The sequence below is a fragment of the Magallana gigas genome, chromosome 1, assembly GCF_963853765.1.
Source record: "Magallana gigas chromosome 1, xbMagGiga1.1, whole genome shotgun sequence".
NCBI lineage: Eukaryota > Metazoa > Mollusca > Bivalvia > Ostreida > Ostreidae > Magallana > Magallana gigas.
In genome coordinates, this window is record NC_088853.1 from 27,309,183 (window position 1) to 27,380,638 (window position 71,456).

The following is a 71,456-nucleotide window of genomic DNA, read 5'->3' on the forward strand; positions in this document are numbered from 1 at the left end:
AATGATCAACAATTTTAAATACGTGTAAGAACAAAAAATGTTAGTATTCTTAAGACCTTTTCAAAGAAATCAAGAAAAAGGGGCTGGCCCCTTTAATCAGGGGCCAGGGCACTCTTAAACTCTATTACAAATAACTTAAAAACGATAAAGATTTTGTAATGCTTTATAGAAGCAAAGTTGTTGATCGTACCAATATCTATTAGAAAAAAATATTGCCACACCCATTTATTACGTAATTAGGGATTTTTAAGGGCCAAAGATCTTTAACTTTGACGCATTATAACTAGAGAAGAAGAAATATTTTGTTAGACATCATAGAATAGAAAATTTTTGAATTAATGATTTAAATCGATTCCAAATATCAAAACACGAATCTCTGTCCCCATTAAGGATCTAGAGGGCTGACCCCTAAAATATTCAAACATTTGTATCTCAAAAATGATCAACAATTTTAAATAGGTGTAAGCACAAAAATTGTTAGTATTCTTAAGACCTTTTCAAAGAAATCAAGAAAAAGGGGCTGGCCCCTTAAATTAGGGGCCAGGGCACTCTTAAACTCTATTACAAATGCCTTAAAAACGATAAAGATTTTGTAATGCATTATAGAAGCAAAGTTGTTGATCATACCAATATCTATTAGAAAAAAAAATAGCCACGTCCATTTATTACGTAATTAGGGATTTGTATAAATTATCTGAAAGTGTGTGTGTGTGTGGGGGGGGGGGGGTATTTCTAAAATTATATCGATTATTCATGATATGATTAAAAACAGAAATCGCAAGGAAGACCTACTCGTTACTCGTAACGAGATCGTATCTAGTTATTATTATTATTATTATTTTTTTCCACAAATTTTGTGCACGAGATTTCTCGAAAACTGTTCGACCGATTTCAACCATTTTTTCACAGAAGATGAGACTTGATGTAAACTTCATACGTTTTTGAGATTTTTCCTGTCGGCACTTCCGGTACCGATTTATCGGCCATTTTGTACATTTTTACAACATATTTTGTGCAGAGGAGATCTCAGAAACTATCAGAGATATGACTATGAAATTTTCAGGATAGGTAGTCTATAGTTTGAAGTTGTGCACTATTATATTGTTTAACGCCAGTGGCGCCATTTCTTGGAGCTCGCCTGGGCTCGAAAATTGAGTACGAATTTTCATTCAAAATTTTCATACGTTTTCATCTGTATCTTTTTATCAGTTGATATTTTGTTAAGACATATATTACAAAAGAAGTAGATAATTAAACGTTCTTTCCAACGAAATCAAGAAAAAGGGGCTGGCCCCTTCAATTAGGGGCCAAGACACTCGTAAACTCTATTACAAATAACTTAAAAATGATCAAAATTTTGTAATGCAATATAGAAGCAAAGTTGTTGATTGTAGCAATATTTATCAGGTAAAATCATTTTACACCCATTTATGACGTAATTAGGGATTTTAAGGGGCCAAAGTACTTAAACTTTGATGCAATATATCTAGAGAAGGACACATATTTTGTTAGGCAATGTAGAAAAGAAAATGTTTGCATTGATGATTCTAATCTATTCCACTAATCAAAACTCTAAAGTCTGTCCCCATTAAGGATCTAGAGGGCTGGCCCCTAAAATATTCAATCATTTGTATCTCAAAAATGAACAACAATTTTAGATGGGTGTAAGAACAAAAAATGTTAGTATTCGTGAGACCTTCCGATTGAACTCAAGAAAAAGGGGCTGGCCACTTAAATGAGGGGCCAAGACACTCGTAAACTCTATTACAGATAACTTGAAAACAATCAAGATTTCAAATATCTTTGGTACCTAGCCTTTTTACAAAATTGATACCAGTGAGATTTTAGTCACTGTAAGTGATTGAGACACAAACTTTTATAAATGAGAGACAATCGATTGAAGATATATTTAACGGGTTTTCTTTTGTCAACCGTCACTTCCGGTACTCACCAGAAGAGTTCAAACAATTCATTTTTTTCACAAGTTTAACTGATTATCTTTGGTGTTTCATCTTCCATGATTAACAGTGGTGTACACTAAACAAATGTATAAAAAAAAACCCTAGCTTTTATTTTCATAAACCTCTTTTGTTCGTCCGTTTTCGGTCTCGAGACAAAAAACCTCGATGCACCAAGATCGCAGATTTGGCAGAGAATATCGATATTTCATCGTATCATATGAAAACAATATCGGACGGAAGACCTACTCGTTACTCGTAACGAGATCTAGTTTTTTTTACTTTTGAATAACACTTTATGAATAAAGAGAATATATGCATACATTTAGTGGAAAAGTTCGTGATTGTATGCTTTATTTGCGGGTTAATGTATTTGACACGTGTTTATCAGATATATATATTCTAGTAAAAATGATATTTCAGGTATTTCAATTATTTTCACATAACAATGTAAATAAATAGCTTACCTTACATTTTAGCCCCAAACAATAGTAAGGATTTAATTTCAACCACTTTTCGGCCGTTTGTCAAACAATTCATCTAAAAGTTGCAATTGCTACGAACTTTTTTTTTTTATATATAAATTGGATTTCTATGAAAACTGAATATCAATTTCAATTAAAGCCTCAACCAATAATCTAACCTCATGAAAGTAGTCCATTCTAGTAAATACGTATTTTTTCTATAGTTATACAGCACTATTTTCAATCAACTAATTTTATTAAATCCATTTTATGATTTACAATTTAAAAAAAAGGTTGATAGCAACGACGCTCCATAAAAATATCTACTTCCGGGTTCCAGTGTTGTCCTCCTTAGGTACGAAGTATTTCTTTTTTATAGTCTGTATACATTTTAGAATCGTCACAAAACATCCTTGCTACATAAAGAGTTAGATTTATTCAAAACGTTTAATATTTCTTTGTTTGAAATTCCATCAACTGATTTTAACAATATGCAGTTTGATTGAATGTATGGGTTTTTATTTTACTTTCGTTTTTAATATATGACTATGCACCCGGTATTAGTATTTTTTTTAAAACACAAAATCTATGTGTAGTTCATCTTACACATTAAGTATGTTAGAAGTATTTAGATTGAATTTTGAAATATTTAATTAATTTGGGCCTACTATGTTTTACTTTTTGTTTCTTTTGGAAATCTGCTTAAACAACATTACGGACACTTGTTTGGGAAATAAAGTTAGCTTATATCGTTTTTAATGATATCGATGTAAATGTTTAGGAAATAAAGTTGGCTTATATCGTTTTCAATGAAATCGATACAAATGATTTTCTTACCAAGTTATTCAAATCATACCATGATTTTTGTTATTGCACCGTTGAAACCTTTATAAAACATTTATTTAGATGACCTTCTGTTTCCAGTTTTTATCGATAACTCTTTTTTTTCAACTGACAACATGTTAATGTTATTTTGTAATGTTTAAAGCACTCTCTTGCAAAAGAAATAATTTTTTAGCTCAATATATATATTTGAAATTCAGTATAACAAATACATTATGCGATATTTTATGCCATCTTTGTGTATGTTTCTGAATAGTAACATTTCATAAAATACAAATTTAGTTTTAATAGAGGAAGAAAACTAGTTCATAATATTTACAAACGTTAAGGTTTTCATTCAAAAATTGTTTTCAAAGCATTATATTTTTATTTAGATGAAATAAAATGGCCCATGGCGCACGAGAAGACTGGCAGGCGGAAAAGAGTGTCATTGAATGCAACAAGTACATGTTTTTAAAACAACTGCATTGTGACGTCACATTCAAAGTAGGCATGGCAGGGAAAGAGATCAAAGCTCATAAATATGTCCTAGCCAGTAGAAGTTATGTGTTTGAAGCCATGTTATTTGGAGATCTGTCAGAAACCAATGACGTCATAGATGTACCAGATATTGAGGCTGAAATATTTGACGCAATGTTGAGGTCTGAATGAATTGAAATAGTTTTACGTTCTGATATATCTAACTATTTAGTTTTCTTAGGTATTCTAGTGTTTGTTTTAGCATTCCGTTAGATTTTTTTGGAGAATTCAATATATTTCAAACTGAAAAAAAGATTCTTGCTATCCAACGTTGTTAACAAAATATCAAAATTGGGTATGATATTTTCAAATTTATTTTTCAGATTTCTGTATTTTGAGGAAGCGGAAATCAATGAAAATTCAGTTATCGGGATTATCTATGCGGCAGAAAAGTATGGGATCACTGACCTATTACGGAAATGCGAGTTTTTCCTTGAAAACAATTTAATAGAGGACAACATTTGTATTATTTTGGAGAATGCTTTGCGTTATAATATGGATGGATTATTTCAAAAGTGTCAGAATGTAATATACGAGTCTTTGTTTGTTTCGAGAAAGATTTTTGATTCTCAAAGTTTTCTAGACCTCAGCAAACACTGTCTATGTGAATTAGTTCAATCTGATAGACTGCCTCTGGATGAAAAAGCAATATTTGACTCATTGCTACATTGGGCAAAAGAACAGTGTATTAAGGCTGAAAAGGACCCAATGGATCCTTCGGAATTGCGTCGGATGTTGGGAGATCTTTTGTATCATGTACGATTTCCTCTAATGACACCTGCTTTGTTTAAAGAAGACATAGTTCCAATGAAAATACTTTCTGACGAAGAGGTGAATGAGATATCAGATCATTTTATTGGACAACGGACACAAAGTACGGTTTTTAAGAAGAAAGAAAGAAACATGATAATGAGCATATATCGAATTCAGGAAAGGGAAAGTAGCCGAACACCGGATTGGAATTCAAATGGAGTAATGGATGCCATTGATTTTGAAGCAAACAAGGCATTTCAGCTACACGGAATTTTACTGTTCGGTAGTTCAGGTTCTTACACATACGTTGTAGAAGTTCGAATCTCGTCTATAACTGATGGTAACCGCTGTTTGTTACACATTCCTCCAATTTCGGTTTCAGGGAAGGATGAAATATTTGAAATAAAATTTGACAAACCATGCCATATTGCTCCAAGCCAGAGATACCAAATTTCTGTCAAAATGAAAGGTCAGAAGAAGAGTTTCTCAGCATATTTCTGTGATTCTTACACTCACTGTGATTTCACAATTAAATTCTTTGATAGTGCATATACAGGAAACGGGACGTGTACATCGTACGGACAAATACCAGGACTCGTATGTTTTATTCCTAAATGACAAATAAAGAAATGTACATGCAGTTTTATTGCTATTATTGTTTTTCTTTCTCGTTAGTTATGTCTATATACATGTATGAAGTTTTAAATGTATAGCTTATATAGCGAGGTTTCCATACCAAACACAAAATGGTAGACAAGGACACCGAATTTTTTTTTTATTTTCAATACAACTCTACCTATTATAAAGAACATATAGTACATTTTTGGCCAGCAAAGGCTATATTCGGTAACAACAATATACAAATTATGCTTTTATAGGTCTTATGTCAGCGCATATTGAAAGCATTTTTTTATCATGCATGTAACAATTAGGATCCTTGACTTTCTACCATCTAAAGATTCATTCAGTTTTGCATAGTATATGGACTGTAAGTACGTGTTTATAACTAATGTATGCAAATAATGTATCATTTTTATACTATATCCGCATGTCAATTCGGATATAAAGAGAAAATAAGGCGACTTGAATTGGCTATCGCTTAATTATGTGATATTTTTAACATTACCTTTATATAGATCCTCTTCTTTCATATCTTAAGCCAACTTTAAAATTTAAAGAAATCAATCACCGGTATATCTTTTCAACAAACGGCGAACAAACAATAACAATCTGCCTTAAAACATGTTCAAAAAGATAATGCTTGATTTTAAAATTTTAGCAATTTCTGGAAATTGGGATAATTTGTAGTAAATTTATAATGATATTGCTAGTTAGTTTTAAACAGATTTCGCTACTGTTTAGCAGAGCTAGAGAACATGTACATGATTCTTAAGAAAACAAAGTAAAATAAGATTGTTGCCAATAACGACGATTAAATAATGATTAATATTTTTTTATTTGCTAATTTTCATTATTTCTTTGTGTTTACATCTGACAACTTCCAAACAAACAAAAAATAATATTAATTAATGAACACTTAAAAATACAGTGGCAAATTACGATACCAATATTACTGCAAAATAAAAAGCCAAAAAGTTTTGACAAAAGCAAGATAATACCAGTTGCATTATAGATATGCCTTGCAGGAAATGCTACTTATTCTTTTTTTCTCGAAATAAATCATCATGATGTGGCTTTTGGAGCACCCGAATCTGATAAATTATAACGGCATTAAAATTAAATTTATTGTTAATTTAATACTGGTGGAACAAATGCATCTGCATGCAGGATAACTCGAAGATAATTAAGTTCTCCCTACTGTTTAGTCAATAGTTATGATGTTTCCAGAGTACGACTTCTCCAGCATCCGCCAGTAGGTGGCGGTATATAGGAAACGCAAAAACAAAAGTGGAAGTAGGTTTAGAAATCTGGCGACAAAAAAGCGCTGCAGCTATGCTTAGCGGTTTTATAAAATGAAATTACCATTCGACTTTCGGGGGCTTAGCACCCTCCCGGTAATGAATATATGCCGTGTGTTCTACACATGCGCTTTTGTCATTGTAAATTTAATATAATTATATTCAGTTCTGCATAATATAATTGCAAAAAGATAACTTCTAATCTAGAATTTTACATAAAATAAAGGCAAAAAAAGACTTCTAATTTAGAACTGAGTATAAGTAATAATATTTTTTAAAACAATAAATGGGTCATATCAAAATGATTTAAACATATTCTAAAGAAGCAGGTTTAATTTATTGTCTCAAGAATTAGTCAGATATTAAATTTCTCGATAATCTGTTTAATTACAGTGTATTGTACGAAACGTTTAGAGAAGTACTCTATGACAGTACGTACACACTTGCATGGTAAATTTTTTTTTAAAAATGGAGTGAAAACTAGTTTATATTTTATCAAGTTTGTTAATAGCTAGGAAGGTTTTTACATAGAAACCGATAATAATAAACAAAAAAATGCGAGACATGCACGCATACCATTTTTTTTTCAAATATATGATCTCTTTACTGACATTATTGCAAAATGAAATGTATAATTCTAGTCGTATATTTTAATTAAAATCATGTGCTATATTTTTTTTAATTTACACTTAATCGGTTTTATCAGTAAATCTTAACATATAAAAAGTAAAATAAGTTAAATCCTTCTTGGCATGAAGGCGCATAAGGCCGGTGCTTATCCCCGGTTTCTGTGGTGCTAAGAGGATGAAAGTCATTGACTACCCTTGGATGGGACACCAGTCCATCGCAGGTTAATATCCAGCCAAAGCCGGTACCAAAAATTAGCTGGTAGTGTGTCTTGTCTCCGTGCGAAACACACAACATCAAGTGACCACAGCGAGGTTTGAACCAGCAACTTTTTGGTTACTGGCCTATAACGTCCTTGACCACTGAACCATGTGCTCCACTAGACATAAATACTTTGTAAATAAAATTGATATAATTATGTAAGCACTGAAGTAGGGATTTTAATGATGTTCATAAGATATGTGCGTAACAATTTCCCATTGGACTATTTTTGTGAAGCAACGTAGATTTGTGCTGGTTACGGGCCACCATACCAAAGAACTCCAAACATCCGGGATTGACCTATAAACTGGGTTTGTTTACGTTTTATTCTATTCCATTACTTATACATCGTCAAAACGTGTTTTCTATTTTCATGTTGAATTTAGTATACTCGCGTAACTATTTGTATTTTTTCTCATTTTTTGGCAACTGACATTCAATGCTTTAAATTTTAATACTTGTAATGTTATGTAGGGAATGATCGCATCATGTCATCAATGGTAAACAATGGTAAAGTTGTTTGAGAAACATCTTGTTCAGCTGTTCACCTAAATATATTTTATTCTTACCATTGCATGAATACTTGGAGTGGTTTAAATTTTAAATCTCGATTTCTGTGGTACATCTATACCGTAATGTTTAAACTTTCGTTTTAAAATTTTTCCAAAAGACGCTACGAGCACCTATTCGGGACATATTTTGTTTTTTCGTATAAATAACTTGATTGACAACGCATGCACTTTCTGGGACCTACCATCGGTTTTAGCTTAATTTCTTTTCCTATTTTACTACAGTTATTGCCGAGATCAAAAAGCATGCCACAGCCATTATTTTCCAACTTAACACGAACGTCATCGATTGATTAATTATCGATCATAAATACATTTAGTCTCGCACTGAGCATGAACGTAAAAAATTAAACCATGTCATGCCTTAGTTCCTGTCAAAAGAATGTGTATTGTTTCAAATGTTTATTTCCAAAAGCTCTATGCGCCTGCTTTAAGAACCTCGATCCCTATGACCTTTGCACTGCGGGTTTTTACATACACAATGACGTGTAGTATTAATAATTGAATTAAATAACCCTTAAAATTTAAATGAATATGATTCTTAGATATCTTATAAATGAGGTTAGAGTATGTAATATCCAACGAAATATATATATATATATATATATCTGAATGCCGTCTGTATTTTATTCAAACCGAGAGCCTGTGATCGATACACATGTAAACTATTATACTAACGTCCCAAAAGTCTTCTTTTCCCTATATATTTACTTAGGTAACCGTTCTTGTTACAAGAAACAGCTGTCTAAATGACATGGATCGTATATCTGTATTAGAAACGATGAGTTGAAAATCGGAGCTGTTAGTAAAATAAAAATAAAGTTCTTGTTATCGTGACTATTGCAGAATAATCTTCGTGATTTCTAAATGTTTTAAACATACAATGTAAAAGTCTACGCTAACGCTTTTTATACTTCAAGACAACATTTTTCGATCTCGGAGATTTTTCTGCATAAATGACAAACAATCGTGTTTTATTCTATTTTTTCCAACAAACGGTATGTCATGGTTTAACAATGCTGGTTGTTCCTTTGTGTGAAACATAAAAAAATATGACAGTAACAAACTGTCAACGATCTCAATACTCCATTACTTTAATATTGTCTATATCTGTTGATATATATCTTTTCATATGTTCGATTCACAATTTTTCTTATCATACAACGACTCACCAGAAGTCGCATACATCAAACGCAGTATTAAAGGATAAATTTAAAGGAAGTGAACATGAAAAAATTATCAAGGGCTTAAATTTGTCTGTTTGATGTGTATAATGATACCTGAAAACAATATAGACACAGCTTTTCTCAGTAAGAAGATATACCACTTAGATTAACTATTTCTTGCAATCCATGAGCGCTGCTATATTGTTAAAATCATTACCTCCCTGCTGGGTTATCTCTAAGCATCTAAAAGAGGGCAGCACCAATGCTGACCTCAGTGAGACACATTGCATTTTTACACACATTTAGTAACAGATATAAAATGCCATCATCAACATGTGGATTGAAACTTGAAATGGATGTAAAGAGTTGTCATTTTGAAACATGGTTTATGGAGGAAGATTTTGGATCTCAGAATGATGTACCGGTATTCCCACCAGCAGTTAATGTGACATGTCTCTTTAGAATGGAATGTGGCTGGCCTGGATCAGTGTTATTGACTTATTGTGACCTATTTTTTCTTGCACTCGGGAATTTCTTGATGTGTTGTATTATGTGTGCTACATAAATGAGCACACAAAATGCATTGCTCAGCATCCTTTTTTTAAAAAAGTGTCTTAGTTCTGATATTCTTCTGACAGCATAAACCGATTCGGCATACGTATCATCAAGATCTAATCTAATATTTATATTTTTATAAAAACAAAGCAAAGATTTCTAGAGCATTTAAATAAAAAGTAACGGTATGAAACCCCACTAAGATAATGAAATTACATTTTTATATTTATTTGAAATCTACAAACAACATTTTATTTATGTAAACACTGACTGCCACATCTTCGTACAAACATCTGGAATGCGATGGTCTCATATTTCACAAATTATCTATTAATTTTTTGCACAAATCATATATAGTTACCTAAGGTTCACTAAATCCTTGTCCTCTTATGCTCATGACAGTAAAAATATTTGCTTTACATCCAGGCATAATTTTTCTTTGTAACTTTTATCAACTCAACACTGGCCCAGTTCTAACATTGACCCAGTCACTAGCAGCAATGTGGCTTCTCTACGTCAGAGAACAGATGCATGCTGGGGAAAAATGGATTACCTCCATAAACCTTTCACTGAGAGTGTTTAATTGATAAAATCTCATGATAGAAATAAACAAAAAGGTTACAGACCTCATTTTTAAGTTTCAAAAAGCTTTTAAAATTTATTAAGCAACAATTAATTTTTTCATGTTCACTTCCTTTAAGCAAGTTGAACATGTACTTAAATTATATTGACATTTTGAATTGAACATTGATATGCCTGGTTTTTTGTTGTTTTTTTGCTTTTTTTTTAATGTTTTGGGTTTTGTGTGTGTGTGGGGGGGGGGGGGTTGTTTTTTTTTTTTTTTGTTTTTTTTTTGTTTTTTTTTTTTTTGGGGGGGGGGGGGGTAATAGACCCAGACCTTGAATGCGGTTGCATTATATGCTAGTAATGTTTACACTCAATATTTGTTTTAATTTGTATTTTCTTTATAGGATGGATCATCATGAAGTAATCAAATTAAATGGCGGGTGCATCGCATGGAGATTGGCGTGCTGAGAAGAGTGTTGTTGAGTGCAATAGATATATGCTGTCTAAAGAACTGTATTGTGACGTCACATTCAAAGTCGGCGATACATTGATCAAAGCACACAAGTGCATCCTTGCAAGTAGAAGTTCTGTGTTTGAAGCCATGTTATTTGGACATCTCCCGGAAACTGGTGACGTCATATGTATAGATGATGAATTTATAGATGCCAGTTTATTTAAAGCTCTCTTAGGGTAGGTATGACATAATCCACTATGAATAATATAACAAAATTAAACAGAGTTTGAATTAAAATTTTACTTTGGAATATATTAATTATTCTTTAAAGAATTGTGATCCATTTTTTGTATCAATAATATCTATGTCATTAACAGAATCGAGAGTATTTTTTAAACAAGATAATTCGTTCATTGAAGAATGGGATAATTTCATAATTTAAAAAAAAGGGGGGGGGAGGCTTTATTTGAGAATTTAAAAAAAACATATTATATATGACTTGCATTTATTTTTAAGCTGATAATTAGTAAAATATACAATCGGAAATGTAACAAATGTCATGCATGCATTACTGTTACAGTGAAAGTTATTAATTCTAAGTATCATTATTAAACTTTCAAGATAAACTCTGAAAAAAATAATTGTTGACATGTTCACAAAATGGATTAATTTTTGTATTGAAATAAATATGTATAATATTAACGCAGATTTTTAAGCAAAACAATCTGCATTGAGGATATTAAGTTAGAAAATACAAAGAATAGTAGAATATTATGATAAAACAAAAATTAATAAACCATGTTTTACAGAGTCTGCATTATTTGTTATTCTTCTTTAGGTTTATTTATTGCGGAGAGGCGGAAATCAACGAGAATACAGTTGTTGAGACTTTGTATGTGGCGGACAAGTACTGTGTTACCGAACTCGTTAAACACTGCCACGCTTTTCTGGAGGCCAACATTTCCGAAAGCACACTATTTGTAATTATACAAAGTGCTGAGCTATTTAACAATTCAAAATTACTTTCAATGTGCGCGAACTTCATTACTGAGTCAAAGTCGATTTCAAGAAAGATATTTGAGTCCACAAGTCTGTTTTCAATGAGCAGAGAGTTCTTGACTTGTTTGATTAAATCTGATGGATTATTTTTAAAAGAAAAGACAATCTATGACAAAGTGATGCTTTGGGCGGAACATGGATGTGAAAAGGAGGGGAAAGATAAAAACGACCCAGCAGAAATTCGTCGGAAGTTAGGTGACCTTCTGTTTCAAATACGGTTTCCATTATTTTCCTTAGAGACATTCTGGAGGGACATAGCACCGAAGGAAATTTTGTCTGCCGAAGAAAAAATGGAGATATCGAGGCTCAATGTCGGGGAAAACTTACCGAATTCGAAGTTTAACCGAAATAAACGAGGAAATCTTGCAGATATCTTGCGAGTGAAGGAAACAAGTAAAACATGTGATTGGGCTGCAAATGGACAGGAGGACTGCATTGATTTTGAAGTAGATAAAACGGTCGAGCTATGCGGTATTCTCTTGTACGGTAGTTCAAAAACTCCGTACACGTATGTTGTTGAGGTCCGAATTTCTTCTGTAACTAGTAACAACTGTTTATTACATGTACCTCCAACGACGTTAGAAGACAGTAAACCGATATTTCCCATAAAATTTCACAAGCCATGCGAAATTCGCGCCAAGGAGAGGTACAAAATTTGCGTGAAAATGAAAGGTCCGAAAAGTTTCAGTGGGGACTTCTATGACCACGTCAAACATAGTGATATTTCAATTCAGTTTTTTGGCAGCTCCTACACAGGAAATGGGACATGTCCGGAGTATGGGCAAATACCGGGACTTCTGTGTGCCGTAAACGTTATAAATCCGTGAATTGCAAAATATTTTAATTTTAAATAATTTATTTAATTTATTATTACAGATGTACATATCAAAATAAAAATTGAGACAGACTTACCTTATAAGGAAGCTAATTATTTTGTGTGTGCCATGGAAGTTATGAATCTTTGAATTGCCATTAATTTATGGAATATTTAATTATATATTCACATGTCCATTATGCAAGTATACATATATATAAAATACCGACATATCGTAATAGGTAGCTAAAAAGAGTGTTTGCCAAAAATATTATGAATGCCTGGATTTTCCTGTGTGATTTTTAATAATCTGTTTATTTGCTTAGTATAGTTGTACATATCAAAACAATTTGATACATACATATTATACATGTTTAATTAAGCTGACCATTGTTGGCCAAACCGATGTGTTAAATTTACTTTACATCTAAATGTAAAAAAAAAAGAAGGGAAAGGGGGCCACTGTCGGATTAATCTAATTTTGATCTTTCAGATAACCGATATGCAAAATGGCATTCGGTTGACCTAACTTTTCCTTCTTATTTTGATGTATTTGAATTGAAAGGACTTAATATGGTTTGAGCCTAAAATGGCCCCCTTAAATGAACATTGTCATTTTACTGTCATTCTTTGTTTTATTTGTGCAAATATACATTTGAATTTTTTTCATAATTTTGATTTTAGTGGCCACAATTCAAAAATATGACATCATAAAGTTAACCTTTTCCCACCATCTTCTTATTTTCAGCATAAAACGGCATGTTTTGAAGCAGTTTTTCTTTCAGGAAACATTGAGCGACTGCTTGAACAAACAAAATATTTTCACCAAAAATGTATCTCTCCAATACTTATTAGTGACAAAAAGTTCGTTCTCGTTCAAAGAGTCGCTGTAAATTTCCCTTTCGAAAAAAGATAAGAAAAATGTCAATTTTTGACTGATTTTGAATGAATTTTAAAAAAATTGCGTCATTTCTGACGTCATATGCTGCCAGTGGGTGCATATAAATCAAATAAATAGGTGAAAAACATATTTTATGTCATCTCTTTTATAAAATAACACAACAAATTAATGTACCTCACCTGAATCATCTTAAAAATAGCGAATTATGGGGCCAAATTTGACTTATATCATATACAGTTCTTTATTTTTCTTTTTTTATTTATTTATTCATCAGCTTCAGTCGATCACAGCTATGCGCCCTTATGAGGCATCCGACAAACTTTACTACTTGCGAACACATTACATTCAGCACTGTTTTTGTAAATGTTTGATTAATAGTCTTATAACTAAGGAACATTATTTTGATGTATTTGAATGGAGATTTATTTTTACAGTTAAATAATGATTTTCATCATGTTTTGTTTTTCCATGTATGCTCAAAGCTGCTTGGTCCGATTTTACATCAAATTTTGTGTATGTTTTTAAACCATAGTTATGCTAAGTAGGTGTATAATAACATACATTGCAGTAGTTTTTACCGTCACTTAATCATATTTCAATGAAAAAAAAAATAATGTACTTTTTTTTATACAAAACAAACGACCTAAAACGGGTATTGCGTTTTTTCGCCTCATTAATATTCGTCCTTTATGTCGAGGCGGGAATTTTTTATTACGACTTTGACATCGCTTTTAATACGGGTAAAGTTCTCGCAAATCAAAAATAAACCTGCGTTCATTTTGTTCACTATTATTTCTGAAGTCTTTTTTTTTTTTACCATTGATGCATAACATGCAGCTGGTTCCCTTTCCTAAACATTCCTATGATGCATTTTGATTTTTGTTTCTTTTTTCTCTTTTTTTTTATCCCATGAAGACACTTTTTTCTTTACTTTAAATAATTCTCTCTTTGAAAGGAGACCGATTCTGCTGGACTAAAAAGGCGAAAGTTTATAAGTTTTTAAGAAAATTGTTTTTTATGGAAAATTATTTGATACTGTAATAGCTAAAACAATCGGGCTATGCAGCTTGAAGAATTTCGCTCGGAAGTACACGTTGCCTACTAAACGTAAACTTAAATCGTTCCATTCTATTCGGAAAGTATCAAAACGGAATTTAATGGTTCAGCTATGTCTTTGTTTTATTAAAAAATTGACAAAATAAATTTAAAAAACTGTAGTTTACATTTGCTTCAAGTATCTGCCTCTCTTTAAACAATTTAAGCGATGTTTTTGTATGATTCAGTGATCATTTCCAACGAATCGTATTGATAATTTTGCCATTATTAAAGCAAAATCGACATGTTCTTTAAGTGGCTCTGAATTATTTGGTAAAATGTATTATACAAGACTTGTTTTGTATTCTCAACCAATGACAAATCACTTTGCTCATGAATTAAATGTGGGAATTTTATCATCTATTCACACCATGTTAAAAGCATTTAAGTATTCAAAATTTTATTTCTTTCTAGAAGTCTGCTGATTTCTAATTGAATTGCATTATTTATTTGCCTTCACAAGTAGGCAACACTTATAAGGCCTGACGTTTGAGTAAAACCATTATTAAGAACAAATCATTTTTAAGAACCATCAGGACCAATTCAACCAATTCTGTGATATGTATTTTATGAGAAACATCTTCTCATTTTCATTTTTCTGTATGTATGGAGTGCATTTGGAAGGTACTTTTTCTCGACAATATAAAGCTGAGCAGGAGTTTGTCAATAAGCAGGTGCTTGACAATGTACTATCAGAAGTCAACTGTCATTCAACTTTAACGTGCACTGTTCTCTGTAGACAGTTGGACTGCGGATGTTTCGGATTCAACTCCATGGTTCACAAATGTCGCGTCCATACCTTTTGTAGACTTGAGAGTACCCTTGTTGACGATACAGGGTGGGAGTACTACCGAACCTGTAAGTAATTATTAACAATTTATTAAGGTGAATGTACCATCGTGGCAATTTTATTTTATAATAGTCGTTTCATTTTAAAAAAAAAAAGCTTTGATCAAAGATACATAATATATTCAAATTTTAAAGCTAAAATATTTTAGGTCTTCTATTTTAACTAATTACGCTTTAACTAAACACCCATTTCTTAAACTTTAAGGTAGACGGAATGGTTAAACTGTTGATAATTCATACTCTTAAATAAATATATTACAAGTAAATTGCGGGTATTTAAATAGACCATGGCCTGTGTTAGGTTATCCAAAATAGTTGTGAACCATTTACTTAATTTCAAGTCAGCGGAAACGACTGGAAAAGTTATTGTATTTAATTCAAACATATTTTATGAATATTAAAATGAATTAGGTAACAAATATAGCCTTTATAACATTTTCCCATGTGATTGTATTGGCAGATATAAGCCATGTAGTCCTTTTTTGCTACCTTTCTTAAAGTGCCTCACTACATCATAAAATAGTTTCTCAAATCAACAGTAAATTACTTGATCATGATAGATAGCATTATGGATAAGAAGTATTTATGTCAAATAGGCGAACAAATCTGCAATTTTAGATAAAAAATGATATTTTTAAAATTTCATTCAGTAAACATTAACAAAAGCCCCAGGTGGATTCGAACTCATGACCTGCGGTTCACAAGCCTGATACTTTAACCACTGGGCTATGACGATATACATCTGAATCGATTGATAGAAACAGTTTAACAAAACATTTAAATCGCCATCTTGTGACGTAGTGTCTTAAAAAGTATAAGTATCGGTGTAGTGAAGTACCTTAAGGAGGCTGGATGGTCAACAAAACTAACCATCAGATCTACCTTAAATTTTAAGCTATATTTTGTTGAGCTATAAACTATAATTATATTTTTAAAAATCCATATTTTTTTTTTATTTTGGCATTTTCCTATATTTAATATAAAGCTCTTCTTGAGTCTTCTTAATAGGAGACCGATATAGTCTAGATCTTAAAATGGCCACGTCCATTGAGCCCTCCAAAATCTTTGACTGGATGTTCTTGGTATACACCTGATTGGTAGAAATGTGCCATATGGTAACATGTCCGTTACCTTTTAGCCACTTTGTGTCTAAGTGAGTGACATAATTCCATCCTGTAATAAAAGTATCAGGAGGAAAAAACGAACAAAACATGTTTACTCAGTTTTTATGCAATCATATATCATTACTACATTGCCGTATATTTTGTACACTGTCAATGGGTTTTTTTTCTTCTCGATGTTGCTTTGTTATGTTTAAGATATTTTGTTAATACTATGTTGTCAAGAAAACAGAGTTATTATCTTCTTGGATAGTGCGAACAAAACCAAAAAGACGGGTCGATTCATTTTCATGCAATTTTTTGAGTTTTCATACTGTAAGGTCAAGATCGATTTGCCCGTTTAGATACTATAAAATGTGTTCTTATAAGAAAGTCAAGATAAAATGTCTGATTGGTTCTCGATCTGATCCCAACATCGCGACATAGGACGCTTGTGATCGTGCAGATACGTTTCTTTAAGTTAAGACGCGTTCATCACGATCCAACAAGCTTAGCTGCAATAGGGCAAAATAATGCTGACAATAGCTTTTCACGATCGAATAAGAAGATGAAGGTGATCCCGTAATAAGCCATGATGGATTACGACAGTATATCTATATTGTTGACCGTAATTAAACGCAGTGCTGCGTGATAATATCGTCTCCTCCAAGATTGTCCCAGATCATCAAGATTGGGTACTGATAGGAACGATTAAATGCAGTGTGTTGCGATATATTGTAACGATCAAATGCGGCGATGTGATAGGTTGACAATATATGATTTTATTACCTAATCAAAGGGATTTTGTTGTTTTATTACAAATTAAATATTTTCGTCTATTTTGTATGTGTATTCAGATTTGCAAGTGATCTATTGAACTGCCGGTCAATAGACTGCGATCTATTAGACCGCCGGTCAATAGACTGTGATCTATTGGACCGCCGGTCAATAGACTGCGATCTATTGGACCGGCAACGCATTTTAGAAAAAGTGAAACTTCTATAAGATTAAAAGATAACTTTATTATGTTTATTTTACAATTGTTCTTAAAATTTATCTTAATGATATGAAAACCTTCGATCTGTAATTTATAATTGTAAACACAAAATACTAAAAACGGAATTAGGTAATAAAACATTTATTTAATGCTTGAACAGTCAATAGACCCGAATTTTTTTCCGTTGGCCTCGGGCAATAGATCATACTGAGCTGTTCCCTGCACCTTGGGAAAAATATTCGGGTCTATCGACTGCTCAAGCATTAAATAATTGTATAATATTAATATAGGTATCCAATTCAGCTACCGTTGGACTAAAAGGTAGAAGTCTATGTGTTTGATCCAACACAGTTTTTCAATAAGTGTCTGAATACTCATCAGGTTTCCTCATTTATTGAAATAGTGTGTTGCTTAAATACATAATACAAGCTGGCAGTAATATGAATTTTATGTGGTATCTTTTTGGGGGATTTGATAAGAAACATTCTCCATCGATAAACTAGTACTTATTTGCACGTATCACCTACAAACAAATACATGTATATATTCTTTGGTTGATATTTGTTTGCATCAAAGAATTATTTTGAATCATTTAAAAAAATAGTTTATAAATGTGTTGCTGATGGTAAAATTGACTAAGAGAGTTTAACGAGTGAAGACCTGAAAAAAGAATACGTGATTTCATCATTAAGCCATTCAAGAGAATTTTAATGGTCACATTAAGATGATATCATTCCATGCATATTTCAAAACGATCAAACAACTGATTAATAATTACTCTACTACATGGCTATTTATTTCCCAAATGGATTATCAATATGTTGGTTGATGTTTTACCAAAAACGCAGTAACCTATATTTTTAATGATAAAAACAATTCATGTATATTGTATATTTAAAGTAGTGGAGCGGGGAAAGAGGGATTGTCTTGCGAATAATGAGTATTTTTTTTTTTTTTTTTTGAAAATCGATTCTTTTAAATATTCATACGCTGTAGCCAACATTTTATTTTGCGTTTTATGCTGTTTAGACAGCTTAAAAATTATTTTCAGACTGATGAATTAAATATGATATCATTTATCAGCGCAAATAATTGTAAAGTGAAAAATGTAAATCAAAATTGCGGAATATGCTACATCTTAATTTCTTTTTTTTCAAAAAGAAGTTATGTGTTGTTTGTTTGATGTTTTATTAACTTTTTATTATTTGATCTAAATTATTTCAAAGTAAACCTCGTGTGTTTTAGGCACAACCTACAAAAAACGTAAAGATTTCTATTTGGATACCAAGTACTGTAAACAAATTTTATTCGCGTGCGGGAATTTTTCGCGAGGTTTGCGAGAGCCTCGTCTTTGCGGATATTTCTCGCCGCAAACCATTTGTCGTTGTCGAATGACTGTTATAACAAGACCAATCTAAATAAGGCTTTGTCGCGAACATCAGTCGTCGCAAACCAGTTTATCGGAAAGAAATCGCGAAATAAAGTTGTCGCAAATAAAATTTGATTTGCAGTAACTAATCATAGGACAGAATGGGTGTACAACATTCATAATTAACGATTTCAATGTTCAACTATGATTAAACAAAGGGCTTTCAGAAATGGTTATTATATAATAATCAATCTTTTCAATTGTTCTTTAAATTTAACTTCACCAATTGTACGTAATTCAATTGTTTAGATAATGATTATATGCACATGGCGATTGAATTATTTTTTTTTTTTTTGCAATACAGTTTTTCTTTTATCTTTATTCGTTTTGTAATCTTAAAGATTTCATAGGCTAAATTCAAAATATAAATACATACTATCCAATATTTAAAACTATTTAAAATGTCTGCTGATTATTTTTTTTTGGGGGGGGGGGGTCAGTTTAAAGTCACAAACTGCTTGGTACAATCAAGATTACTGAATTTCAAACTCGTGTTATAATTTGTAGCGTGGATAGAGTTCATGAATTCACAGTACTGGGTTGGTAAGGATCTTGTAACGTGGCATGGAGCAGAAGTGAGTGATTCATTTGTTTACATGTACCCTTTTTGAGCCTTCAAAAAAAAATACATTAGTTTTTGCATGAGTTTCCAGACAGCTGCTAGTACACGTACGTGTGAAACTATTTTTTTTTTTCAAAACACCGATAGAATTCACTTTTCAAGTACATTAAAACATTTCAAAAATAAAATTTATTATAAGACACAAATACATACGAAGAATTTTTTTCTTCTTTCTTGGGTGTCTTCTAATGTTTAATATACACACTGAATAATTTTAAGCGACATAAATAGTTTGATTTTTCGGTTCTCTCAGTCTTTGCTATCTAAGTAAACGTAATATGTTGTGTAGTAAGTTATTTGAAGCTCATCGTATACGGGGTTTTTTTTTCAGGTAATATGCAGCAACATTGGTGCCAACTTAGTAGAAATTGAATCACCGGAAGAAGATGATTTCATTGAAAGCCTCGTTTTCAATTTGACAGGTAAAACAGGTCTAGTATTCTGTTTCTTTCACTTAACCAATGATTTCATAAAAATCCATGTGCATCCATTGTCGTAACATTTATGATAATAGTAATCAATTAAAAACGTCATTACAAATACAAAATTTCGATTAATCTTGATTTTATGAATGATTTCGGCAACTACATCCGCGATAATTGGTGCTTCGTAAATAATTACGAAGTTACGACATTGTGGTTTTTTTTTATTTATTAGTCGCATAAGCGAAGTTAGAATATTCGACAAAGCCATATTAGAGGGAGGATGGAGTTTTAATTATACTGTTGAATCATTAGAATTCGTGTTAGCTAAAATTTCGAGGTATTTGTGAGTTTGGTTTTACATCCTCGACGAAAACAAATATTAAAAGACGAAGTCTTGTTACAGAAAACCGACGGAATTAAATCCTCAAGATAAAGCAAAAAAATCTACAATCCACGAATATTAGTTCGCGCGAATTTAAATGATTCCACAGTCCGTGATATGGTAAGATAAAGGTCTTGTTTGATTTATTTTAAAATAGAGAGCGTCTGGTTGGGTGCGACGGACATCGCGGAGGAGGACACGTGGTTGTCGGCGGAGAAAAACACGACACTCACGTACGTGAATTGGTATCCAGGGCAACCAAACAATAATGATGGCAACCAGAATTGCCTCTCTTTGTACGGGCCGTTTAATCATACTTGGTGTGATGAGGACTGCAGTAAGCTGTACCAGTACATCTGTGAGAGGAAGGCGTTTTGAGACTATTACTTCGATTAAATGACCCTCCTACATGAAATTCAAAGGGCTGGTCACGGTTTCTTGGTTTTGTGGGGTTTTTTTTGTTTTCTGTATTTTTTAATAGGGGGAGGGGGGTTGAGGTTTTATTTTATTTGTTGTTGTTGTCGTTTGAAAAATATTGTTTAATTTTCTTTTCAAATTTTAAGTTGATGGGTTTGTTAACAATTTCCCTACAAGTTCATGTCATGTACTGTTATTTATTTACTTTATAATTTATTTATAAGCATGCTCGAGTCTAGAAATCTCTTATCGGGAGGGGGGAGAGAGTGGAGTTTGTCGAAAGGGGAAGAGGGTTCCAAGGTATATTTTGGTACTTTTTTATGTAAATTTAAGGAATTTTAATTTTCCATGTAGGCGGTCTGGACCACCCCTCCCCAAGATCTGCACGTCATATGAATTTATTTTTAAGAATCGTTGATAATATTTATAAAAGAGTGTTTCCCTCGGCACTTGGGTCAAGGAAAATTTAAATAATTTAGTTTTATCTTATATTTTATTTGATGAATAATAAGAAGCTTTCAAACATTTTTTTTTTGTCCTAGTGTTATACTTCACATGCAATTAAATGATGGAAAAACCTCACGTTTTATGTGTCTATGTAAGGAAACTACATACTTTCTATGCATATCAAAGCAAATAAAGTGACTTTGAAAACAGGATTGGCAGTTATCTACTTAAGTTTATTTTGCTCATCACAAATCAATATCACAGATCACAAATCAATATCACAATATCAAAGCAATATCACAGTCACAGTTGAATACTGAGTCCGCGACCCAAAGTACAATTTTTCAGAGATCTAAAGTTGTCAAAATAAATAATCAATCTACTTAATTGAAGTTGCTTTAAACATTGTGCCGGATAATAATGCCAGTGCCAAGGTAGATACCAAATGATAGACCGTTGTCTAAAGAGTATATATAACTTATTTTGTTTTTTAGTGTGTTTCACCTGACAGGCGAGATAATAAATATCACATAGAAAAATAATAATTTTCATATATGATCTAATTTTTCTTTATAAAATATTGAAAATCATATATACATGTAGGATGTTCAAAAAATCCTATAGGAATTATATTTTCCAAAGATTCAGACAGGTAGGTTTTCCAATAGGAAATGAAGATATTCTATCGGATTTAAACACCCTAAAGGATTTCTGTTTTAATTCTATCAGAATTTAAATTTCTTTTGGAATTTTAATTATAATTTTAAATATCCTAAAAGAAAAATAATTTTTTTATGGGAAAATATGTTTTCTTGTCGGAATTATTTTTAAATGTTAACTAAATGTCTCACCTGACAAGTGAGATAAACTAATAACAAAGGTGGTCATAAACTCTTCAGGTATCTCACTCCCCACGTTTTGACTTCATTGCGCATATGTTCATTATATTTTAAAGGAATATGATTGCCCGTATTGATGTTTTAATAAAATCATTTGATTTCCTCGCCAAAACATTTCAGTTGTAGAGCCTCATCTAGCGTTAAATAAACTTTAACTGATACTGTTTGTCATGAGCAAGGTAGCTGAATTCTCGCGCCACTATTGGGGTAGGTTGACGTGCTGTACTGTATCTACATGTATCAGAAAGGTGAGTTTCCCTTATGTAGCGGTCATGTTGACGTGTTGTTACATGACGTTCTGGACTTCGTGGTGAGTCCTAACCATTTTTGTTGCAATGAACTTCCGGTCAAAATGATTAAGCGGTGTCTGTAACAAAAAAATTTAACTCAAATCTGTGATGAGAATTATGAATTAGGAAAATCTGTTGTATTGTTTAGGACTTAATTTTTAAAGGTTAGAAGTAAATACGGCAAATATAGTGAAAATAAACAAACCAAATGTGCACCGAGCTCTGCTTGAACCACGTTAATTGATTTTGATGGTTCTTGGGCAGACATGCCTGTGCCACTTTTAAAAAAAAAATATTTTCATGTTTTTTACAATCGGTTAAAGATAGGGAATCGATCAAAATGGATTCTTTTGAAAAACATATCCGGGAAACATATCGATCACGCGTTTCAACAAAAACGACTTAAAAACTGATGATAAAGTTTTGTAACTAAATAAAAAATAAGAGTGGGGCGTTAGAAATTGTTGCCAGTATATGTAGTGAGAGCTTTGTGTAAGTTTTTAATTAATCGTTTCATAACTAAGGACATCATTTTCATGTATTTGAATTGAGATTTATAAAAACAGTTACATAATGATTTAAATCACGTTTTAATTTTTTTTTTTATATATGCTGAAGAATTTTGTGTGGAAGTACACTTTACCTACTTAATGCAATATTAGTTTGTTCCTTACTATTTCGGAACGCCACAAAACTTTGTTTATGATCCAGCTATGTCTTTGCTTTATTAAAAATTAAAAAAATAAATAAAAGTTGTATCATAAACAGTTTACATCTGTTACCTGCTTTTCTTTAACAATACACTTTAAGCAATTTTTTTGCATGATTCAGTAATCGTTCAAAACGTATCTAATTTATATATCTGTCATTCATAAAGCAGGGTCGATTTGTTCTTTTTAGGTGGTCTTGATTTTTTGGGATAAAAAGTATTATGCAAGTTTTGTATTTGCAGCCAATGTCAAATGACCATCTTCTATACACAAATTTTAAAAGTCTTTTGATTTCTAATTGAATTGCATTATTTATTTGCATTCACAAGTGTATTATTCATTTGCATTCACAAGTAGGATAAGCATGTCACTAGGCAACACTTATAAGGCATTTAGTTTCAGTATAAACCTAATAAAGAGCAAACCGCCAGGACCAATTTAAACAATTCTCTGAGATGTATTTCATGAGGAACATCTACTTATTTTTATTTTTCTGTATGTATGAAGTGTATTTGGAAGATACCTCTTTTCTACAATATAGAGCTGAGCAGGAGTTTGTCAATAAGCAGGTGGTTGACAATTTACTATTAGAAGTCAACTGTTCCTCAATTATAAGGTGCACTATTCTTTGTTGGCAAGTAGACTGCGGATGTTTCGGATTCAGCTCTATGGTTAACAAATGTCGCGTCCATACATTTTGTAGACTTGAGAGTACACTTGTTGACGATGCAGGGTGGGAGTACTACCGAACATGTACGTAACTATTGAACATTTATTTAGAGAAATGTACAAATGCATCGCCGTGGCCATTTTCAGACTATTTTCATCTATTTGAAAGATAAGCTTTGTTCAGAGATACAGATTATATTCAAATTTTGGAGCTTAGATATTTTAGGTCTTCTATTTTAACTTGTAATGGTTTAACTTAATATTCGTACTTTACACTTTCAGGTAGATAGAATCGTTAAATTTATTGTTGACTATTCAGATTATTTAATAAATGTACGACGATAAAAACATTTGAATAGACAGTTGTCTAGTTCCTGAGTTAGGTTATACAAAAAACATCGTAAACTGTTGAGCTAATTTCATGTCAGCTGAAAAGATTGAACAAGTTACTGTATTTATTTCAAAAATATTCTATTAAATAAAATATTGTAATGAATTAGGTGACAGATATAGCCATCATAACATTTTCCCATGTGATTGTATTGGCAGATATAGGCCATGTAGTCCTTTTTTGCTACCTTTCTTAAGGAGGCTAGAGGGTCAACAAAACTAACCATAAAATCTACCTTAATTTTAAGATATGCTTGCTAAGCTATAAACTTTAATTTGATATAGAAAAAAAAACATACTGTAGATTCCTAATAAGATGCAAGGAATTAATATCCGCGTAAAATCGCAAAAAGCACCCTTCGCGAATTTCAAAAGCCAGCCATTATTCTTTTAGAGTTGAGAGTTGAGAGTTCTCGCGATTTGATTAAAAGCAGTGGGATCGCGGAATTAAGTACTCGCGTAATATAAGGAACTTTACTTTATCAAATTTTGGTATTTTCTTGTATTATCGTATGGAGCTCTTCTAAAAAGGAGGCTAATATAGTCCCAAAATGGCCACCGCCATCAAGCCCTCTTAAACCTTTGACTAAATGGACTTGACATAGAACGTATTGGTAGGGAGTGTCATTTGGTAAAATGGTCGTTATCTATGAGTCACTGTTCGGCTGAATGAATGACATCACTTCCTCCTACAATAGACATTTGATATCAGAAAAAGAAACAAACAAAACGTGTTTACTCAGTTTTGACGCAAGTATATATTTACTAAATGGTCAAGATTAAAAATATCATCTTCTTGGGTACAATAGTCTAAACAAAACCAAGAAGACGGGTTATATTTTGTTTTTCTCATTAGTATAAATGGTCAAGAATTTTTTTGTATGAATATTTAATTGCAATAGTACTAAATGTGATCTGTTTTCTGATATGCCATCGAAAATCGTAAAGAAATAATGTATATAAACGCGTTATAAATCATTTTGTTTCTGTAATCGACAATAATTGTTGTTCTTTGACAAAACCATTTCTTTTTAACTCGTTATCAATGATGCTAGTAAATAATAAGTTTGTAAAAAGATAATGAGTTATGTTTCAATATATTCAATTCAATATTAACCATTAGTAACAGTTGATATTTTTAAGTGCACTTTAAACTTTAATTTCTAGCAAATGTTTTGGAGCAGTTAGCTTTTGAATCTGAGGAAATGTCAGTTCTATATCTCTACGTTAATTAAAACATTTGATCTCTTTTTTATGAAATACCTGTACAGACATTTTAAAACAATATTTAAAATCAGTTTGTTCTAGTTGATGTTTTTCGTTTTATAATATTGATACGTATGTAATAGAAATAATTATAGATACCCCTTTTTCCATATACACCCAATATCAGCCCTCGATCATTATTATCCCTCGGGACTTCGGCCCTCGGTCTTATATTGGATTCTTGGGCTGATACTGGCTGTGATATGGAAAAGGGTATGTATTATTCTCTATATATTCTTTTGTTGATGTTTGTTTGCATCAAAGAATCTTAAATCATAAAAAAAAGAAACCGTTTATAAATACGTTGCTGATGGACAAATTGACAATAGATTCTAACGATTATTGGCCTGAACATAGAATACGTGATTTCATTAGGCCTTCTTAAAGAATTTTAATTGTCACATCAAGCGGATATCATTCCATGCACATTTCAAAACGATCAAACAACTTATTTATTATTTACCTTACTACAATGTTATTTTTTTCCCAAGTGGGTTATAAAGATGTTGGTTGAGTTTTTACCAAAAACGCAGTAACCTATATTTTAAATGGTAAGAACAATAGTGTTTATTGTTATGAATGAAGCGGGCAAATGGGGATTGTCTTGCGAATAATGAAAACATGTTTTGGGAAACCAATAGTTTTAAATATTTATACTCATTAGCGTCAACAATTTGCCTTTTTTTGTTAAGACACTTAAAAAGTATTCCCAGACCGATGGATACAAATGAAATTATTTATAAACGCAAACAACTGTAAATTTATCAATTTTAATCAAAATTCCCGACTATACTACTCCCTCTTTAGTTCTTTTATTGAAAAAAAATAATTCTCGGGTTGTTTCTTTGATGTTTGATAAGCATTTTAATTTATCTAAAATTCATTTAAAGTTCATCTCGCTAACTAACTAGAACGCACCCTACAAAACCCACAAAAATTTGTGTTTGGATACCAAGTACTGTAAACCAACTTTAATTTGCATGCGAAAGATTTTCGCGAGGTTCGCGAGGGCCTCGTCGTCGCGAATATTTCTTGCCGCGAACTAGTCGCGAAAACTTTGATAACAAGACGGGTCTTAATAAGCCTTGGTCGTGAACATTAGTCGCCGCGAACCAGTTTTTTTTAAAAGTAGTTGGCGAAATAAAGTTGTCGCGAATACAATGTGGTTTGCAGTAACGACATAGGACAGAGCTGACAGCAAGTTCGTACGATTTCAAATGTATTTAATTCTTTAAAAAAAAACCTACTATATCAATATCTGTAAGACTTTCAGTGTGTAAAAATTCTTGTCTCAAAATTAATCAAGATTACACTAAAAAACTTCAGGAGAATTACTATCAAATGACTTTGCACAGCATATATATCGCCGTGTTACTGGCGCAAATTAAAGAAGATGAACATCATCAACATCTAAAATTAACGATTTGAATGTCTAACTCTAATTAAAGAAAGGGCTTTCAAAAATTGTTAATCAAAATTCTTTATTGTTGTTCAAATTTCACGAAACAAATTGAAATAATTACATTTGTTAAAAATTATGATTATATGAATGTAACGATCGAATCTCTAATTTATTTTACATTACCATTTTTTTTTCTTTTATCTGCATCAGTACTGTTGTCTTACAGAGTTCATAGACTAAAAATAAGAAAAAAAACTCATACTACTATCTGCTGAATGTTATTGGATCAGTTAAAAGTCACAAATTGCTTGGTACATACACGGTAAATTATTTTCAAACTCATGTTATACTTTGTAGCGTGGATACACCTCATGAATTCACAGTACTGGGTTGGTATGAATCTTGTAACGTGGCATGGAGCAGAAGTAAGTGATTCATTTGTTTACATGTACGCCTATTTTTCTTTGTGTTTTCAAAAAAAAAAAAAACAACAACAAAACACTAGATTTTGCATGACTTCCCAGACACTTGCTATTACACGTACGTTTAAGTTTCCACGTGATTTCAATTTGTGATACTGTTGGTTTTTTTTTTTTTTAAACACCGATAGAATAAACTTTAAATGTACTCTAAAACATTTCAAATTAAAATTTTTAATTATTACGAATACATACGAAGAAGTTTTTTTCTTGTGTGTCTTCAAAAGTTTAATCTATATATATATATATATATATATATATATATATATATATATATATATATATATATATATATATATATATATATAAACTGAATAATTTCAGATCGACATGAATACTTTAATTTTTCGGTTCTGTCAGTCTAAGCAATCTAATAAAAACGTAACAGGATATGTAGTAAGTTATTTGTAATTCGTAAGTAATTCGTATTTTGTGTTTTTATTTTCAGGTAATGTGCAGAAACATCGGCGCCAACTTAGCAGAAATTGAATCACCGGAAGAAGATAATTTCATTCATAGTCTCGTTTCCCATTTGAAAGGTAAAACATACATTGTATATCTGTTTCTCTCACTTTTAGCATGATACGTTGGTTTCATAAACATTCCCGTACATCAATAGTTGTCACAGCTACGATAATACATAATCCAATAATTACTGCACTACAAATACAGAATGTTGAATCTTCGATTAATTTTGATTTTGTGAATGAAGTCGGCATCTATATCCGCGATAATTTGTGCTTCGTGAATCATTACGAAGCCATGATATTATGTTTGTCATTTTCAAATAATTCAATTCTGGTTGTAACGCGATTTCTGATTGGCTAGAAAATTGTTTCATATCGAATAAAGAATGTGGCCTACGTCACAGTTAAACTAACGTCAAAAACGTATTAATCTGCATAACGTTACGTTTGACGTTTGTACAATATTATGTCATTTTAAAGGGCAAATGACTATTTTTATCATTTTATCAACTTATTAACAACTTATTACAAAAATTAAATGATATACAAGAAATTCAATACAGTGGGGCCTCAGATATCCGGACGCCAGATAACCGGACCCCCTTCAGTTACGGACGATTTTATTTGGGAACATATTTTTTTATACGTTATTTTGTCTCATTTATCCGGAATTCCGCGTTCCGGATCCAGACGGTCTGTTTTTTCCACAAAACACTGATTTACTACTAATCTTGCTTCATTTAACTGGACAGTAAAATTTGATGATACTCTACCTATTACAAAAGATTACCCCTGTCAATTAAGTGTCTCACCTTTTTTACGCGCTAGACTCTCATAAGTAGCTTGTATAAACACACTGACTTCCAAAATCACTTTCAAAAATTGGAAAATTGCGAACAACAGTGTATCACACACATATCACACTTGGACACAAAGAATTTAGCTAGATTCGGTTATAATTATTGTCCGGTTAATATTTCATGACAAAATAATAAAATAAAGCAGAGCACATTTCAGATGTCCGGATGCTTTACCTATCCGGACGATTGGACTTGGGAACGAAAGCGTCCGGATAACTGAGGCTCCACTGTATTTGTTAGTTTTATACGATATAAAATGGTTTAGGGCAGCTTCGCGGTATATAAAACGTAAACTGCCTAAAAACCATTTCATATCGTATAAAACTAATAAATATTGAATGCATTCCTTAAATATAGAAGACATCTGGTTGGGTGCGACGGACATCGCCGAGGAGGGCACGTGGTTGTCGGCGGAGAAAAACACGACGCTCACATATGTGAATTGGTATCCAGGGCAACCGAACAACTACGGCGGTAACCAGAATTGCCTCTGCCTTTACGAACCGTACCCGTATGATCACGCGTGGTGTGACGACGTGTGCAGTATGCTGCACCAGTTTGTTTGTGAGAGGAAGGCGTTTTGAGACTATTACTTCGTATATGGATGGTATGGGATAGGATAGGATAGGATACGATACGATATGATAGATTTTGCAGGATATGATGCAGGATACAGGATAAAGGATATGATAGAATTGTTTTGTCAACTTCCACGATAGCAGTACTGTACTTCGTTTAGAAGATGCAAATAAATAAAGAATTAATGAAAAATATAACTTTAATAAATTTTAATTTTTCATGAGGGCTGTCTGCAACCTCCCCCATCCCTCCACCCCCACCCCCCGCACACACACACAGACACGCACCTGCGAGTGATATATATTAGAATATATGAATGGTTTTAGATCAAAATAGGAGAGTGTTTTCCTCGAAAATTGGGTCATCTACAGTAAATGATTTAGTTTTACTGTGGAATCAATAAATTTCATGGGGGTTCAATTTTTGCTGAGTTCGTGGGTATCTGTCAGCCAAATCAACATCCTCTGCGAATTAATTAATTAGTGTAATAAAGTCATATCTTCTGTAGTAAGTATAAAAAATTACACAAAATTACGTCCCCATGAACCTATGAAATTTCAACAATCCCCAAAAATTAGCCACCACGAATTTTAATGAGTCCATATTAATTTTTTTTTTATGAATCAGCAGTAGCTATCAAACATTGTTTTTTCCAAGTGTTATATTTCACATGAAATTTATTTAATAAACCTCTGGTATCTTTGATAATTGGGGGGTTTTTTCTCGTACAAATGAACACCAATGTCTCAATATCCAACGCTTGATTCATATCGTTTTACACATAAAAAACACAATGGATTTGTAACAAATATATAAGCGAGTAAAAGAGCAATGTGCCTTGTATGAGACTTTTATAATGATAATAGTAAAATGACAGTATTTACTAAGGAAAAAAGCAATCAGTATGACAATTCAATTTGAAGTCAAATTGAACACAGTATCTTGTAATCCTACGATTAAAAAAAGAAAATTAAGTTATGGTTGCACCAAAAATAGACAAAAGCTAGACTAAAAATATGTGAATCAGATCAAAGCATTCACTTACTTTCCATTTTTTTTTTCAATTTGAATAATTGCTATTCTTAAAAGAAAATCGGTGGTGCAACACGCTTGTTTAAGCAAATAGTATGGCTAATTACCAAATTATTGCATTATTTCTGTTTCATCTTTGCTAGCTAAGTGTTTCCGATCGTATTCTGCGAAGTCTGCACAAATTTAATAAAAGCTGAATGAATCGTTAAATGTCGGTTGACTTATTAGATGGTAGTATTTATTATTTAGAGGATTCAACTAAGAAAAAAATCCACTAAAATGCTTCCATGGTCAAAAAGTGAGAAAAGGAGTGTTGGGCCAAACTGTGTGTATGGGAAAGAGAAAAAAAAATTAACCAAATTCAAGACACATAAATTTAGTAGATTCTTAAAGAGTGCCCCTTTCTGCTACGCACATCTAATCGCTTCAACAGTTTTATCGGGTCGTCATGTCGGCAATATTAATGGCAATGTCAAAGCAATCGTTTAAATAAATGATGAAAAAACGCCTGTTTCAAAAAGAGGTTTTATGTGTCTATGTAAAGAAACAATGTGTTTTTATGCATATATCAAAGCAAATAAAGTGACTTTGAAAAGTAGTTTTATAGCAAAGTTTATGTTGCTCAAAGAAGCGATATCACAGTCTCTTGAATACTGAATCTGCAGCCCATAGTACAACTTTAAAGAGATCCAAAGTTTTTTTACAATAAATAATTAAGATACTCTATGGTTGTTACATTTACATCATAAAATCGCATGAATACCCCACTTCTTATTAGAGTTAGTTTTGACATCAATCGCATTGAATACATTACTTCTAATTAGAACTCCATAATTAAAAATATATAACGTAATCAACGTCATCAAATATTTTTTGATTTTCCCTCCAAAAGTCTCAGTTATAGAGCCCCATCTGGCGTTGAATTGACTTTAACGCATTCCCTTTGTTATGCGAGAGGTAGCTGGATTCCCGCGCCACTATCGGGACAGCCAAAATGGCTGCCTTCCTATTTTTATCGTCGTCGTCGTCATCTTGGTTTTCTTCTTCTCCTTTCTGGTCACGTGAAGCTGTTTTCGTCTGCCGAGCTTTGGGGCGTATTCTCGGCGTCGGAGGCCGATCGGTGTGAAACACGACAAATATTCCTCCGCAGGCCCGAGTGCATGGCGTGACCAAACAATCAAACAGGTACTTGAAGCAGCCTTTAAAGCACGTGCCGCAACAGATATATACGTTCTTGTTGATCGGCGTCAGGCACCACACGTGTTCGAATGCCGTCAGGGCGAAGCCACATCCCCACCAGATGGCGATGAAGGGAGCGAGAAAAAACGTGAGGAGTTTGTAGCAGCAATCATTGAAACACGTGTAGCACTCTTGCGAACATAACCAGATCAACTCGAGACTCTTTAGAGCTGGTGCCTCTTCGAAGACATCGTGAAACTTGACCTGAAAAAGGGACAGCAAATAAAGAAAGGTATAAGTTAGGTGAGGGCAATTAAAATATTATCAGACGTCACGACGTGTAGGTAAATTTACGACAATGGTTACGACATGTTCTACATGTATGTCAATTTACGGTAAATGTAAACAAGCAGTCTGTTTTAAAACCCTTGGAGCTATCTCAAGCATTAGTAAATTGAAATCATTTAATACTACATGACAGGGTTTAAAGTTCAATATAATGTTCAAACTACTTGTGTGTAAATTCAGTTACAGGCAAATGCACGCGTACGTTTATTTACAAAGACAATATGCTAGGGACGATTAAGACCAAATATATTACAAGTTTGGAAAGAAATGCTGATTTACCCTGGACCGTTTACATGAATCTGCATGAATCCCAAGAAATATTGAATAACTGTCACAATATTAGGCTTAAGAAAATAAGCAAAAATTCTAAGCAGATATTTTCCCTAGCATTTTGAATTGAAGTAAAGATAGCAGTAATTGTCACTAAAATGTTATCATATAATGTTGTAAATTCTTTGATATCTAAATGGTGTGTACATACAGATAACGGTCGATTTATCGTGTTTTTTTACGCTTACCAGATAAAGAATTCAGAACATGATGAAATGAGTTTAAGTGTAATATAAAACGAGGAATGAACATTTCAATTAATACATTGAAACCATGGGGCTGGACCGGGATTCGAACCCGGGACCCCTACCATTCTAGCCGAAAGCCCAAACTTCTACATTCCTCCCTCCTTAAATCCTCGAATCCCCCAGGCTCTTACCCTGGCAGTGGATCAACTGTCAGTTTCAGGGGTTTGTCACGGCACCAAATTTAATAGGAAATGAGCATATTGATCAATTGAAAACATATGGCTGGAGTTATAGACTGGAACCCGGAACCCTTGCAATTTTAGTCAGGAGCTTTATCAATGAACTACTCAGGCCGATATCCACGGTCCATATAGCCCCAACTACTTTGATATACAACAAAATTGAAAAGTGTCCAACAAGACAAAGATAGTGTGTATTTTTAGGTGGGTGGGGCGGGGGGTAATTAAAGTCGAGTTTTTTTTCATGAACTAATTTTTCAGGGCAGTGTTTTTCGGTTCTGTAATTCTTAATTGTTAAAAAATGGCATTAAAAGAAAGGTTAAGATTGTAGTAGTATATTGCATTTTTCTAGCAGATAATTTACATGTAAGTTACAGACCGCACTTCTTGTCCCTTGTGACTTATTTAAACGATTAAACTATCGATCCACACCAGAGTGATTTAAACTGATTTATTGATTTATTAGTGCTACATGTTCATTCTTCTATTAAGTTCGCGTGATTAGATGTTAGGTTTTCTTCATGAATAGAAAAAAAATAATAATGATGAGAGAGAGAGAGAGAGAGAGAGAGAGAGAGAGAGAGAGAACCAGACCTAAGTGAAATTCTGTTGACAGGCAATAATCCTCATCTTCCTAAACCAATGCTCTACACTGAAGGGTAGTGAATGGGGGGGGGGCATTTCTTATAATTTATGTATTTTTCAATAATCAAAACCATATTATTGACGTATTGTTCCAAAATATTTGATAGGCTTGTGTCCATATTTAATTTTTTTTTTTAATGACATATACTTTGAAACGTCAATCGCAAGAAAAAAATTCAACCCCCCCCCCTCCTCGCCACCTGTTGCTAGTTGCCTCCTAACATCTTAGATTCTTCACATAGTAGCCAGTGTTAATTTGCTGATTGTTAAACCATTTGATCCGTGCCAATAAATAATGTTAATTAAAACAACAAATCCTAGATCCGCGCCTATTTTGGCATGCATACCTTGAGGTGTTGGTTCAGTTTGTTAGGGTCCCTGTCCTCTGCCTGCTCGTTTGGATGTACCCGTCTTGGCATTCTGGGATAGGATAATTAATAACTGCAGGAATCCAATTAGATCCGTTTAAAAATGCTACATTTCCAGCACTTTCTCAATACGAAAAAAAAATATCATCACATATCACGACTTAACATTCTGATCCATGGCGCTTAATTATCCAACATAATCCATAATTAATTTCTCCGATTTCAGTCAAAAATAAAACAACATGCAATAAAGGAAAGTGTGTATCCTTAGTGAAATGGCGTGAATGGTTCACCCACAGAAGGAAGTCGCCAGGTAATCATGAAATACTTCTGCAAAGGGTTCCTCCTCAAATTATGCACGACAAACAAAAGGCGCTTGTAATAAAACTGTTAGATAGCGGTTGGCGTGTACTTGGGCCTGTGCAATCGTCTACAATTTATGACCGGACCCTTATACCGTGTTTCAACACAAAAAAATGTGAGAAATCGAATCTAAAAACAGACGACATGAAAAGGCATGATGTAAGTAAATTGAGGCCGTACAAGTTTAGTGATCGGTTTATTGTTTGTTAAGGAGCCTTTAAGAATGTGAATTTGGTTGCTCGGTTGTTTGATTTTTTTTTTCCTCTACAAGTTTGAAATCAGTATAATTGGCATCCCCCTCAAGCCACATAGAAATATTTGGGGGAAAACACCCCAGTGCCTTTTATTTTTTAAGTTTAGATTAGATATAAAACTCGCCAGGGAAAAACGTTAAGAAAGGCGGAATTTTATGCAACGGTCAACAGAGAATTTACTTTTATGGCGAAGAGGCTTTTAAACATGACAGCAAAACTGAAGGGGTGAAGAAATTTAAGCGGTAATGTCAACATTTCATTTAAGCTTCATAACTGACCACGGGTCGCCACAACAGATCGTGCGCTCAGTAAACCGTGACGGACAAGGGACATAGCGAGAAAGTTTCTTAATTTGTTTATTGAAAGGATCAGTGCACCATCTAACAGTATTTAAAAACATTTTAACATTTAATTTTAAATGGATTGCGGTCAAGGGGTAAAATTGTTCAAAGCAAAAGACGAGAAAAACTGTTGACTATTCTTTTTTTAATGCCAGAAGAGAGTTTCTGAAATTCGTTTATTTGATAAAACTTTGCTTCAATATTTACAAGATAATGAAAATATCATAAAAGGCAAAATTGGAAAAAAATAAAACCTAAAAATTTTGGTTGAGAAGTCAATATAAAAGACAAACAAATAGAAAAATTATATATATTTTTATTGCAAAAATCTTTTTTCCTCATTTGGGGTAATACAGTACGTTAAATTACTTAATAACTGAAGTCAAATATTTGATTTTGATTGAAAAAATAATTCAATCAACGACATTAAAAGCTTAAATATTGTAAGTATATGTTTACAAATACTTCGTTTTTATTAAAAGCTATCACAATAAATCAATAATATTAGACATTTATAAAACGTGTGCCGGGACTCAAAAAATTGATGGACAATACTAAAAAAAACCAATAAACCATACTGACTGTGTTCATTATAGAACTATATTATTTTTCTCGAAGAGAATGGATCTGTATAAAGATATAGGAGAGCAACAAAACTTTAACAAGTAAAATGTTTAGAACTTTTCTTTACTAGATAGCAATTTATGGCTAAAGATGTGATATAGATAATATGATGACAATTCAGTTTTCTCCATTCAAAAGCTGTAACATTTATTATTTAACAGAAAGCTATGCAAAAATCGCATTCTTCAAAAACATTCAAGAAAAAAAAGCATAATAAATATAGCACTCTTTTTTTTTCTTTTAAAAAAGCAAAAGTAATATAATATGCCTTTGAAAAAATACATTTTTCAATAACTTGGACGGAGAGACGAAAGAACACAAACTAAAATCGATTAAGAAAAATATCTATATACACCTACATGGTCTAGGAAACATTTCATATCACAGAATGTTTGAATACATGTACATTATGCATGTTAAAGGTTCGTCAACGTCATCTTACATCCATTAATTATTATACACAAATAGGAACCAATGCTATGCAAATGCTTATTTCAATTATATGCAAATTTGGAGGTCAATGGTATGCAAATTTGAAGGTCAATGATATGAGAAATATTAGAAAAGAATGAACGTGATGTGATGATGGTAAACAGTGAAAACGGTTCCATGGGTTCTCTGATCATCACACGTTCACAGTGTTGTAGTTCTCTTTGACATATATTAGTCAATTATTCATAATACACCGTATGATAAAACACTAATTGTTTAAAATATTCTTTTTTCAAAATAAAACCATTGAATATATACAGTTATCAAATAATTCACAGGATATTTAAGAGTTATCGGACATTGCTGATGATCAGATATCAATTTCTGAAACAGGCGGAGTAATACGTGTTTACATATGACTCTCTCGAGGCAGAGGCCTGACGCGATTCGGTTTTCCCCCTTTTCCTCCGCCGGACTTCTTTTCTTTCGGTCCATGACTTTTCCCACAGACCTTGATAAAAATTCCCTACAAAGAAAAAAAAAATCTTTGACTCTATAGATTTACACTATGAACGCTGACAACTTATAAACTCAAAAAAAATCTACTTATAGAAAATTTTGAAGTATATTATTTGGTTCTTATTATGGTGCCTTTTCATTAGTTTGACAATGTTACAGAATATTAAGACCCAATGCACAATGTTTTTAAATAACTTAGGATAGATTTTTTTTAAATGCTAATAGCAATGAAATGTCTGGATGAATAAAAAAAATTCAAATAATGTTCACATAGGTGGTCGTAAGGACAAGATGTCACAAAGAAAATATACCAATTTAAGATCAATATATTTAAAAATCATCATCATCATCATCAACATCATCATCATCATCATCATCATCAGCTACCATTATATAGGACACATGTACATGTTCTACACGGACAAACAATCCGAAGGAAAAATAACGATTTCAAAAATAAATGTTACCAAAAAAAATATATGGTTATCAAAATTGACGATATTTCAAAAAAGGTAAAGAGAGATAATCAATACAAAAGAATTTCAATAGTTTTGGCTGTTATATACATAATTATATATGATTATAAAATATCTAACATAATCAAATAATATGAAATATATTTTACCATAATGATGAACAGTCCCACGGCCCCCAGTACGGCCACCCACCACTTCTCCGTCAGGAACTTCTTGACCGTGTTGATGATGTCCCCGGACAGTAACAGCTTCCTGATGTTACTAAGGGGGCCGGTTGGGTCTACCTACGAATAGAGCAGACACCGCTCAGCTTTAAGCGTCAAATTGTAAATTTATATATCGTAAAATGGTGTGTGTGTAATGTCATATTTTAAATGTCGAATGTTTGAACAAAAGCATCAAATTTATAGCTATATACGTGATGTTCTTTCTGGCGTTTTTTTCTGTACATTAGCGTCAAATGTTAAGTGACGCATGTTGTTTACAAGCGTCAAAAATTTATGCAGCATTAAATGCTAAAGAGCAAAAACGATGGATATTATAATGAAGGCAACATCAATGTATCATAAACTCGCCTGATATCCATAATATAATGTAAAAAAAAAAGGGTTAGCAGACTGAGTCCTTCATTAAATTATTTAGACAGTAGAATAAGGTTTTACATGTAATCAGGTTATGTTAATTAATTCTAGCTCATAATTATAATAAAACTCATACAACTCAAACTCAAACTGGAAAGAAACAGACGGAATTGTTCAAAACACATTTTCTAAGCTGTTTTATAATGATATATAATGCATCTAATTTTGCTTTCATAATTTTCATAAAAAAATGAAAGAAAGAAATACCTCGCGACAGACGTGAAACACGTCACAGTAGCCCTTAAAGTTGTTACAGGGCGCCCCCGTGAACGCCTTGGCCTCCGTTAAATCGGGGATATCCCCCGCGAAGCTACACGTGTCGTTGACAAGACAACAGAGGCGGCACAGGTTGGCGTCCTTCCACCCGGACCCCGGGCACTGACAGGAGAGGTAACCCTTGGCCAGACACACGGAGGCTGAGCACTCCTGTAATGGGACGAATTTATTATCATAATATACGAGGGCTGTCCCGAAATTATTAATTTATAAAAACGTTTACTCTTATTTTCTTGAAAAAAGAACACCCTTGAAATTTCACCAGAAAGTCAACAGATGAGAGTCGCAGTCGATGTCAGATTTCGATACCTTGATAAACACCCCTGCGAATGTGTTCGAAATGTTTTCTTTATCGTTGCTAAGTATGTAATGAATCCAGAAGTGCTCGAATGAAAGTTCACGAGACTTAACGAGATTTGTTCAGTTCCTGTAAAATTTCGAGCGGAATTATAAGTGTTCGCATAATTTTCTCAAAATACGTAAGTACTGGTCGTTTTTCACATCATATCCTACTTTGATTAATGTTAAAACATGACAATCTTTTAAGATGTTTGTCTTATTTCACCATATAGCGGTTATTAATATTAAGCGATAATTTTCAGAACAGAGTTATCGTTCGTGTTCAACCACGTGTAGAGTGGTTGAAAATAAAAACATTGGGTTGCTTAAAAAGTTATAGCCTTGTTTGATGCTTGTGGTGTGCAATACCATGTTTTAAAAAAAACAATAATGGGTGTCTGTTTTGCATAAAAACTTAGTATATCGAGCCATTTTCAAGGAACATGCTGCATCAAATAGTATAGTCTGTTTCACTATTGATACTATTACTAGGTCAGGCGCAGATCGATAATTAATCCTCATGGGGAATCTTTACTAAGCATATTAATTGTTGCAACAGCAGACAAAAACTATTTTTGTACTGTCTCAATACATTTATTTCTAGAACACATTTTATCCACCAATTAATGAAGATAAAGTTTAAAATCAATTAACCTAGCTCTAGATTTTATATTTGATTACAAGTACCTAGATTCTATGAAATAGAATATAAATACGAGGCACGATTTTTATTGCGAAACTGAAAGGGTCAAATAAAACCACGTGGCCTAAAATTTAAATAACAATAACAATCGCAGGGGTGATAAATAAAGGTGTACGATCTCCTTCAATAACTCGAACAACACGTGAAACTTCCACAAAAGTTAGTCAAAATGAAAAGTGAATGAGCAAAATTATTCTTTTACCTGTAGGTCTACCGGTTCTTTGTAAGTAACAGTCGTTTTTTTTATTCTCCAAATTAACTTTACGTCTGAATTTTGCAGTCAACAAAACTTAAGCAATTAAATGAAAGACAAAAATTACTCACGCCTAGATAGCAAACTTGGCCGTTTGCGCATGCGGTACCATTAGGTTCCGGTGCTGATGACGGGCAAGTGACACCCGAACCAGTGAAAAAGTTAAGGAGAAAAACATGGACTATATAGGTTTCCTTACCCTTCTGTGGGCAATAAATATTCAAATTAAATATTTGTTTCCAAATTTTTTTCCTAGATCCCAAACAATATACATATGTATTTTGATTGAGGAAATATAGTTTCTCTCTCTCTCTCTCTCTCTCTCTCTCTCTCTCTCTCTCTCTCTCTCTCTCTCTCCACAAAAAGGATATTCACACTCGGCTGTAGCCAGACATGACGTATTCCCCCGACACACACCGGATGTCTTCTTGTGACAGTCGGCACCACAACACGGCCCCTCACTGGGACTGAAAATAAAACTCTATGATAAGCATATAAAAGCCATGCTCTTTATATTTTTATTGATAAAAGTATAAATATGGAAACCCATTCTTATCTATTCTTTACTTGCTTCCGATGAATATTTACCAGTAATTACAATGACACTTTAAAGAGTGTAAATCAAAAACAATTTGAATTTTACTAGTACATACATGTAGATGCAGATTGTAGAAAGTACTAACGATTGTAACATATACAGAGAGAGCGCTTGCGAGAGCTCGTCAAAATTTGTGTTGCGGATATAGGGGATTTTGGAGAGCACTCGCTCATTTGAACACGTCTCATGTGTAGTAGATATCATTTTGACATTATATAATCTATGTTGATTCACACGGAAAGAAAGCTTTCCTTACCTGCAGAATCCCGATACACTGCTTGTGTATTTACATTCATTCGGGGTTCCCGCTTTGTTACAGCATGTCTCCGTGCATTCCTCGTCCCAGCCACAGTCACACTCTTCATCCGGGCTCTCCACGATCTTATTTCCGCAGACGTAACCAACTGGTTCTGTTGGCGGGAAATTTGAATACCTTAATATTATGCATGTAATATTTTGCTTGAAATCTTAAAACATTTCTATGTCAAGTTTTTTTTCTCATTGTTTTCAAAAAGCTCAAGCCAAATATTATTTCTAAAGTAAAATGAATTAATATTTAAGGCAATGGAATCTCTTCATAATTTTTACCATATCAATGTTGTAAGAACTAATTTTATTTTTAAAGCTTTTATTTAAGAATAATATTTTATAACATTAAGTTGGTTTTTAAACAAGTTCGTTTACCTATAAAACACCCCGTAGTAGTCCGACATTTGTTTTCAATAATCGGCGCCATTTGGTTGATACTACAGGAAGAGAACTTGTTGTTGTTTGGTAGATTTCCGGATGTTGCGTGCGCATACATGATATAATTTCCGTCCGATCCACCAGGAGCACACGTGGTGCCATCTGTATCATGCTTTTGAAAATATGAATGTAAATTTATTTGAGTAAAATTACGACATTTACATATTTTAGAAAATACTTTGGTTTTCTGCATGTAAAATATTCCAATCAAAAACACTCTTCCCATCGATCTCTGAAGCAAAAGATGGAATTGGGAGGGAAACAATTTAAGAAGGGTTCTATGAATAGAGAAGAACATTCAGCTACTCGATCATGGCATTTAACAATACGATTTTTTAAAGAATTAATATTCAAAATAAAATCCTACCTCTGATCCGAAGTTGTGTCCTATTTCATGAGCAAAGGTCACCTGCGTCACAACAGAAGCCACTTCGGCTCCGTAATTCTTGACCGTCACAATTCCGGTGTTTAGACTCTTCGACTCCCCACTATAACTCTAAAAATAGAAGATCTACTTGAAATTTGACTTGACTTGAAATTTAAAACGTATAGTTAGGAATTTATCATGAATATTATTAAACAGTCTATTATTTAAAAATAAAAAAAATAATTTAAAATTATGAGTGTAATATGGGAAAGTGCAGCATCATCGATGATTTATTACCGTGGTACAGATGCCAGATACAGATACATGTAACAACTATTATTTTAAGTTTTCAGATAAAAAAAATTATGAATATTTAAGGTAGGCATTAAATCACCCACTGTTTAATCAAATTTAGCAGACCTCCGGTCTGGTACATATAGCATTCTGTTGAAGAATTATCTTTCATTTATGGGAAAACAACATACTCGATATATTTCACACACGCCACCGGCTTTTGACAAGGAAGCCACCCATGCGAGACCGAGAACTCCTCCGTCGAAGTCACGGTCTGCGAACATATAGGACAGGCAATAATCATCGTAGTTATTTGTCGAGTGCAGATCAAGGAACTTCTCTACACTGTAGTGACCGTTGAATTTGTACCCCGCAGCGTTTGGATCCGTGTATACTTTTAACCTCTTGACGAGGAAAGCAATGTTGTCTGCGCTACTATCCGAATCAAAATCTTTACAATGATAGAAAAGCAATCGGATTAATGGATAAGTATTGCACATATCAATAAGTATAAATATATAAGTGAAAATGAAAGACAACTATTATCAGTGCCTTAGAATTGGGTTTAATTTTTACCTATGGGTCTGAATATATCGTTGGCAGCCTGGACATAAGCCCCAAGCTGAGCGACTACCGTGTTCACATTGCTGCCGTACTTCTGGTAAAACGTATGATCCGCCTGCATGTACAATGTACACACAGTCTTTGCCGGAACTATCGCCCGCTTCTGGCGGTGTGCCGGTAGGTTCGCATCGAATGAATATCTGTGTTTCCATTGGTCGGATTCCTCATGACGATCGTCTAAAGGAATTTTGTTCATGACACTCTGTCTGATACCGTCGGCGTTGCAAAATGATGACGTGTTGAAGTTGACGTCATCGTTTGTGTATATGATGGAATGAAACTCTTGTGGTTGTTTGAAATAAAGAGACGAGGGTTCAACAAAATAGGTCACACCCTCAGTTTGAATTTGACCTTGGAAATGACCTTCAGGGTTGACAATTCCAAAGACTCGAGAACGTTCACCTTGAGAAAAAAATATAGATACATGCAAAGAAGTTGATCATGCTTTTTCCATAGCATTTCGAGTTATTAATAAAGAGAGTGACGCGTTATGCACATGGGATCAAAGTGCAAACACTCGCATTCTGATTGCATTCCAACTGATATTTTGTCTAATTGGAAAAAAAAAATCGAGGGATGATTTACAGAATAAATAGTTGCTATCGATGTAAATTAACAACAAAAGCAAGTATAAAATAGCAATTCTGATTTCTTTTCCAATATGAATCATGTTGCAATTTTTTCTTACGATCCTTTTTTTAAACCTTATGGTTCAAGTCAGTTGATTTACTAGTATATTAATTTGAATTGTTTTAAAAATCTTTGTTGTGTGAACTTGAACATTCAGGTTTAACAGGTATCATACAAATACTACCTTTTGTATCAATATACTTAATAATATTTAATTTGAGCCAAACTAAAGGACTTAATCTTTCTCTGTGTAGTAAAAGCGAGTGTAAGCGTAGAACAAGCTCCTGTTTATAATGAATTTTCACAAGAAGGACAAGAACAGTTAATAAATAGAATCTTATAACAAATTACGTTGGACCAAATTTACCTTTTCCGCACAACTAACACATCTATCTTAGTTTAACAAGTTCTTACCTTGAAGAACACCGGTGTATAGGAATGACGTATCCATCTCCAATGGACCGTGACTAGATTCGATGATGACGTCAGGGTGGAACACATGATTGTCTCTTTTTAGCCTCACTTTGAATTGTCTATAATTTAATATATAGAACATAACAATTGATGACTACCATAATTAAATCCATTAATCTGCACTTGAGTTTTACTTCTGAGGCCACATATTCTTCAATTTGATTAAATATTGAATTAAGTTTATAGATTTATAGCAAGTGTTAACATCTCTATAACCTATACAGTCAGCTTTTTCATGAAGGGGATGATCAACGACATATATTTGATATTTTTACTTCTAGTGCGTATTCCTTTTACGGGTTTTAACACCAAAAAAAAAACGAACAACAACAACATACCTGTTGTGTGTACCGAACTCAAAGTCCATTGTATTGATAAGCGACCTGCGCATGCGCTCATGCTGCTGTTTGAGTATGTTATGGTCATAGTAAACCGGTTGATAGTCGTGTAGAATGTGTTTGATGGGAGATCCTGTAATGTAAAAAAAATACTAGGGAACTACCAATATATTTTTTTCTTTCGCACAAAACTACTTCTTTGGCATCTTCTATATAATTCCCTGCTTCTTATCATATCTTTCTCTGTCTGTATGCCTGTCCGTCTGGCTGTCTTCATCTCTGTTTCTGTCTGTCTGCATCTCTCTCTCTCTCTCTCTCTCTCTCTCTCTCTCTCTCTCTCTCTCTCTCTCTCTCTCTCTCTCTCTCTCTCTCTCTCTCTCTCTCTCTCAAAGTTCAAGTCAAACAACATTTTTGACTTTCCGTTTCCATCGTCTATCCACAGCAGGTTTTATGATCGATACTTCTCTGATACACAGCTTTTACTTCCAACGTACATGACCTTACCAACAGACGTACGGATCAATTCTATTAATTATCCATACACCAAGGAACATTAAATATGATTAATAACTTTGACCCATCGACATAAGCCCCGATATAACAATACCAATCAATATTAAGATAGATACAGACTGTTAATGCAAAAGAAACAAAAAAAAAATTGAAAAAAAAATGAAAAAGAGAGACAAAATCCATTCTCGGTAACGTGTTCTGTATCGTCAAAGGATACTGGGATTAAATATAGCAATATATCTGAATATTATTAAAGAATTACAGCGTATCTTTAAAGTATTTCCATGATGGATCCTGCCTCATAGAGTTTCTTTATTCGGTACTGATTATTTATTTGAGCATCTTTTTTTATGCATTATTTTGTATTTTTTTTAAAAATGTATTTTTTTTTTCAGAACTACATTGGCTAGGAGAGGAACAGCCCTATTTGACTTCCTGATATTTCAGTTCAAAGTCTTACACCAGTTCCTACATAGACGTACTATTTCCTTTGGTTTGAAGCCTATTTTGAGCACAAATAACGAAGATCTAGTGCTCCATCACAAGTCGCCTTTTAATTGGAAATAGTCTTTTATTCACTATATTTTTTTTAACATCATCCGACTTCTAGAACTTGTGAATAGTAGCTACTTTTTAAAAAAAAAATCAGAGCATTTAATTATATAAGGCTGATTTCAAAGTATTATTTAACATTTTTCCCATTAATAATTAATTGAAATGCGATTTGTAAGATGTAGGCCTAATGAATTTTTAACTTACTCCTACATGTAATATTGAACATTTGACATTTCATACTACTGGTGAAGACATTTCATAGTAATGCTATACTTATTGATGAAATGAAATTGAATCTGTTCAGTTCGTCAAATATCACACATGATGCATGTGTTCGTGTTTGATATCTTGAAAAGTTTTCACAAAAAATCGTTTTAATAGCATATTGTCTTCCCACAAACGTTTATTTAAAAATAAAATTTGGTGTTATGACTTGTTTTTCATAACACCAAATTTTAATTGCAAAGGAACATCCGTGGAAAGATAATATACAGTAATGGTTTGCGCGTTCATTCAAATAAATGTTAGGCAAAAAAGATACAAAAGCACGTGTATTAATCAAACACTAGTAGGATGAAAGCGAACTAACAAATATATTTCAAAAATGTAATTCTTACCTATTACGTCATAGATGACGGTGATGATTAAGATCACGTGATAACAACTTCCTGTCAGTGTGGATTTCATTGCCAGATACAGTATTTGTTCATCATTAAATCCCAGATGAGATGGCGGGCACTCAAACTTCTGAAATCTGTCAACATTTACCTGTTAAAGAATGAACGTGTTGCAATGCTTTAATTGAATTTTTTAAGCCTGATATTCTGTTATATTTTGTCTTCAATATATCTAATGTTTGACGATAAAATATTGGTTGAAATGTCGATAAAATTTTTCATTATCATTCAATGATGAAAGAGATTCATAAGTCTATTATATGCTCTTATAATCCAAGGCCACGCTGAAAATTTGACAGTTATCGCACCTTCAATTGAACACAATCTATAGATTATTATATTTATCGGGTGAAAATGTTTAAAGTAATTTTCCGGTTGTTAAAAAAAAACGAGCGAGATTTAAATTAGTTTTTCCGATCAGTGTCCATTTACTTTGGACCAGATTCCTCGGTATATTGAATTCTATTGTAATGCACGGCCATTGTGATTATTTGATGCCTAAACTAATGCATGGTCACAATCTCGTTTGCAATCTAGACCATATTTTTTTTTAATAGTCTAAAAACAAAAAAAATACATTTATTAAGTGTATTGGATTGTAAACAAATCAACCATAAGATCTACCTTAAAATTGAATAAGAATATTTTTTTTTTAGCTATGGACTATTTTTATTCAGTAAGATAAAACAATCCAAATGATTTTACTTTAAATTTGAATTGTCCCTTATATCTTTATACACAACTCTTCTTCTCGGTGAGATCAATATTGTCTTAAAATGGCCATAACCAGCCAGTTGTCTTAAAACTAAACTCTATAAAGATTGCGACACAGGTCTGTCAGAGTTTGAGGTGCAGAACATTGCTGTGAATTATACATGACGATTTCTATTGTTATTTATCAGTGCATACCCTTGTTCTTATTTGGTACAAATTACTTTTTATCATCAAAAAGGAACAAAGCAATCTGTTGGTTATTTTAATATAAGGTTTTGTGAATGAATATTTGATGTTTACAAAGAAGAGAAGGGATGAAGTGTTTTGGGGGAGGGGTGGAGGGGGGATACGTGGACTGGGTTGGAAGGGGGGGGGGGGGGGTCAGGTGGTAGATAATCACTTTTACATGTTTTGGCAGTAAATGTCAATACTTAATTCTTACGATTATTCCTCCCTTTTTCAGAATCGCGGCACAAAAATCTGAAGATTGGAAATCAGTTCTTGCAACTCCATTTGAGAGAGAGAGAGAGAGAGAGAGAGAGAGAGAGAGAGAGAGAGAGATTATCCATTTGTATTCCTCATATTCAGTATTTAGATATATTTAATGAAGAGGTATTCTGTTGTTTCAGCACTACAAATTTTGCAAACTATCGCTTTTAGTTTTTACTTATTTGTATAAATTTGATTTTGTTTTATAAGATCCCCTTTTAAGGCGCAAGGATTGTAACCCATGCTGGTTCTTATCTTTCACAGACAGATTGTTCTTTCAAATTTGAACATTATATTTTCTGTTTTATTTCACTCAGTGCAGTCTTTGTGTGGTTCAAGGGTTTATCAGCTTGGAGTAACGTCTTGTTACAACGACTATGCAAATAGAACGGTGTGTATTCGTTAAATCGAACAGACAAGTTTGAAGCAATCTTTAACTGTCCGTTATCTTTGTAACCGAAATCAAATCTATTCAATAAAATCTCAATACATCAAAGTAAACATTACAACTCTTAAACTATATATAAGATAACTCATTCTGTCAACTTACTTAGCTACCGGCGAGGTGTGTAAGGATTTTCCTGTGCGGTTTTCCCTCCTAAGTCTAATCTTATCCCCTAATCAGTCTTTTTATCTTTTCATCCTAGGGATTCTCGATAAATTCTCTCTATGAAGTCAACCACACACCGCAAATAACATTAAAAGAAAAAAACCCGCATCAAATCAATCGGGATCGATATCTAAGTTTGAAGTTTGATGTCCTAGATCACATGTTTAGTATTTACCCATCATCCTTGCTATTTCCGGTTACATTGCGTTGTCAATAAGTTCAGTTGATGTCGATTGTTTAATGCCAGAAAAATCGAAGTCGTATCTGAGTTTTAATGAGTGCTGCCTTCGTTTTGACTCGGGCAAGATGAAATAATAACCCCGAAAGATTTCTCCAAGTCATGCCACTTATCGATACTGAGTGTTTATGTTCGGGGCTTAAATGGTTTTGCAAATGAAAATCAAAACGAATTTATAACAAATTATTGATACACATGATAGGCTGCAAGAACTTTTTTTTAAATCTATTTTTGGATATTATTCATCAATAGAGAGATAAAAGATGATTTTTTGTGAAGTAGCAGCCATTTGACTTTCATTTTTTAAAGATGAGTGCTTCTTTTAAAAAACAAAAAAACTGTTTACCTGTATTGTAGGTACTCCGGCAGACAAGTAAAATTCTACACTTTATTTGACACAGTAATTCTTATTCTTTTCACGATGTGTTCGTATTATGTAAAATCTTACTATTTTTAAAGTGTTTATAGATAAGTTTCCTTGAAAAACAATGCTTCAGCATACATAACATCGAATTTTTCTATTTTATTCAAGAACTAAGACTTGTCAGCGGTGATGATTTGTGCTTAGGTCCAAACACTGTGCCAGAGTGACTGCATAGGAGATTTGATTAAAATCAACTCCCAAAAATGATAGATTCAGTATAAAATCAACAAAACATGCCACGCAACCCTTGTTCTTAGTTGTAAGCGTCTAACTTCAAATTCTTAATTCAAATGATAATAATGTATATTTCCATGAACTTTTCGCATTCTTTTTTTGAATAGATAATATACATATATATTTTGATAAGAGAGAGAGAGAGAGAGAGAGAGAGAGAGAGAGAGAGAGAGAGAGAGAGAGAGTGTGTGTATCACAGTTGTTTGGATAATTTGAGCTAAGTATACCCTTCTGATGCTGTTCTTTAAACATATCTAAACAAATACAATCGCCGTCTCTTAAATTACTAAAAAATGAATTGCTTGTTATTAACAGCGCAGCAATGTACAACTTTAACAAACAGACACATAGATAACCAAGTATAATATAGAAACTAATTTTCCAAGCCTTTGACTTCCAAGTAAAATGGTTTTAAAGTCATCTCAATTTACATGAATTTGAAAAATTTAAGTTATATACGAAAAAAGTCATCGTTCCGTATCACTTGTAAACTACTAAATGAGTAATAAATAGACAAACGTGATTTAAAAATCCTAGCTAATAAATTTTTACGGGTGTTTTTCTTTATTATTCAAAGACGGTTGACTTTTCGATTGAGTTTTTTGTTTTTAGAATGAAGATTCAATTTTTAAAAGAAATTGATAAAACAAAAAGATTAATGATAACTTCAGTGATCCTAATACTGAGTTGGTTAAGATTTCTAAATAACGTTCAGAGAGAGAGAGAGAGAGAGAGAGAGAGAGAGAGAGAGAGAGAGAGAGAGAGAGAGAGAGAGAGAGAGAGAGAGAGAGATTCATGGGAATCGATTTATGACATTTATTGACATTATCTGCATCTTCGTAAAAATTCGACAATGTTTAATTTATATGTATGGGGTTTTTTTTATTCACCCATTTCTTCCTTTCATCGATGTTTTTCTAGTAAATAATCGGCAAAAGAATTTATGAAGCTATCAATAATTCACGGAACCATGTTAACACTGCGGTAAAAACGTAACTTAATCTCTTGTTGCTGATGACATAAGCGGCCCTACTCTGGAGGCCAAAAACGCACTCCTGATTATCATATCAAAACGATTTGAACATCAGATCAACATTGTGCCCCCCGGGTAGTTACATCAAATTTAAATCTCTACATTTCTGAGAATCGGCGATGTTAATTTAATGCATTTGAAATTCTGGGCTATTCAAGGGATGTACAAAAAAATTCGAAGTCATGAGAATTATCTCTAGGGAATATCTTTGATCAATTCATTTTTGCTTTGTTTGCTCTAGTAACTCGAACGCTTGAATAGGTAACATTGCAATTCATTTTCGTCCATTTATTTCACACGATGGCAAATTTTGAAGATCTTTATTTCGCACACATTTACATCGTAGCAAAAGATCCTTTGACAAGAGAGCCGTGACCAGGCAATATAAATTATAGATGATACCCGAAGGAAATAATTGACAATCGGATTCCCTTGGTGATCGTCTGTGTCAGTCTACCTTTCAGTCCACTTTGGGTTCATTATCGTATTTGCATTGTTGTAATGAAATACGAATTGTAGGGTCGTTTTGTCGGTTATCGCCATATAATTGCTAAACATTCGCTGTAGTTAGTGAGATGAATATCTGTTGAATTAGTACATGTATTATAAGGCAGTATACCTCTATAGCGTTTAAAATGATATTCCCCTACCAACCCCCAGCCCTCTCCCCTTTCCGATATTACCCACAGGGAAAGTTTACCATTTTTCCAACACAGTTTGATCCGGATACCGGTATAAAACCCTGAACAGTATTTTCAACCCAACATCAATAATGATTTTGACCTTAACGAGCAGTACATGTTGTTCGATAACAGTGACCTTCATTTTAAGCAAAAAAGAAGTATCTGTCAGGTTAAAAATACACATGTATGATAATAGTCCGGCAGTTTGTCTGACCGGCAAACAGATAGACAGCTAGACAGACAGATAAACAAACATACAAACTGTTATGGACGCACTGGTAGACAGACAAAGATCTTGGATAATACCAAGCTTTAGATTTAGGGGCAAAGTCGTCCTCTTATTTTATCAAAGCCTTTTTTCATTTTTTTTTTGGGGGGGGGGAGTTTTGTAAATTTCATATCTGTTTTAAAATTGGCCCCGTTTCCCCACTTATGAGTTTTTTATGGGTTACGATATATCACGATATTTATATACATAGTGCCTATGACCCACTTAGAACCTCTCATCTAGGACAATAAATTAAATATGTTCCCAGATAACAACAGAGTAACAGACCTTTGTCCCTCCTTACGTTATCTATGCAGACAGTGTGTGGACACCCCCCCCCCCCCCTTCACCCTCCCCTCGCTGAACGAAATACAATGCACAAACCCTGTAATTATAATTGCGTGATTCTATAAAAAAGCTTAATGAAATACATTTATACATAGCAAAAAATTATTCTAAAAAAACAAATGATTTTTAGTGTATAATCTCTGTGAATTTTTTCTATAAATCTTTCAAATGGTCTATGATTGCAAACTATAGCTAAATGATGAACAAACAATAAATACTTCTGATTATACCTCTTTTTATCATCTGCAGCATCGATTCCCTCATTTTACGTTATATAATTAAAAACAACCCTACATGTCGTTATAACCCCGAACCCCCTCCCTCACCCTCCTCAACTACTTAAGTTCCGCTTATCGTCAATGACCGCTTCATTATGAGTTTGTTGTAGAGTTTGAATTTTAGATATGGAAAGCAGAATTCTACGCACAAGAATGCATAAAATACGATTACATCACACATGTGTTATATTTAAGACACTACACCCCATGTCTTATACACAGTATGTTGTATTTACCTTTTTACACGTGTTTCTCCCTTCTTTCACTCCGTCATCACTCCGATACTAATGTATCTGTTCTTCTGTCAATCTATCCCCACTTCTTGTTTTCTTTCTATCCGCGCTTCACCCCCAAACACGATCGTCTGTTAAAAACCTGTAGAATCGTTTTACTCCTTTTTCTCACAGTATTACCTTCCAACAATATACGTATAACTGTTGGGTTTTTTCTTTCTGTCTTACAATGCTAAATAAGTATTAAAAACTAATGCCAGCCATTAGTCCTGTCCTGTTTCCTGGGAGATTTTTTTCTTCTTTCCGTTTTTTTTCTGATCACTCTCCGCTCTCTTACTTCCTGGCTGTAAATCGGGGTAGTTTTGCCGCGATCGATTTTCTTTGTCATCTTCCCTCCGGAGATTTATTATACCTGTACAGCACAGGTAATCGTTCACTCAGAAAGAGAGAAACAATTGAAATTCTCACGCATGCCGGCTATTATGTCGGGGATTTAAATCCAAAAGTCTTAGTTTATTTTCTCTGTGGTTTTTTTTTCCGATAGCAATAAAAGAATTTGAGATACCACTGACATTTTGGTTTTTTCTGATGTATACAAGTTATACAGGTAACACGCTAACGGTCTTAAATACTGATGATCAACGAACGGTAACTCTTGACATTGTTTTGTGCAGTAAACGAGAGAGTTATCTCGCGTACCATGCTTTTTGTGCAACTCGTGTTTCAGGTTTCGAAAATAGACGAAGAATTTACAATATTTACACATTACTTGAATTTGTCAGTTTAGATGGAGATCACAGAATTTGAAGACAAGCACAGCTCTGTAATATAAAGATACAGTTATATAGGACGTCTTTCTTTTAATTTTTTATATAAAGTGTAGGAGACATGTTGTATACCTCAAAAATCGTCTTTTGATTTATTTACGTTTTAGTTGATTTAGATGTACCCGACATTTTGATGGATATTATTGCTGAGCTATTCCTTAATTGTGTCTTTATTCATTTATGGTGCGTTAAAAATGGTTAATTTTGTTTGCTTGGGGAAGAGAAGGGGGCTATTTTTGATAACAGAACACAACCCCCCACCCCCACCCCCTTCCACTAGAGCAACGCATGATCAAACTGAAATAATGCTAAATATTGCTATGAGAAAAATACAGAATGTGTTTAGATATGTAATTTTTACTGCACGAAGAGATCGAGCCAATGATATGTGACAGAAATTTAAATCGTGGCAGGGGAATGCGTTGAATCGTTTTTAAAAAAGCATTCAGGAAACCCAATACACTCTTGTACACCTTTGCAATTTTGATCGTGCATAATTTATAGAAGTTTTACAGCTGAATTGTTTCTTTGTGAATGAGCTGAAGAAGTTTAAATAGCAATGATTTATTCATGTACGTATACCTACATACCATTATATCATCAAGTTCCTTCGAAGTTTTTTTTATATTTTGTATGTCACTCTTAAAGTAAAAATTGTCTTAAAATCAATTAAAGACAAACTTCGAAACAAAACATCCTAACACTCCTTCCCTAAAAATTAGTTAGTTCGTCCGGTTTTCGCCTCTAGGCATTTATGATTAGCAAATGAACAGGAAGTAAATAAAAAAATATTTAGTTATGTATGTGTGGATCCAGATTTATTTTCATGGGCGGGGGAGGGGAGGGAGTCAGGGGATAGTTTTGTTTGCCAGGCGAAAGGGTGGGTGTCCGAGGCCTTATTTATATATATTTACTATGTGGTGTTGATACGTTTAAATTTTCAGGAGGGGCGGGGGGGGGGGAACCACCCTTCTTCCGCCCCCTCTTCGAATAATTGAATATAATGAGTAAAAGAACGAAATAATGATGTCAATTTAAGTTTTAATTATCAAGAAAGTACTGAGTTATTGTGATAACCAATACTTTTGAGACACAAAGTAAAAAAATTTTTTTTTTCCAATTTCAGCGAAGCAAAGAAACGACCTTCTGTCTGTATTTCAGACGATTACCCTAGCTTTGTCCTACTACTACTGTATGCATGCTATTGTCTACTCGTTTCTGCCTATAAAAAGTACATTCGCTGAGACTCTTAAAGATATTTTAGATGTACGTGTATATTAACTAGGTCAGACCTACAAGTTTATGCACCTATGGAATAAGAACATTATCATATTACTGCAAGAAAGGAAGACGCGAGAGCAATTTAACATACTTCATTTGTACAAAAAGGATATATATACACATGTATAACTCTCCATATGATATAAACTATCTCTGAGGAATTGTGCGAGTACTATTAGTTTATGCAGTTGTTCTGAAAAAAGGTACATTAAATGTAATAGGACCAAACATTTTTTTGGAGCGGGATGTCTACCAATTAATACATTTTAGATACATTCTCCCCCCCCCCCGGACCAATCCTCCCTCCCATTGGAATCAAATGTATTTAATGCCCATTCTTCCATTCTTGCTTTATATATATGTTTCAAATGTCACCTGAGACTTTGATTGATTAAAACACGCATAAATGACCAGGAGAAAATTTTCCTTGTTGCGCCCTCAGGAAAAAAAAATATTGTCATTTCCTGAGCTGTTATTGTCACCTAGCTGTCATATATTGTAACATTACATATCTACTGCGCAATAACTATAACACCCATCGCATCCTATATATCATTTATTTCACCTATTGACATATACATTCAAGATACAATATAACTTTACATATATTATAAATCACGGAAGATTGAGAAATTGTGTCAGTATACAATGTAAAAAAAAAAAAAAAAAAAAAAAATCAAAAACAAACAAAAAACAAACATAAACAAAACAAAACAAAAAGAGAAATGATTTCGAATTTAATATCAATCTGTTCTGTTTCAAGCTGTGTTAAACTTTTATAGCCATTGTTTTTAATGTACACGCGCTGCTGTGTTTTTATGTAATACCAGTTTTCTACAATGATCCATCTTCAATTTTGAACCAGTGTACACTAAATGAACAAACAAATAAATTGAATGTAAAATGCATTAAAAAATGAAGGAATAAATGAATGAATGAATGAATGAATGAATGAATGAATGACAACTGAGCTTTGGGGAAATTGGTGTTTTATCTACATAAATGTATAATAATTACTACTGAAATTGACAAAGACGTATACTATGAAAAATTATCAATCTTACAATAATTATGTAAGTTGAAAAAGCGAGACTGAAATTAAAAGTTTTAGATCAGGTACAGAAACCAGTTCTTCAACACGCGTAGTGTTTGCTTCTAGCCCTTAATAAAGGCACACTTTATAATTGAATTTATACTCCTGGAACCACTTCAACAAGACCTTGGACTTATGATAGAACGTAGCGATCAATTTCTTGCGTCAAAACCAGTTAAAAGTGATGCTTGTTTCAAGTGAAATATAAACCGATTGCGTAGTCTTAGCTCAAAAGCCAAACAAATTTTGTTGATTTCGTTGAGTGGCCAGCAATGAAATAGACAGGCCTACGTCACATTACTGTTTGACACAACTGCATTAAGTCCAAGCTCTTGTTATTGACATGTACATGTATAGATATTTGATTGACGCTTGAAATTTCGTAAAAATGAACGTGAGTGAAGATGAAGTCGTCGCTTATTTGTATGTGAAAAATGTTTTATAAACACACATAACTTTTCTTATAATGCCTGATGATTAAATAATACATTAAAAAAATTTCAAAGAATTTCATAGATCACGAAAAAAAAAATGAATTCGCATATATTTGTCGTTCTCTCATCTGGAAATATGCATGCCTAAACACTTTTAAAGAGTATTTTATTGTATCTGATTATATATCAATACTAAATGTTTATTAGGTTATAAACGTCAAAATTCTACACTTATATCTTATTCATTTCGATGATTTATAGGCAAATAAATTCGACCTGTATCTTTTTAAAGTAAAGACCTTGTGCGACCATACATGGGAATTCTGTATTGATCTGATATTTACAACACATTAACGTATGGCTAACTTTTTTAAAAGAAAAATGTTTAACAGATGGACAAAACTGTTCTCCTTTGAAATATTTCAATAATTAAAATCTGCATTCCAAAGATTCTTCATGAAATACGAAGAACACGCACATACATTTGTCGTGCACTTGTCAGAGGAATAAAATTATGCATGCCTAAACACTTTCACGTAATGTTTTAGATTTCATAAGGTAATAAACTTCTTCAGCTACTTTTGTGTATAAACCTCTTAGTTGATGATTTACAAATGTTCAAATTTGCCCTACATCTTGTAGAATAATTATCAAACCGTTGTGTAACAAATCTTGTTTTTGTGTTTAGAGCATTTTCTTTCTTGTGCTTCCGTATTGTCGAACTTTGACCCTTGACCCCATGGGAACACGGACGTCCGACCTCAGCCGAATGATGGATCGGTGCCCCCTGCTGTCACGTGACTAATGACAAGTTGCGATGATTATTTTTTTTTCTATACCTCTCTCTATCTTTCTGGTCTTGTCAAAAAGAAACGTCAATCGAGATATTGTAGTCATGCATGAATAAATCGGCACCGACCCTACATGCTCCCGAATCCATTTAATCCAATGGTCCATGGATTTTAAACTTCTTTGACGTGTGCGTGTAGTTGTGTTATGAAAAGGTTCAACATTTAATTGTGTTGTTTTGGGTTCTTACAATACATGTGTTTTGTTGTGTAAGGAAATTCCAGAAGTGTTAGTGATTTCTTGACGGAATATATACATTTATTCTTGTTTCTGTTTATTTGGATCCTATATTTTACTTATTAAATTGTGCTGATATTTCAAAATCCTGTAACACTTTTACGGTAAGTATTTATTTATAAACTTGTTTGTCTGGTCTTTAATTTGTCGCCATTTATTTCGGGCTTACGGTTCAGTGTATATACATGTATGTGTGTTATTGTTGGCTATCACGCCATTTACCATGCTATAGATCGTACTGAGAGAGAGAGAGAGAGAGAGAGAGAGAGAGAGAGAGAGAGAGAGAGAGAGAGAGAGAGAGAGAGAGAGATCGGTGCTGTACAATGGTTATTAAGTTCAATCATCCGTGCGAAATGTATTACTTACATAAATATGAATATGCATAAATAGTTAATAAGTTTGATTCTAAATAGAAACTGAAATGCCAGAGAGAGAGAGAGAGAGAGAGAGAGAGAGAGAGAGAGAGAACGAAGTGCAAAAAATAACGCAGAATTGTTGTCACTGTTCCGGAACTGTTTATGAACCATTAATAATACGTAAATTTCTTATTAGTCAGCTGACAGTTACCTGCGATATACACTGTTCAGGTACAAACTTGTAATTAGTTATACAACCAATTAACATGTATGTATTTATAACCCTGGGCAGTGCCAGTTTTTTCCCGCGTTACGTCTAGACATAACTGTAGTAAATAAAGGGAAGTGGACAGGGTACCAGAATAATACATTTGTAGGTGGGTATTGATCACCGTCCTCTCATAAATATTAACGAATCTTTTGTTAAGTAGGGCATTTTACGACGCTTTCAACAAATCGATGCATCAAAAAAAAAAAATCAATGGCTTCCCAAATGAATATATGCACCTGTAATGGTTTCAATGAATGTAGGAGAATGACGTAATCTTCGACCTGTCTGTTCCCCCTCTGCTTGCAATCCTACCCCCCCCCACCCTTTCTCAACCAAAACCACACAAAAAAAACCCACAGAGGTTGGACACACCAAGAAGCTCAAAGTATACGTGCATGGACTTACATGTATGCTCGACCCTTTTGTTTGTTGTTTGACATCAAACACAATCACAGATTGATGTGTGACAGTTTAAGTCTGTAATCCAACTGAATCCAAACAGATAAATTGTTAAGCTAATTGCTAAGTTAAAAAAAACTAAACAGCGTCTTCAAATTTTATTCTTAGTCTATACAGAATGGTACAAATATGACCCTCCGCAATTCAAGTTTTCAAATTTGATCACCCCCCCCCCCCCGAAAAAAAGGTCTAGCAATTCAGTTATGTAAAGATATTCATTAAAGGGCATTGTTCCCACAATTATATTCTTCCCTTAGATAAAGGTTTCACCACAACAGATGATCTGAAAAAATACAACTTGAAACTGTGACAATGCACCTGTAGACGTAAACGTCACAAAAACTAAGTGCAAATTCCCCCTTTAAACTGCATATTGATGAAATTTCATAAAAATCCATGTAGACTAAAAATAAATGCACATCACTGCGTTTCGGGATTTCTGTCACAATTCTTTATTTATTGCCCTGGATTTAAATGAATTGATCATAAAAATAGAATGAGTGTCTCAGTATAGAGCTTCCATTGTATGACTTTTCTGTGGTTTATATCGAGGAGATTTTAGGTAAGAAAGTTTTAAAATGTACATCCGTGCAAAATAATACTGCTGAATGATTGCTTTTAATCTTGTTATTTGATTTAGATATATATACACTGCGATGTGTTAATAATTGATGCTTTATTGAAAAAGTGCCAACGATGCGAGTCGTATTTCGGCATTAGGCTATCAAATCTAGCGTATTTCTTGTGCTGACAAAAGACATTTTGCACATTTCCCATCTTGTACAATTTTTTCCGCCATATTGAAATTTAGATTGTAATTTCCAACATATGCCCCGCACAGAGTGAAGATGGTGTGCATTTAAAGTGTACGCTATGTAATTCTTGTTATATTAAAGTGTTTACCGGTTGTAAGGTGTAGACAAATGAAGCTCGCCCATTGTAAGGCATCCTTGCGGTCAGCATGAACAGTGAGTGAAACCATCGACATTCACATATAGATAGGGCATCTCCTATGTAATACAGATTAATGTAGAACAATATAACACAAATCTTATTCGAGGACGGGGTGGTAAAATCATATATTATACTTTCATGTTGAATACTGAAATCTGATTGGTTTAGACGCAGTCGGTAATCCGTTCTATTACCCTTAGCGTTCGCAACACACTTAGCAACGGGTAACACAAAGAAATGTTACATGCGCGTAAATTATGCGCGTACGGTTCGCCGTAGAATTCGCGTCTTTTCTATATAAAAGCAGTGAAAATTTCTCTAAAATTAAGACATTCAGTATAATAAAAGTTGAAATTGACATCCCTCGAAAACCATTGTCAACCTCCGCTTCGCGTCGGTTGACAATGGTTTCCTCGGGGTGTCAATTCAACTGTTACCCTCCCAAACAGGCACTATTTATATAGAAGCAAACCGTATGTTGCACATAGATTTTGCACATTCGTACAACTTTTGCAATACATGTTTGGGGGTAAAGTGAACCGTTTTAACTTCAGATCAAATAGTACATGTTTACGCTCAATCTTGATTTTTTTAAATATTGCTTTGACATCTCTTGTGCAATATTTTAATATGTTTACGCCCCACCAAAAGTTATAAATGTTGCTTTGACAGCTCTTGTGCAACGATGCAATTTAATTTGGCACCTACTTTTAATATGAAAGGGGAAATCGTGCAGTTTTTTTTGTTATTGCAATGGCTCAATGACTTCTCATATAAGTTTTGACAATGGTGCTGCAAAATTTTATTTTGCATTGTTCAATGATTTCTTATATAAGTTTTGACTAAAGTACAAATTGAATATTTAAACACCAATCGGTCTTTGCATGTTTACATGAACGTATTGCTCTTTCGTAGTTAATCTAAAGAACTAATGAAGTTCCTCTTGTAGCATCCCAATAATGCTTGATTAAATTCTGATATTCTATTAAAAGACAGCTTTTAAATATTTGACTTATATGAATTTCAGTATTTAAATGCCGATCGCTATATAGCAAATTTTCTGTAGGTTTATGCCTCTAAATTATTTAAAAAAAAACTTCCAGTTCGTACATATTACATATATTTCATAAATCATAATAAATCGATTGATTCGAATATTAGAAAATGTATATTGAAGCAATCGAAAGCTACACGTTTATGTGATAAAAAAGAAAAATAACACACATTTACCATAAATAAGTTTATTCGTTGTGTAATTGAAACCGAATCTTTCCTTCCGATATTTAAATCTGCAATGAATCAACAAAGAAGTTCGTGCGTGACAATTAATTAGTTTCAAATCTGCATTGAATTAAAATCACTAGATGTAGCTGCACAGTAGGCGTTGCAGGAATAAAGTCCATAATGTCCCCATATCCTGTTGTTCACTTGAAAACAAACCAAATGAAACTTGTCTTACTTTATCTGCAGCTTGAGAAAAAGCAATAGAGAGCTATTGATGCTCATATATATATATATATATATATATATATATATATATATATATATATATATATATATATATATATATATATATATATATATATATATATATATTAATTTAAACAATATTTTATTCAATATAATGTATTGAATGGGATTAGGCAGCAGGCACATCCTATTTTTAACCCCTTCCCTAAGATTAGATTAATTTAACGAGTATATATCAGTCATACATTGTAGTCCATAGACCCTATTTGACTTCTCATATGAATCTAGAACGTCAATTTATTAATTGGATGTTAAATATTTTAACATATTCCTTTTGTATTTGACCCACTGTTTTACCGTATTTGTTTTTTTTTTTGTTTTTTTTTTTGTTTTTTTTGGGGTTTTTTTTTGTGTTTGTTTTATCAGTTCCTTCGATGGGTCTTTTTAATTACTTCCTGTTTTGTTTTAGTCATGGACTTCTGCCAAATGTTCCCTGTTGTTTTGTAATCTCGTAAAGTCACGCGCGTGACGAGACTTCCTATCCCGGGTGTAGAGCAATAACCCCCGGGGCAGTATATGAAAGTAGTAGTACATCTATCGATTACACACGCAGACGCAAAATACTTACACCGTTACACGGGTCTTTCACACGGAAATACCTCTTACCCTGGGCCCCAAGAACATTCATCCGTGATATATAGATGAGTTATTAATCTAATGGTGACGCGGACGTAGAAACCGAATTTGCGACAAAATGGACCTTTTTTACCCAACGGTCTCCAACTCTTCTTTTTTCTTTTAATACCACTTGATTACAATATACTTTGAAACCTAGAAAGACATTAGAATAAAATATCGCAATATCATTTCTAACATCTTGTTTATAAGGCCTTCAAGGTTCTAAAAAATTATATAATTAATATCGTTATTTCTAATTTTTTGGGTTATATGTGCATACAGGTGTCAGTTAATTAGTACAAAATTGTTTCTTGTATTGTCATATCATCAGGTAACGATGCGAATTTTTTTTCCTATGCAAGTTCCGTAGACAGATATCAATATACAATTTGAGGCGATAATTGCAAGTCATATGAAAGACAAAGAAACCATTGAAACAAAGAAACAAACGTTCCTGGTCGCGTCTAAAAGTTTTCGGTTATGGCTAAATGAAAATAAATAACATTACAGGTACTAACAAATATGAAACACAAGTATTCATGTTAACATTAGTGAAGACGGGAAAACAACAGAAAAAGAATACTGCAAGCATATGACATACTTAGATTCGTTTCTAATTTGTTCTAATCATTTCACTGCACTAAAAAGCAATTCTAATTTAATCAGAAGTTTTCTATATATTCTAGTGCAAAAAAAATTGCTAAATTGACAACGAATATTTCCCTTAATTAGCATTGCAGATTCGTTTAAGCATGTGATGTTTAGTAATAATGCGATAATTTGTGCCTCAGGGTGTAACGGACTGTTTGGGGGCCTCAGTACACGTGTGTGACACCTGAGTGTTAATTGTAGGTAAGGTGTGCTGTGATATATACGTTCTGTACAGGTGTGTGAGAAAGGTATGTGTAACATTATTGTATTGTTTATACAATAAGTAACTTACTTTTATCCTTTATTGGCAGAAAAACGTCTCAAAGAAAGGTCATATTTTGTTTACGGATAAAAATTCTACGATCGCAAATTTCACTACCTTGTTGAATAGTGTTTACTGTTTAATACTACTTCTGCGTTTCTATGAAATACAGCCAGACAATTTATAAATAAGTAATCTGACGTTCCTTTTATAGGTATGTATGGCTAAAATCTAGTTAAATGGAGAGAGAGAGAGAGAGAGAGAGAGAGAGAATATCAAAAATGTATGTCCCCTATATGAGAGATTTTCCCCTCAAAATTTTACTTTTTTTCATAGAGCATATTTTAGGGAATCCCCCCCCCCCCAATATTTTTATGTAAAACATAAATTAAGACATCATCGGTTCCTATCCCCCCCCCCCATCCATCCCCTAAAAAAGCGCGTCAATACAGGTACGAGAAGTGTATTATAAAGCAATTCCCCAACAACTATAATACATCTACCAATACCTTTTTGCGTTACTACTGTTTCACGAGCTGTCAATACGTTATCATACATTCACACCAGGTATAGAAGTGTAGGTGGCAATTGTGTGATATAAAACTGTCGACTGGTCCCTCAGAACGATGGGCGTGCATTGACGTGCATTGTGCGCGTCCAGTAAACTTAAGGTTTTCTTGTAAGACGATGCGTGGTTGATTATGTTTGCCATCTTCGCAAAACAACTTTTCTCGATAGGGCGTATTTTATGAGGTCACGCACCGATACACGCCCATGTCCCTCCAAAACTGTAACCAGCAATAAATGATAGGACGAATGTCTTCAGTCAGGCAGTGTGTTTTATTGATGAAAAAAAGCCAGCGCACCAAATTCTCAAACAAAAAGAAATCCCAAAATATATGTACTACATGTATACACATTCTTCATTTCTACATAAAAAGCTTTAAGACCTCTCCCTATAACATTTAATGCATTGTATACACAATAGCGATGATTTTTTTTTGTCTAATTCAAAATTTTCAAAACTGAATTGAAATTTGTACAGAATTCATTTAAGGAAACAACATTTACAATATAATGTCTTTTCTTTCTTCAAAGGGCCACACAATGACGTGTCGTCGAAGTCTCGTCCAGATCTCGTTGTTGGCGTTATCTTTGGTCAGTGTTGCACAAGGGCTGAGCGAGGGAGACCCTAATGTGTGCGATAAAACAGTGTCGTAAGTTGTTTGTTAAACACTCCATTTATTCTCACGTTAAAAATAAACTCTCTGTTTACTATAACGACGATAAATAAATTAATGCAAATTCAAAGCATCTTTTGTTCTTTCCTAGATTATTGAAGATATTAGTATGTACTTAATGGTGTCTGTTTCATACAATATTATTTGTACTCCCCAACACTTTGTTATCGTATCAATTTTTTTAAACATTAGAGGATGGAATCGTGAAATTGCTATGTTTCTACTTTACCTTAATATGTGTTGCTGTTGTTTTTAGCATATAATTGAAATTATATTTAACTGCATCACACATGTACATCTACTTGAAAGTTCAATTACTTGACTATGTCTGGAAATCATTTAAAACATATTTGGCATTCAAACCATGCAGAAAAAAAAGATGCGTCGAAATATTTTACTCATTAAAATAAAAGATTGCATGGTATTTGTACATGTATAAAGGAAATTACAGGTAAAAATCTTCTTAAATAGTGCTAATGTTCATTTTCAAAATAAAGAAAAAGACTTAAGTAACTAACGTATTTGCTATCTTAAAAGTGAAAAAAAAAATATAAATTATAGTATTGTTAAACCAGTGACCACCTGCCAGATACCGGAATTCTACTGTTTACAGTTAACGGTTTCTGCATGTACAATTAATATTAGCGGCCTTGCTTTACAGATATACGTCAACGTACACCAAAGTTATACGTGTACCATACCAAAAGTGCACTCAGACCTGGTGCTCTAACATATGGGATTTTTTTCGATGTACTAGATGCTAGTAAGTGACATCACGGCATGACGACATTGTGTGACATCATTCTAGCTTTCAAATTCGCTATGATATCAAGACAATTACCATAATTTATTTACATTTCACATCGCAATAGTTAAGGAAAAATGTCAATATTGTGTTAAAAAGACATACATGTATCAACTATGAATGTCTTGGCTATCCTGATATCAAGTGTCTCTATTCGATGTTTGTGAGTCTTTTCTTTTCGAAGTTCAAGTTTTCTGTACACGATTTTGAAAGCTGGAGATTTTTCACAATATTAAGTCATACCGAAACTTATTTCCATTCTTGTTTCTTAATCTTTCTTTCTACTTTCCAACACACAGACGAAGTGACGTCATCACGAAGCCATATAATAAGCCCTTTGAGCGCTGTACTAGGACCTGGTGTCCCAATGTACTCGAGTTATTTCGTTGTACTAAGTGCTAGTGAGTAAACACGTCATATGACCGGAAGTGGTGCACAGAATGGGGAAGTCTGGGAGGAAGTGACATTTAACACAAACTATCTTTTCCTCTAGGTCTTGTGAACAACTGCGAAAATTGCATGAGTAGATATATGGGTGACTGGGTCTAGAACTATGAAAATTTATTCAGAATTCAGGACTGATTACTCACTTTCTAGTCTTTATTGGGCGTCTTTCCAGATTCAAAAAGATCAGTCGAGAATCGTACCAGAAACCGTACGAAAAATGTACTAAAACCTGGTGTCGTGATATTCGCAAGTTGTTCCGCTGCACCAAGTGCTAGTGAGTACTTAATAGTATCCACTGCGCATGAGCGGAAGTTGGTGAAGATGATAATGCATGTGCATCTTTTAGGTTATCGATGTTGCTTCATAAGAATGACCGCATGGCTGGCGTTGGTGACAGAATAAAGGCATGCGCATATCGGTGTTTGTACACGTTGTCTATCATGTGACTGCATGTCTGAATACCTGACTGATAATGTTTCGTATTTTTTGCGTTGATCAGTTTGTCCCATTTTCACATCTGTCTCGTTGCATGACATTTTACGTTTCGCTTTAAACAAGATCCTGTTAAAGCTACTATGGATACTCTGCACGTATAGAGGCTGTGTTGGAAATTTCTTTCTTTCTCTCTTATTTCTCTTTGTAAACATTTCTATATTTTATCGTATAAACATAAATGTATAAGAAAATGATGTAATAGTGGTAAAATGATATTAATTATTCATATCTTTAATCACAACAAGCTATCAGTTATTATCAGTTGAAGGTAAAAGGTTAAAGGTGATGGATATTTTTATCAACTGGTCTACATTGAGGTGATATATGGGTTTATAGGCATTGGAAAACATTTTTTGAAATTAAACATAAATCATATTTTGTTTTTTACTCTTTGTGATATTGAGCAGTTTAATATTTGTCTTTAAAATATTTTTTTTCTACATAAAAATGATATGGTCGTATTATCTTTCATTTTGAAACATATCTTCTATATCTAAAATGACAAGCATTTTTTTTCTAATTCATCAATACGTATAAAGTTATCTCTTTGAGTTCTTTTTTTCCCTAAGAAAATCTTTTGTCCCTTTTTAAATAAAACACCGATGTATGACCTCATCAATGATCCTCTTTGAGTTTATCTGTATTAATACAGTATTATTTATCAAAAATATATCTTATAAAGTTGTTTCAATTCTAAATATGATAAAAGTAAATTACACCCAGATATAAAAACTAACAACGGTCGATAATTTTTGTAGCACCCTGTATAAGACCGGATATAAACAGGAGACACAAACTCTGTACCGGAAGGAGTTTCATTGTTGCCCTGGTTACAACCTCGTGAACGATCAATGCATTTGTAAGTTTTCTTATATTTATAACGTATCTTTATCTTTCTAGGTTAAAATCGCAGGCATATTGGAGTTCTATACAGTTCGATGTATTCATTTTTTTGATATTCATCCTAATTAAAATCTTATACAGTAGTTTGATGAAGATGAAACAATGGTAAAAATCAATGGTCAACCTAAATTATTAAAAAAAATAACAAACACATGATTTCTTAAGGTGGTGTGTGGGGGAGCTGTTGATATTTTTTACGATACTTGACAAAAAATATGTTTTCAAATTTTTGGAAAAGGTTAACTTTTATAATAGCCCAAGCGGGATTTGAACTCATGCCTTTCATATTCGTAGCTTACGCTGTTTTTTAAATCTCTTTTGATACGCTATAAGGGCAAGAAAACAGTTATTATTGATTTAATTGTTTATTTCCCAATAGGAGCACGTCACAAATAATGGTGTCCCATATCACCTAAAGCTTCATTATCCGATGACTATTTCTAGTCTCAGTTTCTTTTGATACGTATTAATCTAACTGTTTTGAAAAGTTCTTCAAGCTCTAACATAGCATATGATCTGTCTCTCTTTAGCTCATTGTACTTCCGGCTGCGTCAATGGAGTGTGCACAGGACCGGATACGTGTGTCTGTGACGAGGGATGGCGGGGAAAAGACTGTAGTTCTAGTATGTCACGTGATTTTTCTCTCTTTGAGATTTTAAATAATTGAGACCTTTTAAAAATGGGTTCGACTTTTTTTTTACGCAGCACTGGCTATGAAACTCTTGACAATGTTCGAAATAAAACATCTATTTTTTTTTATTATTGATTGGGCTGGATAATTTCTGATTTTTTTTTTTCATTAATGTTTTACCTCTAAGAACTCAATTGTCTGTCAAATTTTATATTTGCAAAATGTTGAAGCGAACAAAACATATAACAAGACTGTGGAATCATTAGAATTCGTGGTGGCTCAATTTTCGTGGTATTCGTGGGTAGCCCTCCCCCAAGAGTTTACATCCTCTACGATAACAATTTTGAAAGAGTAAGTTTTCTTACTGAAACTAAAAATCTACGCATCCACAAATAACATCCCCACGAATAAGCAAAAAACCCACAATCCACGAAAATTGTCCCCCCACGAATTTAAATGATTCCACAGTAAGTGATAATGTGTTTGACAGTTTGATCAACTGTGATTAGTTTAGAAAAATACAATATGACCCCCGAGCTTTCCACCGACTCTGATTAAAACTGTCATGGTTTTTTCAGTACTGACTGAATTATCTAATTTTGTTTCTATGTCCTTGAGAATCGTCAATCCTATATGATATGATGAAAACATCAAATTCTTTGTCAGCAATTCTAATTTTTAAAAGATGATTCATTTTCCGAAAACAAAAAAATAAAAAACGAAAATCAATGTAAAACAAACATACGTCATCTGGTGTCAGTTGACGGAGAAAAAACAGCTCTATAATTAAATAAAACAACAGATTTTTAGAAACATCAGCTGTTTGAATAAAAACCAATCGTTCTTGATGCAAGATGTTTTCAATGTCATTTGCCTCATAAATTTAGTAAACCTCTCACCATGAAAGCAAGACGATGCTGTTTTTGCAATGATATCTAAAACAGGAATTGAAACAATGTGTGTATTTTTAGACTGCCCGCCGGACACCTGGGGTCCGAATTGCCAGAAACAATGTGACTGTAGCGGTCATGGACAGTGTGATCCCAACTCAGGGCACTGTATTTGCGCAGCAGGTAAAACATTATTTTTTTAACAAATATCTTGGTAATCAAATAAGGATAAATTAAATAAAAATTAAAAATCAGATATTAGATACACATAACTTGATTACTTTTGCGTTATATTTCCTATTGGAATATGTTAAATATTCTCTCTCTCTCTCTCTCTCTCTCTCTCTCTCTCTCTCTCTCTCTCTCTCTCTCTCTCTTTCGATCGATCGATCGATCGATCGATTAGGCTGTCTCCCTTTTTTCCATATGTATGTCTATCTGTTTATCGATGTGTCCGTTTTTCGTTTATTTTTCCCTCTTCTTCCTCTTTCATTCTCTTTCCTTCTCTCACCATCACAATCATGATAACCTTTTCTATAATAAACATATTAAAAAACCCAGATGCATTCATTTAGTAATACAAAAAAATTGTAATGAATTCAAGGACACTATATATCATACATCTTTTACTTTAGGTTATTGACTTTGATGATGAATCTTTTTAGTTTATTCATCATACATTTTCACAAACGCAATAGTGTTTCTTTGGTTTTTGTCACATCTGACCCACAGGTGCTTGAGGACTGGGTCGTGCACTACAGTGTGATCTGACCTATTTGTTTACCTGTACAAATAACATTTAAGCGAAATTGAGATTGCTATTTATTATAATGGTCGACTTTTTACTGAATATGTTTTTGCAATTTGTTAAAGTACAAATCATACCTATTTATAATGTAAATCTCTTCATTACATCTTCACATATGTACTGGTGATGTAAAGGGCAGATAACTCCATTACATTCTTGAGTTGTCTTTCTTTTGGTAGGTTACACAGGAGAGCGTTGTCAGACTAAATGCCCGGAAGGATCCTATGGACCTAACTGTCAGCTGTTGTGTCAGTGCAAGAACGGCGCCACGTGTAGTGTGACTAACGGAGCATGCTACTGTCCGCCCGGATATCATGGGGCACTGTAAGATACAGGGAATGATAAATAAAATAAAACCTCACCCCTCCCCTCAAAAAAGAGATACTATAGTATATATAAAAAATTTAAAAATAAATATTTCCTAAAAGAATCTCTTATTTTTTAAAACATAAGATTTTGTAAGGATTGTTCGTCTTTTTAAAATTTCTTTAATATATCTAAATTTTGTAATTGATTGTCAAGTGCAAAGTACGGACATTTTGAGAAAGACAATATTACTGATCTGAAACTCAGCGATATCAAATATACAACGCAACAATTTCTGCTAGAGATTTTTGTTTAATTTGCCTTTAAACTTATGCAACTTGTAAACAACTGAAAGAAAACATTTGATAATCATACTTCTTTTTTTTGGTGTCAAGAACAATATTTTCATTTTTTTTAGTTGCGAAAATCGTTGTCAGACCGGGTCAACGGAAGTCCACTGTAATTCTAAATGTAAATGTCAGAATGGGGCCGGATGTAACACGGAGACCGGAAAGTGTTCCTGCAAGCCCGGATGGAAGGTGAATGATTGATATTTTACATGAAATTATTTCAAGTTTTTTAACTTGATTCTTTTGTATTTACTAAAACAGTTGTTTATAAACTGTTCTGAAATCAATGGAATTCAAGCGTCTGTCCGAATGTTTTAGGAATTTATTCTTCGAATTGACTTCACAAAATAAACAAAAATAAGATATTAAGAACGGCCAAAATTTTTTTCCCGAACAAAATTAAATTATTTTACGTTATACCGTTGTTTTATCTGATATGCTAAGTAACAGTGTAAACCATTGTATCACTTTTCTTGTACAGGGTGAGATTTGTACCCAGCCATGTGACGAGGGAACCTTTGGCGCAAATTGTGATTCAATCTGTAGTTGCTACAACAACGCGACCTGTGACCCCAAGGTTGGCACGTGTAACTGTGCAGCTGGGTACATCGGCGAAAAGTAGGTCATTATGGACAGCATTTTTTATACATATACATGTATACAGTACATGGAAAGTTATTATACAACAATTTATTAAGAATCTTAGTTGAAAGAAAATGATCTTGTACCTTTTTCAAAAACTATTTGCTTTCGTTATATAGATGTACGGAAGAGTGCCCCGTCGGATTTTACGGAGAGTTCTGCTCTAAAGAATGCAACTGTGAAAACGGTGGTACTTGTGATCACGTGACGGGCACCTGCCGCTGTGTACCAGGGTTTGTTGGACCCACTTGCGCCATACGAGGTCAGTTTGAACTCAGTTGAAGAAAATCATTACCCAAAATAATAATACACCTTCCCATAAAAAAGAATGTGTTTACCTTACATGACTATCAAAACTATAACAGCGACGTTTTGTCTTTATCTGACGGCCATTTTGTTTCTTTGTCTTACACAGCCTGTGATGACTGGAAGTACGGAGATAACTGTAACATCCCGTGTCAGTGTAACACCACATATGCAGACAGGTGAGCTTATAAAATCTCAGAAAAAAATAAACGAATTCTTTTTATATTGCAATAGTTGGAGGTAAAAAAGTCCTTGCTTATTTACATGTATAACTCTTAATGGTACCCACGCCTTAAATTAAATTATTGTGAACCGCTAAAACACCATCCAAATATAATGCTACTGTGTAAAATGGAGACTTTTCATGTAGACTTTCCAAAGACTCTGCCAAAATTGTAAACAAATCCAAAATACATTCATTAAAGTATTTGACTTTTCGCATCATTATTTTTTTTAATGTTGTTAGCTGTCATCCGGGTACAGGAGAGTGTGTCTGTAGCCCTGGTTACAGCGGGGTCACATGCAGTGAACCATGTCCGGCACCAAATTACGGAGACAAATGCGAGAAACAATGCGACTGCTTGAACGGCGCTCTTTGTCATCACGTGACCGGGGAATGTCAATGTGAGGAAGGATACACAGGTCAAAGGTCAGTTCGCACTACCGTTCAATCATCTACCGATGATTCCCAAGATTCACGATAACGCAATTTACTATGGCATTACTAATTAAATATTTTGTAGTGAGTTCAAATCTTAGCTGATTTATGTACGGACTTTATTGGACATTTGTTAATAATGAACATTTTAAGTTATGATGTCATTATTTTTGTTTTAGATGTAATCAGACGTGCCCTCACGGTTGGTTTGGCAGAGACTGCTCTCAGATGTGTACCTGCCAAAATGGCGGCGTCTGCCATTTTCAAAATGGCTACTGTGACTGCGCACCAGGTAATTATCTACACCGAACCCTAAACCCTGAGCACGATTTTTTTCAGTTGGATTAGAAATTGCAGTACAGAAAATCGGTTTATTATTGCGAATTAATTCATTTGCACATTTCTTATTATCATATGTTGAAATTAGTTTATATTGTTGACCCAAAGATTAGAGAAGTGTTATTAAGATCCCCATAATTCCAAAACGCCTATAACATGCTATAATATGTATTTTTCTTGATTGTAGGATTTATCGGTCTGCATTGTGAAAAACCATGTAGCGTTGGTTACTATGGTTACAACTGCACCCAGAAATGTGATTGTCTGAATGATGGGTATTGTAATCCTAGAAACGGCGAGTGTCTGTGTCGTCCGGGGTATGAAGGCCCGAAGTGCGAAAACCAGTGCAAGGTAAAAATTGCTCTAGACTCGGTGTGTATAAGTCGGTCTGGTTAAAGTTTTTTGTTAGGTTTTATTTTAGGCGTCACTTCCGGTTCATATTTTCTAGTCTGAATTTCTTAATGTCTACATTCATCTGGTATAATACTTCTTCATTCTTTTGTTTAGTTATGTATTTGTTTTTTATGTTGGTATTACAATTTTTTTGTTCAAATTCTTTTAAAAATATACAAAAATTTGTACATGCAAAACCGAAAGATATAATACATGTAGACATCAAGTGCTGTAAACTTAATGATGTAAAGGCTGATTTTTTGTCGTTTTTTTTTCAGAGATGGACCTTTGGTAAAAAGTGTGGCCAGAGATGTGAATGTGACCCGGAGCACAGCTACGCTTGTGGGGGAGAGAACGGGGAGTGTTTCTGTGACCCCACGTGGTTTGGTGAGTGACCTTTTTTATGATATGTGTACAAGTAATACAAAGGAAGGTTTAAAACATAGATACTCTTAATAAAACAAGGCATTTGTTTTCTTTAAAAAAACCCAGATACGTTTTCTTTAAATGATATTGTGATACACATTTTATAATGCTTAATGTTTTAAAATAGTTTATATTATGACTGATATGATTTTATTCGATCTGCATTAATGTATGAACCGGAATGTCAGTTAAACTTTTAATAACTTTATTAAAATTGTATCATTTAATTTCGTTATTAAGGTGTGAATTGTAAGAGCAAATGCAAGGACGGTAGCTGGGGAGACAATTGTGATAAGAAATGCACGTGTTACAACAGAGGGTCATGTGACCAGGACACCGGAACTTGTATTTGTAGGCCCGGATATCAAGGCAGCGATTGTTCAAAAGGTATTGTCACTAAGCTCAGCATGTTCCAGAATATTAAGTGAAAGTGTATTAAATGTATTCAAAGATGAAAAAAGAAATTTGTTTAAAGACATATGAGAACAATTCTAATGAAATGTGATTTGTGATTTAAGCGATGAAAGGGAAAAAGAATTAACGGGAGATACAGTGTAACAAGGCTAGCAGCTTTGAGTGAAAACATCCTGTGTTGCGTCAATTTAGATTGTGAACAATTAATGAGCTAGCTGTGTGAAAGATTAATGAACTATTGCATAATAAATTACAATACCCGTTTTAAATGCTCATTTATATTCATCTTTTTTTTCTCAGCATGTAACGAGGGTTACTTTGGAAACAGCTGTCGATTCCAGTGTACATGTGCGACAAATCAGACCTGTGACCACGTGACTGGCCAGTGTATTTCACCCACGTGTCCGGCTGGGTTCACGGGACCCACGTGTCAACATCGTAAGAACTCTGTTTAGATAATCATAGCGAAATGCAAGACTGAATTCACATTGATCGTTAATTTCTTCACATTTAGTTAAAAATAGTTTGCACATCGCTTTTATAGAGTGTTCTCATTTTCATTTAAATTGAATGCAATGATGCCAAAAAAATAATGATTAATTTTTTTTTTTATTAATTTTTTTTAATTTTATTCTTATTACAACCTGATTATTCCCGTGTCTTTGTTTTTCTTCTTATTTTTTATCAAAGGTGGGGGAAATCTGAATCGCATTGTTTGTAAAAAAAAAAAAAAGCAAGCAAAGATCACGTATTTGGTTAAATCGTCTCTTTTATGAACTACTGAAGCTATCTACTGGATCATACGTTTAAATATTTAAGTATGGAAGCACGTTTTTATTTGGTTATTTCTTTGTTTTCAGCCTGTCCCATGGATCGCTATGGAGTGCGTTGTAACGAGACATGCCCATTGTGTAAAAACCTCGGTGTCTGTCATCCCAAAAATGGCTCCTGTATTTGTTCCCCGGGATTCTTTGGTCCTCTGTGTGACAAAAGTGAGTCCTTCGATATTGATTTATATGATTGTTACTCTATTATTCATGTACAGTTTATCTACACTTTTGTTATCATAAACATGTCGGTAACATGTATGAATTTTTTTTATAAATTTTTTTTTTCTACTTTCACTTTCAGTTTGTCCTGACGGTTACTATGGATACAAATGTAGCGCCAAGTGTTCCTGTGAAAATGGCGCCAACTGTAGTAAATCTGACGGAAGATGTGATTGTCCCCCAGGTTATATTGGAGCAAGCTGTTCTCAGAGTAAGTTGCAGACACCGCTGCTTATATTTTTGATGTAAATATCTACATCTGTACTTCCTCTGTACCATGCAATATGAAAATAGCTAGAGTTAGAGTTTCCTACCTTTGCTATCTATATAATATTCTATCTTCTTGTATCTTTTTTACACAAACACACAATTTAATGTGTGCAATCTATTAAAAATAATGATAAAAAAA

The 71,456-nt window shown here is 33.3% G+C and overlaps 6 protein-coding genes across 21 annotated transcripts in view; 4 read left to right on the plus strand and 2 right to left on the minus strand.

Moving 5' to 3' along the window:
• Positions 1–2,738: 2,738 nt before the first annotated feature.
• On the plus strand, positions 2,739–5,183 carry LOC105322641 (BTB/POZ domain-containing protein 3). Its single transcript, XM_066065264.1, has 3 exons — positions 2,739–2,777; positions 3,640–3,906; positions 4,108–5,183. Exons 2-3 carry the CDS (start codon positions 3,650–3,652, stop codon positions 5,153–5,155), a joined length of 1,305 nt encoding a protein of 434 aa, XP_065921336.1. The 5' UTR covers positions 2,739–2,777; positions 3,640–3,649; the 3' UTR covers positions 5,156–5,183.
• A 2,420-nt stretch (positions 5,184–7,603) lies between these two features.
• LOC105322642 (BTB/POZ domain-containing protein 6) lies at positions 7,604–13,193 on the plus strand. 2 transcript variants are annotated; one of them, XM_011421475.4, is made up of 3 exons: positions 7,604–7,655; positions 10,606–10,891; positions 11,494–13,193. In XM_011421475.4, exons 2-3 carry the CDS (start codon positions 10,635–10,637, stop codon positions 12,539–12,541), a joined length of 1,305 nt encoding a protein of 434 aa, XP_011419777.3. In that variant the 5' UTR covers positions 7,604–7,655; positions 10,606–10,634; the 3' UTR covers positions 12,542–13,193. The 2 variants fall into 2 exon arrangements, with proteins under 2 accessions (XP_011419777.3, XP_065921340.1); XM_066065268.1 differs by lacking the exon at positions 7,604–7,655 and adding an exon at positions 7,833–7,854.
• A 1,081-nt stretch (positions 13,194–14,274) lies between these two features.
• On the plus strand, positions 14,275–29,413 carry LOC105322643 (perlucin-like). Of its 2 annotated transcripts, none has more exons than XM_066065273.1 (4): positions 14,275–15,382; positions 19,407–19,474; positions 27,746–27,836; positions 28,982–29,413. In XM_066065273.1, the coding sequence occupies exons 1-4, from the start codon at positions 15,085–15,087 to the stop codon at positions 29,206–29,208; spliced, it is 684 nt and encodes a 227-aa protein (XP_065921345.1). In that variant the 5' UTR covers positions 14,275–15,084; the 3' UTR covers positions 29,209–29,413. The 2 variants fall into 2 exon arrangements, with proteins under 2 accessions (XP_065921345.1, XP_011419778.4); XM_011421476.4 differs by lacking the exons at positions 27,746–27,836; positions 28,982–29,413 and adding exons at positions 19,853–19,943; positions 20,486–21,257 and having other exon boundaries at positions 14,277–15,382.
• Positions 29,414–30,184: 771 nt separating this feature from the next.
• On the minus strand, positions 30,185–34,028 carry LOC105323034 (caveolin-2). The gene is made up of 2 exons (XM_011421977.4): positions 33,512–34,028; positions 30,185–31,678 (listed from the first exon to the last, which is right to left on the minus strand). Exons 1-2 carry the CDS (start codon positions 33,581–33,583, stop codon positions 31,130–31,132), a joined length of 621 nt encoding a protein of 206 aa, XP_011420279.3. The 5' UTR covers positions 33,584–34,028; the 3' UTR covers positions 30,185–31,129.
• Positions 34,029–34,856: 828 nt separating this feature from the next.
• LOC105323098 (disintegrin and metalloproteinase domain-containing protein 10) lies at positions 34,857–50,573 on the minus strand. Of its 4 annotated transcripts, none has more exons than XM_066065288.1 (14): positions 50,128–50,573; positions 44,511–44,662; positions 42,826–42,958; positions 42,428–42,546; positions 41,336–41,785; positions 40,951–41,210; positions 40,466–40,594; positions 40,036–40,210; positions 39,608–39,761; positions 39,125–39,220; positions 38,825–38,906; positions 37,390–37,608; positions 36,691–36,825; positions 34,857–36,072 (listed from the first exon to the last, which is right to left on the minus strand). In XM_066065288.1, exons 2-14 carry the CDS (start codon positions 44,578–44,580, stop codon positions 35,956–35,958), a joined length of 2,139 nt encoding a protein of 712 aa, XP_065921360.1. In that variant the 5' UTR covers positions 44,581–44,662; positions 50,128–50,573; the 3' UTR covers positions 34,857–35,955. The 4 variants fall into 4 exon arrangements, with proteins under 4 accessions (XP_065921360.1, XP_065921364.1, XP_034319998.2 ...); XM_066065292.1 differs by having other exon boundaries at positions 44,511–44,647; positions 50,126–50,573; XM_034464107.2 differs by lacking the exon at positions 50,128–50,573 and adding an exon at positions 46,324–46,477 and having other exon boundaries at positions 44,511–44,661.
• A 4,017-nt stretch (positions 50,574–54,590) lies between these two features.
• Positions 54,591–71,456, plus strand: part of LOC105323097 (multiple epidermal growth factor-like domains protein 10) — a 22,636-nt gene continuing 5,770 nt past the window's right edge. For 2 of the 11 annotated variants that reach the window (XM_066065342.1, XM_066065334.1), the window contains exons 1-19: positions 54,593–54,947; positions 61,043–61,161; positions 62,290–62,391; positions 63,691–63,791; positions 64,366–64,458; positions 65,438–65,539; positions 66,344–66,488; positions 66,889–67,009; positions 67,302–67,438; positions 67,582–67,724; positions 67,878–67,947; positions 68,235–68,417; positions 68,606–68,718; positions 68,953–69,116; positions 69,437–69,545; positions 69,825–69,971; positions 70,299–70,436; positions 70,859–70,990; positions 71,130–71,258. In XM_066065342.1, the coding sequence (XP_065921414.1) occupies positions 61,052–61,161; positions 62,290–62,391; positions 63,691–63,791; positions 64,366–64,458; positions 65,438–65,539; positions 66,344–66,488; positions 66,889–67,009; positions 67,302–67,438; positions 67,582–67,724; positions 67,878–67,947; positions 68,235–68,417; positions 68,606–68,718; positions 68,953–69,116; positions 69,437–69,545; positions 69,825–69,971; positions 70,299–70,436; positions 70,859–70,990; positions 71,130–71,258 (2,239 nt within the window). In that variant the 5' untranslated portion in view covers positions 54,593–54,947; positions 61,043–61,051. Of the gene's footprint in view, positions 54,948–56,393; positions 56,492–59,797; positions 59,931–61,042; positions 61,162–61,846; positions 61,949–62,289; positions 62,392–62,609; positions 62,712–63,690; positions 63,792–64,365; positions 64,459–65,437; positions 65,540–66,343; positions 66,489–66,888; positions 67,010–67,301; positions 67,439–67,581; positions 67,725–67,877; positions 67,948–68,234; positions 68,418–68,605; positions 68,719–68,952; positions 69,117–69,436; positions 69,546–69,824; positions 69,972–70,298; positions 70,437–70,858; positions 70,991–71,129; positions 71,259–71,456 lie in introns of those variants that run through there. The other 9 variants (XM_066065331.1, XM_066065313.1, XM_066065308.1 and 6 more) reach the window with 9 other exon arrangements.

Bases quoted from the DNA above. Each gene is read 5' to 3' on its own strand.
- LOC105323034 (XM_011421977.4), bottom strand. From the start codon at position 33,583: ATGCCAAGACGGGTACATCCAAACGAGCAGGCAGAGGACAGGGACCCT. The intron at 31,679-33,511 runs GTATGCATGCCA...TCCCTTTTTCAG, and splicing joins AACTGAACCAACACCTCAAG to GTCAAGTTTCACGATGTCTT.
- LOC105323098 (XM_066065288.1), bottom strand. From the start codon at position 44,580: ATGAAATCCACACTGACAGGAAGTTGTTATCACGTGATCTTAATCATC. The intron at 42,547-42,825 runs GTATGTTGTTGT...ATTAAATTATAG, and splicing joins GAGTTCGGTACACACAACAG to ACAATTCAAAGTGAGGCTAA. The intron at 41,786-42,427 runs GTAAGAACTTGT...TTTTTTCTCAAG, and splicing joins ATACACCGGTGTTCTTCAAG to GTGAACGTTCTCGAGTCTTT.
- LOC105322641 (XM_066065264.1), top strand. From the start codon at position 3,650: ATGGCCCATGGCGCACGAGAAGACTGGCAGGCGGAAAAGAGTGTCATT. The intron at 3,907-4,107 runs GTCTGAATGAAT...TTTATTTTTCAG, and splicing joins ATATTTGACGCAATGTTGAG to ATTTCTGTATTTTGAGGAAG.
- LOC105322643 (XM_066065273.1), top strand. From the start codon at position 15,085: ATGTATTTTATGAGAAACATCTTCTCATTTTCATTTTTCTGTATGTAT. The intron at 19,475-27,745 runs GTGAGTGATTCA...TTTTATTTTCAG, and splicing joins TAACGTGGCATGGAGCAGAA to GTAATGTGCAGAAACATCGG. The intron at 27,837-28,981 runs GTAAAACATACA...CCTTAAATATAG, and splicing joins TCTCGTTTCCCATTTGAAAG to AAGACATCTGGTTGGGTGCG.
- LOC105322642 (XM_011421475.4), top strand. From the start codon at position 10,635: ATGGCGGGTGCATCGCATGGAGATTGGCGTGCTGAGAAGAGTGTTGTT. The intron at 10,892-11,493 runs GTAGGTATGACA...ATTCTTCTTTAG, and splicing joins TTATTTAAAGCTCTCTTAGG to GTTTATTTATTGCGGAGAGG.